The sequence below is a fragment of the Lynx rufus genome, unplaced genomic scaffold (assembly GCF_022079265.1).
Source record: "Lynx rufus isolate CCGP_SWC_20201006 ecotype Redwood Valley unplaced genomic scaffold, mLynRuf1.p SCAF_3, whole genome shotgun sequence".
Lineage (NCBI taxonomy): Eukaryota > Metazoa > Chordata > Mammalia > Carnivora > Felidae > Lynx > Lynx rufus.
The window spans coordinates 148,339,451-148,411,539 of NW_025814845.1; positions in this window are offsets into that span (position 1 = coordinate 148,339,451).

Below are 72,089 nucleotides of genomic sequence, written 5' to 3' on the forward strand. Positions count from 1 at the left end.
TGACTATAGAATGCTGCCCATTTCAACTGACCCCAGACTTTATTTGTAGTGCATTTGATATCAGAATCATAGTCATTCAAATTTTTTCTATTATTCCTCAAATCACGAAGACTCCTACTCTAGGACACAGGGTCAGGAACCAGATGACTGAAGAAGTACTGTAGTGAACGGGAACATTCTGCTTGATTTTAATGTCACTAGATTTGAAGTATGTTTCTCTTACATGAATGTAGGACAGTAATCACTATAAATTTCAAAGGGTAGATTTTTCGATGGGCTATTAGTAAATGTGCTATTATAGTGAAATTCCAAAGAACTGATGGGTAGGAAGTGAGCTGTTAGTGTAAAAGCAGATCCCTGTGGCCCCAGGTACTGGAATAATGCCTTTGGTTGATATAATACAAAGACCAAAGAAATGATCCAAAGTGTTTTAAAATACTTCCAAGGACACGACAGCAAGAACGTGTGGGCCATATTTCCATCTCAAAGACTTCTACATCACCACGGTTTTCACTCTGTGAAATTATTTCACTCTGTTGGAAATTATTTTCCCAACAACCTTAATGCAAGCCAAATTGAAAATGGATTCTCATTTCTAATATTTGCTTTACAGCCATTTTTGCTAAAAACACTTGTATTGTTCGAAGCAAGGACTACCCCACTTCTTACAATTGTGATTATTTCAATAGAATATTTTCAAGATACTTCTAAAATAATTAAGTTACTTATTAAAATGTGAAAGGAAGTGGTGCAAATCCTCTAATTATATGATTTCCTGTGGTTGAAATATCTCAATTTTAAACATTAAGAGTTAGAATGCTGTATTTGTTTGGTAGATATAATGAAAACCCACGACTGGAAGCCGACTGTGGATGTCACCTTACTAACTAAATGGTACCTAAAGATAACTGCTTTCAAGAGCTGCAAAAACTTTTTTTATTCTTAAATAGGTTACACAAGGCATCAAATCACTGATCGATTCACTTCGAAAAAGTCAATCCAGTTAAAGAAGATGAACCAAACCCGTTGTTTTACTGTTGGGAAGTACATGCTCAAAAAATGCTTTTTGAGACACAGAGACACAGATGTATTTCAACAAAAGAAACATAGGACCCCTAAAGATATGTGTAAATTGAGCCAATTATTTCTTATTTTCCTCTTGTGGATAAAATTCTTACATGTGGATGTAGCGTATCATTTATTTACTTACTAAGAGAATTTTCTGACCAGTAATAAAACTAAGAAAACAAACATAAAATGATAGAGAATCTTTGAGGAAAATTGCATTTCATAATACTAAATAGTAAAAAAGCAAAAAAAGGTCAAAGTTATTTCAGCCACTGAGTCAACATGATGAAGTTTTATTGGGTTACACAACATGCACTCTCTTATATGACAAGTAAAATAACCAGGTTCAATCTAAAAATCAAAGGTACAGAGACACCCTTTTGTACATATACTGAAGACAATTTAAAAAGAACAAGTAGTATAACTTGTGTGAGATTTTGTGGGTCTTTAATGCATAGTAAAGAAGTGTTTCCCGCTCACTTGAATTAATAACACTGAAGATTGCAAATCATCTAAATAATTATTTTCAAAACATTTCATTGAGATGTTCCCCAAGCGTTTCAGCTGTGGGTGGAAACATACAATAAGAGGGGAGTTTTATATATATAATAAAAGACGGATATACCCTTTATTCGTGTTTATTAAAAACCAAATGCTATCAGGAAAATGTAAAAAAATATATTTATTTTCAAATCCTACATGTGTGGACTTGTTTTTTAACATTGAAAGGTCCCAGGATGACTTTAACTCTAGTATAATACTTTCAGAATTTTTTTTTCTTTTCTTTTCTTTTCTTTTTTTTTTTTTTTTTTTTTGTTATTTAGTTTAAGAAACAGCTCATATCTTTAAAGCTCTGGAATGGTGTAGATCATTACAGTGGTTTCACATTTTCATGGGATCAAGGAAACAACAGTAAGCTCATAAAACAGATACCACTAATTATGCAGAGGAGAAGTCATAAAGTTACTAGGAGAAGCATGTTTTATATTCATGGACACATCATTAAAAGTTTAAGACATGCTATCAAATTCTGCATTTTAATACTATACCCAACAGCATTAAACCCTCCCAACAAGAAAATCAGATTGTTTAATGATCCTTTTTTGTCACACTGGTTTTATATGTCTGCAGTTGAAGCAGATGTGGAGTTTGTATTGCTGAACCTTTTTTTTAAAATCACTGAACAATTAAAGAATCACTTTATCCTTCATGCCTAGTAGTTCTTAAAGATCTGAATCCTCTTCTGACATAATATTTCTTAAATCAAGTGTATTCGTGGGGGCAATCAGCCTTGATTCCGGATAGCGCGTGTGGACTTTTAAAATAATGACTTGAGTTTTCTCCAGAACATACAACACCATAAGGGGGCTTAGTAATGATAAACTAGCTTCCATCTTATACTAATTTCTAAAGCTTAAGTTAAAACTGAGAATATCAAATCAGATTTCAGGGGCACATATGAAAACACAAAGTGCTGTTCTGTCACTGGGAGAAAGCACTGAGAAATCCAAGAATCATACAAAATGTTCATATTACAGATGGCAATTTTAATACATGTTCAGAGCTAGAACATCACAAACAGTTCCCAACACAGGCACACACATAATCAGCTACAGCTTTTTATCGCTCGCCCACAGAGAGACTGAAGATGCTCTCCTAGCTTAAATTGTGTACAAGTCGATAGTGTTTCCATTCATATAGAAGTAAATGTTTTCCATTCCACGATTTAAGCACATCTGATGGCTGGAGAATACACACTTTCTTACTTTAATGGGAATCTTACATGTTAATGGTTTCAAGTTGAACCTCAAAGTGAAAGTAAAATGTAGTCGTGGCAATCGAGCGATGAGACCCAAAAGGCTGCAAATGGAAAAAACAAACAAAAAAAAAAGTGGGGCGATTAGTTGTTGGGAATAAGAAATAAACCATGGGAAAAGCAAAGTCGTTGAAAATACTTAAAATCTACGAGAGAGATTTATGCACCAGGATCACAGCCTGAACTCAAGGACCCAATCACTTCAAGGAATTTAGTGAGGGTTTATTACTGGAACGTGGTGAAAACAGCTGTGTGGATGGATGTCCATGGGAAGAAGACAGAGAGCTTGGTGCTGCTACCCCGTGGTCTGGTTTGTCGCCTCGCTTTGCTGTAATTTCACCATCATTCGATAATTTCTTCTTGATTTTTTCATGCATCACAGTGAACGTCAAATGGGAAGAAGGTACGGAAAAAGTACTGAAAAACAAAATCCTCTTGCTTTGATTTTTAGATTCACCAGATCAGGACAGACACTGGCTTACAGTTTGAAAGCTACAATATGTTCCTCAGAATGCAAGCCGCATGTTGCATTAAAAAACTGATCAATTTTGGGGTGTCTGGGTGCTCAGTCAGTTAAACGTCTGACTTCAGCTCAGGTCATAATCTTACCGTCCGTGAGTTCGAGCCCTGGGTCGGGCTCTGTGCTGACAGCTCAGAGCCTGAAGCCTGCTTTGGATTCTGTGTCTCCCTCTCTCTCTGCCCCTCCCCTGCTTACGCTCTCTCTTTCTCTCTCAAAAATAAATAAACATTAAAAAAAATTAAAAAGAAAACAAAACTGATCAACATTGTGAACTACATACAATGTGACATTTCCTCACAACTAATTGTCCCAAACTGAAACATAGAAGAAAAGGCAGATTTATAGATAGATAAAGACAGATAATTGGAGGGATTATTATATGCCAATCTGCCTTTTGATAAAACTGTTATTTGTTTCATATGCACACACACACACACACACACACACACAGCAGCGATTACTAAACATCCTGGATTATTCTAAGCACTTTATATATATATAAATGTAAGTAATCCTTTTGACAACATAAGAAGTAAATACTATTCTTCCCCATTTGATAGTGAGGAGACTGAGGTAAAAGTCCGCCCAAGGTCCCAGAGCTTATAAATGAAGGAACTGGGATTAAAATTTATCAAAATTTATTAAATGTATTAAATTTATTAAAATTTCTCAGATAAAATGTAATCTTGGTCTATTTCACAAAGCAAATAATATATATAAAACTTAGAGTCTTTTAATTATCTACAGATAATCTTACAATCCATACACTTATTTTATTAACACATAAAAACTTGTATGCTTGATACTATCAGAATCTCCACTTGTGAGCAAACGTTCAGTAAAAGACACAAGAACATGACGTCTTTGACACTAAACCTGTTTAACCTGCACCCATGAGAAAGGCAGAGTTGGTTCTTTGAATTTAACAGATAAATAGATATTTTTAGTGAAACTACCGACATGCGGACGTTCAGGAATCAGCTCTTACAGATTTTGAGCTGGTTTTAACTTAAGCACTGCAAGTGAAAAACAACAAACTTAGAAGAAAATATGGTTACTCATTTGCATCTCCAATCTAATAATGCCTCTAATTGTTCAGATACCAAAGTTAGGTCCAAATGCTTCTCTACCAAATGCAGCTGCTGGGCAAGCGAACACTGATTTGATTTTTCTGCAGGGTCCACGGTCACTCGTTGTTCTCATGATGAATAAATAATGCCACGATGCCGTGGAGTTACGGACCTTGCCCTTCTTGTGAAAAGGGCTGCATCTGCTTATTCTCAGACATTCACGATCCTAAAGGAATAAGACACCAGAGGCCTGTGAATGAGGAGGGCCTTTTCAGCCGTACAAAGCCTTTGCTCCCGAATCCACCTTAACCAGTTTGGAGAAAAGAACTTTTGGCACTAGGGCATCCTTTAGGAAAGACTGATAATGATCACCAAAGACATACTGGGGGCTATTGCCTCACTCACTTCAAAAGATTTCTCTCTTAATCAACATTAAATCATCATTTTGCCAGGGATATAAGGACAGCTGTACACAATCTATTTGTTTGAAAACAGATTACAGCCAGGTCCCTCTGCCAAAGTATAAACTTCTTAATGTTGCATGCGCTGTCCCCTTTTTTAACTTGGAGCTTTTTATTTCTAATTGAGCGTCCCAAAGCAGCATTTCTATCTTAGTTTGTGGATTGCGTCGTCCCATAAAGGCTGAGCTAATAGTTTTGTCAGTTTCCCAGGTAGTCAATACAACCAGACAAAATAGAATAAAAGAAACCTTTTTTAATGTAAATCACGCAAACAGTTGAGGCTGAAATATCTGAAGTCTCAACTCGCTTCCTCATTTTGGGTGCTGTGTCCAGATACAGATGGTTGGTGTTAACCATCTGATGTATATAGTTGTGCCTTTCTTTTTTTCTTCTCTAGTATGTAGATCCACGTGCCCCACATCTTTTACCTTTGTTTTGATCCCATGACATTAGCAACCCTAATCCTCCTGATCCCTTGGTGGTCCTGATAAGTCAAGAATAACTACAAAGACATTTTATTGCCCAATTAAAGAAAAGATTTTTTTTTTTAAGATAATGATCCAGGGCCCTAAATTTCAGCCCCAGTCGACCTCTCCCGTTTTATACAAAAGAACATTAAGCTACAATATCTAAAATCAGTCAACGATCATTACTTCAAAATTATATATATTAAGTAGATACGATATAAATTAAGTAGATGCAATTTCTGCTACATTGAATTAGAGTCAACTAATACAGAGTTCTTACTTAGTTAAATTTGGTTCAAAACAATATCATTAACAATATGAATGATTATACAATTAGAGAATGTTCATGCTATATAATATTTTTATTGATTTTTGAGTAGTTTATGCTTATTGATAATCCATTCTGAGTCATTACCTCCATTGTGCTGATTACTGAATGGAACAACAGAGATTTTTTTACTAAATTACTTTGCCACAGTATTAGATGGGAATCAATGAATATTTCTTTTGCTCGTATAATTCTAGCATCTCTTGCTAGCAATGTACTTTCGAATTTCTTACATTTTTGCTAGCAACGTAGAAGGAAAAAGATATGCGAGTTAGAATTTTCTTTAACACATATGCCAGAAGATGTTGTTTTATGACTCCATAGAATCTTCACAAAGCATTAATTTTTCAGTTATAATTTATATTATGCAGGTACTAGTGGAGGCTTTGACTGTAGCATAGAGGCCCATTTAGTTTCTATTGTATTCCACCTGTGAGAGGAGTTTTATCGATGAAAAACTGACAGAAGTGAAGACCCTCGAAATAGACATTCAAGACCTCATATGGATGAGCACCTCTTTTTCTTCTGTTCACATTAGAAAAAGTGCCAATTGCCAGCAAAGGGAGTGTCATTGAGCCTCCCCCTAAGAGTAATATAGTCTGGAACCCTAACCTACTCTCAGCCACATGTCCTAGGCATGGAGAGATCCAGGAATGGAAACATTTAACTATAGCTATGCTGTCTTCACATCTTCTAAGGCAGGAGGAAACTTGTGCCTCTGTCCATGTTTTGAGTGCTGATACATTTCACAAATGGTTTAGGGCAAGTCCAAAAGGACTTCTGCGTCAAAACCGTCCTGGGACAGTTCAGCAGTGGATGAATAGAGGTCTCTGATATAGTTCAGAAGATCTGGAAGTTACTTCTTTGTCTTCTGCATTGTCTCCCTTCATTCTCCCAAAGCCTGGAGCCCTCCTGACAAAATTTAGTCCTTCCTACTGAATTCTTGGGTCCTCGGTCAGCCAAAAATGGAACAGTTACAACGCAGTATAACCTGGTGATAGAAAGCATGGGTCCTGGTGCCTCAGGCACTACATGAGTTCAAATCTTGGTTCTGCCACTGTTCTACCATTGAGATGTTACTTAAATTCTCTGATATACAATCGTTCCTGTAAGATTACTTTGCGAATTAAATGAGGAAATATATATAAAGTGCTCAGCATAGTACTTGGTATATAATAAATGCTCAATAAATAGTAAATATCATTATCACCGTATCAGAAAAGCATTCAGATTTGTGAGGGTCTAGCATAAAACTACAAAGTAAATGTCACTACTCATTACAGGGTGATATTACCATGCCAACATCACTAATTGGCATGACACCACAAAAGTATCCCAAGCACAATTCTCCTTGCTTTCTTGAACAAAAATGATCGTGACCTCAAAATAACAGATAATTATTAACAGCCATAATTGGTAGAGGGGAGGAATTTACTTCTTCAGTTGATTTATAGGATGGTTGTAAGCAGCTGTCTTCAGGATTCCAGGAAGAACACCCAACTCCCAAGTGAAGCACTGGAAATGCTTTGATTGCTTCATTCCACAAACCATCATCAAAGTATTTATTTAGTCTAAACGCCTAACTGGTTCATCATCTCCAGAGGTTTGATAGCTAACAGTTTATCCTTAAGCTCAAGAATTCATATCACGAGTTGAATTTTTTCCATCAGAGTGACATATCTAGGTTTCAACACTGAAGAAACACATCCAAGCATTTTATGACTGAACTTCGTAGAACTTCTCGAGTCTTAAGAATTTTACTTCACATGTTATGCGAGGCAAATATTTATTCGTTCATTATCTCTTCTTCAAAGCCTTAAGCAAAACATTTCTCTTAAGTTATTTGTCCTTGCAATAATCTTTTATTGGCATCTTGTAATTTTCATTTTTGGAAATAAAGTTCTGTCGTCTTATATATTTTCACTGCCAAAGTTGCACAAATTTGAACCCAGTTGTCCTGAAATACTGAAACATCAGAGTCCTGAATATTGAATGCAGGAAATTATGGATCACTGAAATATTAACGAAGGATTGCTTAGAGCCCCTGAAACTCAAAAAACTCCGTATGTATGAGGGCAGGAAAATAATTAACAAAGCAAAACAGTATTTTAAAGAACACCAATGAAATTACCAGAATAGGAAAAGTTCCTCCAAAATAAGAGGATGTTAGAATTGATTTGAAGAAATCAAACATAAAATAAATCATCTTTCATGTATTTTAAAGGACAGTATCGGTTAAAGGTATTGTTAAAGGGGGCCGCCTGAGTGGCTCAGTCAGTTAAGCGTCCGACTACGGCTCAGGCCATGATCTCACATTTTGTGGGTTCGAGCCCCAAGTGGGGCTCTGGGCTGACAGCTCAGAGCCTGGAGCCTGCTTCAGATTCTGTGTCTCCCTCTCCGTCTGCCCCTCCCCCCTCAAAAATAAACATTAAAAAAATAATAAAAGATGTTGTTAAATGTTCTTCTCCATGCAAAAATTAATTATCCAGATGGCCACAAATTGATAGTTACTGGAAGGGACGTGGGGGCGAGGGAATGGGCTAAAAGGGTGACAGGAATTAGGGAGGGCACTTGTGATGATCACCAGGTGTCATATTTATAAGTGATGAATCACTAAATCCCACACCTGAAACTAGTATTTCACTGTATGTTAACTAGCTGAATTTACATAAAAACTTAGAAAAAAATTCTCCAGTTAGCAAAACATCTGTGTGTGTGTGTGTGTGTGCGCGCGTAACAACATTGAAGTACATAAAAGATGCTTTATCTTATCTATATAAAGGGGGTATTATGTCTGGCACAATTTTATTTCAATGATTGAACTTTTTTTTTAATGTTTATTAATTATTGTGTGAGAGAGAGAGACAGAGCATGAGCATGGGAGAGGCAGAGAGGTGGGGGACACAGAATCCAAAGCAGGCTCCAGGCTCCGAGCTGTCAGCACAGAGCCCGACACAGGGCTTGAACACACAAACGGTGAGATCATGACCTGAGCCAAAGTCACTCGCCAAACCGACTGAGCCACCCAGGCGCCCCCCCCCCCAGTGATTTTCTTAAAGTAAGTCTGGGTTTCTGTTCTTTAGGGTAGAGCCAGCTAAGAAGTTGTAGTTACCCACTACTTTCTCTAATCCTTTCCCTCTTTGTTTTAGTTCATACTTTCCTGATGTTAGCACCCCATATTGCCCCTGCCACACTAAAGCACCCTGCCCTCCCCTGCTCCAAGCCTGCCTTCCCAGAGGGGAGCCCTTCTGTCACAATGTATCCCAGTGAGCCTTACTACTGCAAGCTGCTCACAACCCCCAGGGAAAGATGGACTAGTCCCATTTATGATCAATGTCACTAGCTGCTCAAGTGACTGAAGTACTATCTAGTTTAAATATTTTAGGTTTTCATAAACATAAAAGCCTATGTCCTCATGTATTGCCTTTTCCAAGAGTTAGAGGGTGATTCTTCAATAATTAACAATTCCAAATGAACAGGAAATCCCGAAATTTCTGGCAGGCGAGAACCTGATGGAACTTCATGTAGGAAATCACCTCTCTCACCCTCATATATTGCTAGGCATTTGACCACCTGAAACACAGCATTTGCTATATACACGACATCATTTTATTCAAAGCAGCGTATAGATGACTTCTTAGATTGTTCTTACTTTATGTGAAAGAAGCTATATGAAATCATTACACCTAAAAGAAAGAAACAAAAGATTGCTGATCTTCTCAAAATTAAAGATAAGATCTGATGTGTGTGTGGGGGGGGAATATATTTACATAGAAAAATGGCTTATTGCTCAAGTCTTCCAAGTCTTGTATATTTTATATATTTAGTCCATTATGGGAAAAATCATTAAAACTGTATTAAACAATTTGATCAGCAACACAAATTGTGTCTATGTAAAGAATTAGAACAGTTATCAAAAGAAGGGTCTTCCCCAAATGCTCAGTTTTATGAAATATCTGTATAATTAAGACAAAATGACATTGTAGCTTGAATTATGTGGATTAATTAGGCTCAATTCTCCAATTTATTTTGCAAATCTAGTCACCATCAGAATGAGAAAATTATATCTATTCTAAAGAGACCTCAAAAGGCTGAGCCATTCAGGTCAGAAAATTGAAAACAAAGCCAAATGTTTACTCCAAATCAAACCCAGAACTTCTTTTGAAATTCACTGAGAGAGCAATCATTTCCAATGTCTTTTCACCTTCTGGTATGAGATGGAAGTCAAACTGGAAATACTGAAACACTTTAAGAAAGGCAGTAAAACAAAAACAAGACTTCTTGTAAGACTTCCAGATGAAAGAGTTTTGAATAAGCATTTAATCATGTGGATCCTGGCTCTAGCCAAGCTGAACCTCAAAGGTTTACCTGCGCTCATTATGTAGAATTCACAAAGAAATGGAAATGCATTGCATCTATTGGGAACATTGACGATGAAATGATTTTTGTGAGGAAACTGAACATTTGCATTAAGCCCACCGTTCTGGTCCATCTGGCACAAGGAAACAACTGAATGCCGCACTTCTGTCAGGGTCTTTGGAAATAGTTTTGTTTTAAATTTTGTGCTTTCACAGTCTTAGTCTTTTTCTTTTCTTCTTTTGCTTGCACGGGATTTTAAGTTTAAATCATTGTGCCAGCTGATTTTCCAAGCTGAGTTTACATTTCTGTAGATTTATATAATGAAAGAGTGTTTTGATTAAAAAGAAATGTCCTTGGGGAGTGGCTCAGTCAGTTGGGTGTCTGACCTCGGCTCAGGTCATGATCTCATGGTTCATAGGTTTGAGCCCCACATCAGGCTCTCTGCTGTCAGCATGGAGCCCACTTCTGGATCTCTGTCTCTCTCTCTCTCTCTCTCTCTACCCCTCCCCAGCTCTCTCTCTCTCACTCTCTCTGTCTGTCTCTTTCTCTCTCTTTCTCAAAAGTAAATAAAAATGTTCTTGAAAAAAAAAATTGTTCTTGAAAAGATAGTTGTTGAGAATAGGACAAAGAATATTTAAAAAGTTAAATGTTATCAGCTACCTATAAGCTGTTCACAAGCACAAAATTGATGAATCATGATTTATTATTTTTTTTTAACATTTATTTATTTTTGAGACAGAGAGAGACAGAGCATGAATGGCGGAGGGTCAGAGAGAGGGAGACACAGAATCCAAAACAGGCTCCAGGCTCCGAGCTGTCAGCATAGAGCCCGACGCGGGGCTCGAACTCCCGGACCGCGAGATGGTGACCTGAGCCGAAGTCGGCCGCCCAACCGACTGAGCCACCCAGGCGCCCTGATGAATCATGATTTAAATTTAATTAGTGTAGTGAGTCAGTTAAGAATGTCAATCTCCAAAGATGGTTTTGAACTTGTAACATTTTGTAATTGACTCTGTTTGCCTGCCACACTGCCAAATCAACCTAACAGAACTTATATTTTCTGCTGTGCCATAAAGATGAAACTAATAATCAAAGAGGAAAAAAAAAATCAGGATTTTTCTGGAAGCAGAATGATCTTTTAGAATACCACGGTCAACTTTCCTGACATCTTGTCTTAAGAATTACTGAGAGGGGCACCTGGGTGGCTCAGTCGGTTAAGCATCTGACTTCGGCTCCGGTCATGATCTCTGGGTTCGTGAGTTCGAGCCCCGCATCGGGCTCTGCTCTGACAGCTCAGAGCCCGGAGCCTGCTGCGGATTCTGCGTCTCCCTCTCTCTCTGCCCCTCCCCTGCTCACGCTCTGTCTCAAAAATAAACAAACATTAAAAAAAAAAAAAAAGAATTACTGAGATTGTAAACTGAATAAATGGGCACTACCGAGAGATGGCCCTAACATAATTTGGTGTCATTCCAGAGCTGCTTTTATTTCTTCTTCCTTTTAGAGGCGACAGCACCTCATTTCTTCTTCCTTTTAGAGGCGACAGCACCTCTTCCCCAAGACAGGATATCCAAGAACACTGTATACACACTCTGAAAAATCATGCTTACAACTGTCACATGAAAGAATTTACAAAGTTACATTTCCACACTGTTTTGGCTTCCTCCACATCCTGACAATAACCAGACTATATGTTTCACTGGTTCTGAAGCCATATATAAATAATAGAATGATATAAAGAATAAAACAAACTGCTTTCCAAAAACGGAGTCTGTAAATCACACAGCGCAGCACATTTTGCTCCTAAGACATCTAAACTCTTCCTGGGTGCCAGTAATATCTACCCACAAAAGAGTCACTGAATTACTTTTGATAAAGACTGGCTAATCTTACATAAGGTAATTGCTGAAAGAAGGGCAAAAAAGGAGAAGCCCTGGGAATATTACTTCGAGGAGTGTATCATAGATGAAGTTAATGGCACCACAGGAAAAGAGGGTCCGGGTTAAACAAGCAATAGAAAAAATACTGTCTTCTTAAGACCCAAACAATGAGGAGGATTGAAATCAATGTTGGTATTTGACGGACCACTGTGTGCTAAGTCATTACCAGTAACTCTACCTGGCTGAAATTGAAGGTCATGTGGTTTAGGTTAGTATTGTTTAAGTGTTATTATTATTATTATTATAACTCTTTCATGGAAGTATTACATACATACATAAAGTGTGAAAATCCTAAGTGTTCAGCTCGTTGAATTTTTATAAAACAAATACTCCTAACTTATCACACCAAATCAAGAAATAGATTATTACCTTCAATCATAAAATACCCTCTTATGCCCCTCCACCTCAATACCTTACTCTCTTCAAAGACCGTAAATTGCCTGTTTTTGAAGCTTATGTCAATGGATCATGAATTATATATTCTTTAAAAATTTTTTTTTTATTTACTTTTGAGAGGGAGACAGAGACAGAGACGGAGAGATGGAGCGTGAGCAGGGGAGGGGCAGAGAGAAAGGGAGACACAGAATCCGAAGCAGGCTCCAGGCTCTGAGCCGTCAGCACAGAGCCTGACGCAGAGCTGGAACCCAAGAACCGCGAGATCATGACCTGAGTCAAAGTCAGATGCTTAACCCACTGAGCGCCCCAGGTGCCCCTATGAATTATATATTCTTTAGTGTCTGTCTTCTTTTGCTTAATGTTACTTCTCTGAGATTTATATGGGTTGTTGCATGTTGATGATCCTCATTCTTTTTAGACCTTCATTCTTTTTCATTGTTATATGGTAGTCAATTTTGTGAATATGCCGCAGTGTATTTATCCATTCTACTGCTGATGGGCACTTGGGTCGTTTTCAGCTTTGTACTCTTACAAATAACGCTATTCTAAATATAATCGTGCTTGCCTTTTGGTGTACATTTTCGTGCATTTTGGCCACAGGTATAACCAGAGGTAGAATTTCCAGGTAATAAGGGATGCATATCTTCAACGTTAGTGAAGAGTGCTAAACAGTTTTCAAAGTGGTTGTGCCACTCCCACTGGTGGCTTATGACAGTGCCACATGCCCTTCACTTTCAGTAACTGTCTTTTACGTTTTGGCCATTTTCATTGGTATGTAGTGGCGAAACATGGCTTCTCTGATGACTAATGAGGCTACACGGCTCTTCAAATGAATATTGTCCACTGGGACAGCACCTCCTTTGTGAAGTATCTGCTGAAGTCTGCAAGGTTTAAAAATTTTTTTTTTTCAACGTTTTTATTTATTTTTGGGACAGAGAGAGACAGAGCATGAACGGGGGAGGGGCAGAGAGAGAGGGAGACACAGAATCGGAAACAGGCTCCAGGCTCCGAGCCATCCGCCCAGAGCCTGACACGGGGCTCGAACTCACGGACCACGAGATCGTGACCTGGCTGAAGTCGGACGCTTAACCGACTGCGCCACCCAGGCGCCCCTAAAGTCTGCAAGGTTTAAATTTGCTGGGGTGATTTCACTTTTCTCCCCTTTCAGGTGGAAAGCTTTTTGTGTGTAGAAGACCAACTCTGAGCAGTCCTGTGACAAATCCCACACTGCTTTCTCAGTCCTCGTGGCTCTATCAAGTAGGTCTTATTTAAACCTCCTCCCCCCCGCCACCTTTCTTTTTTATCAATAAGAACACCGGGTCCCAGAGATGGAAAATAAGTGATCAAGGCAATGCAACTCATAATTACTACAGCTAAGATTTAAATCCAGGGTCTTCCTTCAAGTTTCTGATCTTTTCACTTGGAGTCTTGAATCTGGGCCAAGTTGTCATAACAAAGAAATAAAATCTAATACACCATGAAGGCTACTCAAGGGAAAATATTGGAAAAGTATATTTGCATCTATTCCCAACTGTCTTTGAAACAGTTAATACTCGACTGAGGAGAAGAGTCATTCATAACAGTAAAGGCCCAGCCAAGCAACTCTTGCAGAACCAAGGGATAGAACTGCAGACTATCAGAAACAAGGAGGCTTTAGCCATATACATTATGATGTCACTCATTCTTTGCACAGACTTGAGTGCGTGATTTTTGCATGTGATATTTCTTAACATTATTTATTTTTGAGAGACAGAGCATGAGCATGGGAGGAGCAGAGAGAGGAGGAGACACAGAATACAAAGCAGTCTCCAGGCTCTGAGCTGTCAGCACGGAGCCTGACTTGGGGCTCTAACCCACGAACCCTGAGATCGTGACCGGAGCCGAAGTCGGAGGCTTAACCGACTGAGGCACCCAGGCGCCCCTGACATTTCTACAAATCACTAAGTTAAAGTCTGGAACACAAAGTTTCCGCTTCACATTTTTACCTATAAAATTCTCCTGGTGAGAACACATTTTACTAAAACATTCAAAACTGAATAGAGTTAGCTTACTCATCTAGGTGTCCTGGGCCTCTAAATGCATTTCAAACACAGAAGACATTCTTTCAATTTAGATAATGTTTAAATTGAGAAAGAGAGAAAAGACAGAAAGGAAATCTGTCATGCCATATGAGTGGAAACAGTTGACAGGCCAAATATATGATGGTTTATTAAGAGATTACCTAATTATAGAACTTTTATTATGCGCATTATTGTAATCATCATGCTATCTGTCTATTTCAAACATGGTTCAAACTGGTGCTCCAGCTTACTGTCAAGACAGATCAAAACAGTTCCATTTGTTGAGCCATCAGAGCATTCAGAATTCTGCAAGACAGAAAGCGACATGGTCTGTACCTTAAAGACAAATCGTCAAAACTGAAAACCAGAATTTTAAGTTACTCTATGCCTTTTCTGGCTTTTAAGAGTATACACAAACTTAAGGAGTAAACATTCTATGAGGTTTACATAATGTAATTGGAACATTTTACTATTTATTTTAATGCAAATTAATCCAAAGCTCACAGCAATGCAGAACTAATTGCCCTGCACCTGGAAAGGAGAAATGGCTTCTACTCCGAGTGAGATGTTGCCTCTCCTGGTTTCTGTGTCCTTCCCCATAAGCAAAGAAGGCAGACACTGTATCTCTGGTGTCCTTCCAGTTGAAAGCCCACCACCTTTCTATAGTAGTATTATTTCTAATTGTAGGAGAGCATGCTAGGATAAGTACTTTGGCGGGGGGGGGGGGGGTAAGGCTGTCAAAGCAAGACATCGAGTGATTTGCTTGGTTGGTTTTTTTTTTTTTAATTTTTTTTAAACGTTTATTTATTTTTGAGACAGAGAGAGACAGAGCATGAACGGGGGAGGGCCAGAGAGACAGGGAGACACAGAATCGGAAGCAGGCTCCAGGCTCTGAGCCATCAACCCAGAGCCCCACGCGGGGCTCGAACTCACGGACCGCGAGATCGTGACCTGAGCTGAAGTCGGACGCCCAACCGACGGAGCCACCCAGGCGCCCCTCTTGGTTGGTTTTTTAATCATATGTATCTGGGCACAAAATTTGATCTCTGCCTCTTTCTGGCTGGGTGATTACAGACAATTAACCCAACCATTAAAGGATCTTAATCAATGAAAGAATGATCCTCGGGAAGTTGGAGGAAATTCTGGGAAGAGACATAATAAAGATTCAAACGGAAGGGAGAAAGCCGTCACGCGTATACATACCTCTTCTGCAATTCCCCAAGTAACAGCTCTTGGAAAAACAGGACACACAGATAATGAAACAATATCGAGTACTGGGCATAGACGACTTCCCGTGTGCTACGTGCTTTACATATTGAAGAATTTGACAGGTGTGTGCATAACACACACAGGCAGATATGGGCAGTCTGCCCTCCGATGTCCTCAGCCCCTCCTCTCTGTAGACATATTTTTTTAACGTGTTAATTTATTTATTTTGAGAGAAAGAGAGTGGGAGAGGGGCAGCGAGAGAATCCCAAGCAGGATCCGTGCTGTCAGCACAGAGCCTGAAGCAGGCCTTGATCTCATGAACCATGAGACCATGACCAGAGCTGATATAAAGAGTCAGATGCTTAACCCGCTGAGTCAGCCAGGTGCCCCTCTCTGGAGACATGTTTAAAGTCCAAGCTGCTTTACATTTCGATACTCATATTCAGACTTCAACTAGTATTTATGCACTTCCACACTTGATGCTTGCTTGCTTTTTAAAGCAATGCTGCATGTTTTGTTTTTTTTTTTTTTTTTACAATAAGAATTTCCGAGGAGCATCCCTTGATCTCTCACATGTTCTCAGGCAGGTGATATGTGTCAATTTCCTCTTCTCTAAAATGGTCATAATGGTACTTTTTTCACAGAGTTGTTACAAGAGTAACAGCCAATTTTTTTTAAAGTACTTAGAACATTGCCTGGCACATAATAAGGACAAGGTAAATATTTGTTAAATAAGATAAATCTCCTTTATTGTCATTTAACTTTTCATATTTAGATTTCTTTTCTTGCTAAGTTTTCTTTACGGGAAAAGAACCGTATCACGGGTATTTGTGTTTCCTACAGGAAGGCAGAAAACCAGGCCAAAAGAAAGAAAAGAAAGAAAATGATCTTTTATTGAATAGTTCCAATAAACCAAGCACTGAACTAGATGTTTTTAAAATAAATGTTCCCATTTAATCTTCCAAAGAACGCTGTGCATGTGGTAAGAGTCTTCCTGTTTAAAAAATGAGAAAACAGGATCAAAGAAGATAAGTTTCTTGCCAACGAGGCATAGTAATGTTTCAAAATATAATCTTAAAAGATTTTGCCTTTCATGTACTTTTGTTCATGTCAAATCTGAGTTTTCAGAATTTCTAGGCTGAAATCTGTTGAACCTGGTGGTAATAATGACAGCTGTCATGCCACCTAGTGCCTGTCATCTATCCACCTACCTACTTAACTTCTAACTACATCTTCTTAAACTAATTGTCATACTCTGTGCTATAAGCTTAGAGTAAACCCATTGGCACTTGTTAACCATAATAAGTGGCATTTCGGAACCTGGGTATCCAGCAAGATACCAATAGATGTCCTCTGAAAATCAGTTCTGTGATCAAAAATGTTTGAGAAACACCAGATTAAGCAAATTTAAACTGGTTGCTTTGTTGCATAATTTCTCAGAAGTTTGAATATCTCGGGGCGCCTGGGTGGCTCAGTAGATTAAGGGTCTGACTTCAGTTCAGGTCATGATGTCGCTGTTGGTGAGTTCCGGCCCCACGTTGGGGTCTGTGCTGACAGCTTATAGCCTGGAGACTGCTTTGGATTCTGTGTCCCTCTCTCTGCCCCTCCCCCCCTCTCAAAAATAAATAAACATTAAAAAAAAGAATTTTGGGTATCTCAATATTGACATATATCTCCTAGGAGGTTAAAAAGCATGTAATCTTGCCAACATGTATTTTACTACAGGATTTTTTTCCCATTCACATCCCACAAGCTACTGGTGTTCAACAGACCATGGTTTAGAAAATTCTGGCTATCTTTTTTTTAAGACCAGACACAATGAGGAAGCACATAAAAGTTGAGAACAAGTTAACACAAATATCAGACCATCAAGAGGAATCTACAAGCCAGAGAACAGCATTTTAATAGGATACTTATAAAAGGAGTTTTTACAGGCCAGTGGCTAGAATCATGCCCAGTTCCTTGTAGAAACACAGTGATATATGTTTAATAATAAATGGGTGAATATGAGTCATTTATTCTGTTAAAAGAAAATGCATCATTATTTCTTTTCTTCATCCAGTATAGATTCAAAGTTACAAAGTTACAGAAAGGAAGCAGACAGAAATAACAAAATACTTCTAAACGTTGGTGTCCTTATTGAAATTAAGTTACTTACACAAAAATTTTTAAAAGCTTGTCTATGCATTCACTTAATAAATATTTGAATATTTATATTCAAAGGAATAAACAAAAAGAAATTCAAATCAAGAAGAGAGAGGACTATTTGTATAAGGGGCACTAGTACAGAGTCAAGGAACCAGACTCTTGAGAATAAAGACCACATATGCATGTGCGCACATGCACACACACACACACACACACACACACACACAAATCTCAAGCATTTTTTAGAAAAATTTCCTTCCTCTCCCAAGGCAAACATTTGAATCTTTTACTATCTTGATAAAACAGTCATTGCTGAAGGCAGGAGAAAATATCCATGTGAGGAGATTTTCAGATGGTTTTGAATCATTCAACCACAAATATGCCAAATTTATTTCGGACAAGATTGACAGAAGAGAAAGGGGATGAGAAAGGGAGTGTCTTGTGAATTATTTTTTTCCAACACACATCTCTTTCTTCATTCCTCTTTTTTTTTCTTCCCTGCTTCCTGCTTCGTTTTTCTCCAAGACCTATTTTGGTTACTTCTGAGCATGACTTTCCATGTTTTACTAAGAAAATATGGTGCTTAGGGAAGAAAGAAAGAAAGAAAGAAAGAAAGAAAGAAAGAAAGAAAGAAAGAAGAAAGAAAGAAGAAGGAAGGAAGAAAGAAAGAAAGAAAGAAGAAAGAAAGAAGAAAGAAAGAAGAAGGAAGAAAGAAAGAAAGAAGAAAGAAAGAGAAAGAAAGAAAGAAAGAAAGAAAGAAAGAAAGAAAGAAAAAAGAAAGAAGAAAGAAAGAAAGAAAGAAAGAAAGAAAAAAGAAAGAAAGAAAGAAAGAGAAAGAAAGAGAAGGGAGGAAGGAAGGAAACAAAGGGAATCAGAAAAATGAGGAAATGGATCAAAGATATTTCTGGTGAAAGATTTCCAGATGAACAGTAGAGGTGAAGAACTACATGTAGCAGCAAATAACTCCCAGCAATATTCTTAAATTGTGAAACCTTAAACAAAAACTAATAGCAGTAAATGTTGTCTCCTTCCTGATTTCATGGAGCTAGGCACCTGGCTGTGGCCCAGAAGAGATTCTTGGTGGAATATACCGATTAAAACCAATTCATTTGTTCATATTCCTTGTGCACGTTTTCCCTTTTTGCTTCGTAAACAGCAAGGACCCATTTGAGTCCAGCAGTTTCTTTTTTGAACCACAACTCCTGGTGCTTTTTCGAGGAGGGTGCCGGGACTGGTTACAACCATTACAGAGAGAAAAGAGGTTAAGAGGGAGTAAGAGCGTGAGTGTAAATGCACAGGCAAAATATAAAAGACTTTCCCGACCGCCTTGAGCTGCTCCATATGTTCCCGTTGTTTAGTGGCAGCCCTCAATAGGGGCACCGTATCTTTCAGTCCCATGGATAAATTTGCTCTGTAAATTGAAACGTTGGCTTGTGCTCCCCTGGTGTTTAAGAAGGTGAGTGATGACCTTGGTGGGAGTATGTTTGTGTAGAAATGTGTCATAAAAGATGATGTCTTGGCCCAAGAAACACAGGGTCCAGGTTTAGTCATTTGTTAAAAAAAAAAAAAATACCAGAGTTAAACATAACTAACACATCATGAGAGTAAGGCTCTTGCCAAATGTAACCTTTTTTTTTTTTGAAACTTAAATGTCAGCTTTTACCCCGTGTTTTTAAGGAATATTTTTAGCATTTTCCTTTTAAGAATTTCCCTGCTGATTTTGATCGCTTTTTAAGTCACGAGACAAAGCAATGTACATTTTTCACTGACTGAGACATTAAAATGCTATCAATTGATTATTCTCTCTTTGCACATTTATTGAAGAATTATGGATAAAATTCAATATGGCGTTTATTTTCTGAAATGATTAGGATTTGGCAGGTTTCATGTATCCATTTAGACTCACTTTGAGGCTTGGACATTAAAAGATTGGTGATAGATTTGAGTGAGGAGTTGCTTTTTTAGCCATCTTCTCCCTATCATTTGTGTTACTGGTTTCCATTTTACACGTTTACGTACATTTAGCAAATACTAAATTATTTGCAAAGTGCCACAGAGCCCGTGCCTGTAGAGACGAAGTAAAATTTCTCATGATTTGAACAATTGCATATTAACATTATAACATTGTATGTTAGCTTACTCTGCTGGGATAAATAAAATAAGTAAGTCGATGCCACCTATCCACAGAGTTCTTTGGCAAATCACGTTTTAAGGAACGCCCGAAAGACAAATATCCAAAGCAGACGGGCTTCATCTATCTACATTGCTTCCCAAAAAGTGGGTTCCATAACATTCTGCTGTTCTCACACTCACTAGTTAATCAATTTTTTAAGGCAGAAATAAAATCCACGTTTCAGGTTGATAAATAGTGCCATTTAGGGTGATCAATTTAACATATTTAAGATGTCACCTATGCCAATAATGTGCTATTTCAGAAGCATCCTATAGATGCACCTTTCATAAATCTGAAAGAAAAAAATGCTAATGATAATTTAAAAAGTGACTAAACACATTACATGCACTGGAAATCTTCAATGCAAGTTTTCCATACATTCACCAAAAGTCTTAGCAGTGCTTCACTATCTCCAAGGAATGCCTAGATCAATAAAGATTCCTCAGGGAAGAACATGAAGTATTATTCTTATCTGTAGGAATAGTGAAAAATAACTACCACATTATTTGCTAAGTGCCTGTAAAGATTAAATAAAATTCCCCATGATTTGAAATATGCATATTAACATTATAACATTGTATGTTAGCGTAGTCTAATGGCACAGAAGCTGTAATGCAAAACTCAAACAATGAGATGTTCTGCTCAGATCAAAGTTCATGTGCATGGATTCAAAGTGATAGCTGGGAGGCTCATTGAGATTAAAGCCCAACAAGCTTATTTCTAACTTTGGTGATCATGTAAACAGTGCCCTCCTTCTCTGGACCATTCCTGGTTTATTAAGTAGGGATGCTTTTAAATTCACATTCAAATAATACATTTTGGGGGGAGAGGGGAAAGTGGGTGATGGGCACGGAGGAGGGCACTTGTTGGGATGAGCACTGGGTGTCGTATGTAAGCCAATTTGACAGTAAAATATATTTAAAAAATAAACATTAAAAGAATAAAAAAATATTATAAATAAATAAATAAATAAATGATACATTTTTAACTTACCTTTTAGACGGTCTCTGATAATAAACCGAGGCGCTGTCCGCCTTAAGGGGACATAAATGCAGCTGTAAACTACAGCCATGAAGATAAAGTCATCATCTGAATGGCTTGTCATGCTTTCTTGACACAGAAGTTTCTTTTTTTTTTTTTTAAACGTTTATTTATTTTTGAGACAGAGAGACAGAGCATGAATGGCGGAGGGTCAGAGAGAGGGAGACACAGAATCCAAAACAGGCTCCAGGCTCTGAGCTGTCAGCACAGAGCCCGACACGGGGCTCGAACTCACAGACCGTGAAATCATGACCTGAGCTGAAGTCGGCCGCTTAACCAACTGAGCCACCCAGGCGCCCCCAGAAGTTTCTTTTAAATGCTTTCATTTTATAATAAACTTACGTCAACATAAATTTAAGTCATCATTCCTATGACGAGGGTCTTCTCTGGGCAACCATTTAATTTCTTTTCCATCATTCATTTTTTGTTTTGTTTTGTTTTGTTTTTTAAGGGCGTCAACCGTTTGCAGAACTTGGTTGTCGTGATACTCTTGATACTTCCTCCAGCGGTAAAATGTGGAATCTTAGAAGTGAAATGACCACAGGAATAGACCCATTCCCCAAACTCTACAGCAGGCAGACACCCAACGGATGCAGACCTCCCCATGCCCACAAAAGAATAAATACTCGATCACTCCTTGCAGTTATTTTTCAAAAGCATCTCTCAAGTTGCACATTATGGGAATGAGCTCCATCCGTATGCCTGTGCTCGTTGCTCGGGCATGGTAAAGATAGCACGGTTACTGTTGCCAGTCTCCGGATCCAAAACATGGGGCATCCTCGTTACAGGGAAGGAAATTCACTTGAAAGGAGACAAAGCAGTTGCTTCCCTTTACCTTAGAGATGCATCAATTAGCATTCTGTTAACGAATACAGGGGTGTTTTGTTGTTAGTTCTGTTTTTCTAAGTACTCAATGCAAAGACTATCAAAGTCATCTTTTTGTAACAGCTGATTCTAGTTGAATGTTTTCAGTTTGTTTGTTACAGGATGAACTGGAGAGGTGGACATGAAAGACAGAGTCTTTGTCAAGCCCAAGACACTACAGAAAAAAGAGAAAGTAAGCCCCCCCCCCCCGCCAAAAAAAAAAAAACCACGATAGGATGAAAAGCATGCGACAAGTAAATCCGTGTTCAACCACGGTAACGTATTACATTCCCCTCTTTTCATCCCATTTTCGCTTAAAAATATATGTTGGAAAATGTTTTCCAATTGTAAATGCTTCCAAAGTAGGACGACAGATGGTTCCCAGTAAAATTTAAAAGGGGCAAGATGGGGAAAATCTGAGTGAAAGCTTTCTCTCACTCTCAAATACTGATGTAGTGATTACTAAGGTAAGGCAAAGCATAAAGGCATAAATGTTGAAGTATTTTCTTTCATCGGCCACTTCCTCCTTCACCCTGCAACGTCCATCTATCCTGTTTTTATTGTCTTTTAAAGGAAGGCTCATTTTTTAAACCTTCTTGAATCCTTTTTGATCAGGCGCTCATTACACTGGCCACAGCTACCTGTTTCCAAGACAACTTCGGTGAATAGGCACAGTGGAGTTTCCACATTTTGTGTGAAGCCTAAACTGGCCCCTCAATGCACTGACATTTCCTGAGTAAAGGGTGAAAACTAGAAGCTGAGCCCAGCCATTCATTGAAACCGTCAGGTTTCTTATTCAGTTTTACTAAAACATTTGGCTTCCCCCTGTTAAGAAGATAAAATTGCACCCCATTTTGAGATATAGGAACAGGAACCTAATGTCAGATCATTAGACAAATGAACTTTCTGCACCGCGATGTTTTTTCATGGGACCTGTTGGTGATAACTGGTAACATTACAGCAGGGGTGGGGTGGGTTGCTTGGGTGCTATTGGGAAAAGAACAAGGATACAAAAAGAAATTTGCAAGAAACACCTAGAAGAATAGACAGCAGAATTGAAAGCAACTTAAAAAAATAATAAAAGATCTGGGGCACGTTGTTGTTCATTTTAATTCATTTTTCATCTTTTGAAAATGTGATTTTGCACTTCTTCAATGTGAGGCAACAGAGTTGTAAAACCTAAACAAAGTAACACCTAAAACAAAATTTAGCAGATTTGAAGTAATAAAGATCATAGGAAATATGACAAGAAAAGGAACTGCTGTTTTCTTTCACTGCAAAAACAAACAAAACCCTGAAAAAACAAACAAACAAAAATCTTGGAAATAATTAATGTTACGAAAACTGAGTATCGGGGTGCCTCCGTGGATCAGTCGGTTGAGCATCCAACTTTGGCTCAGGTCATGACCTCACAGTTTGTGAGTTCGAGCCCCGCATCGGGCCCTGTGCTGACAGCTCAGAGCCTGGAGCCTGCTTCGGATTCTGTGTCTTCCTCTGCCACTCCCCTGCTCCTGTTCTGTCTCTCCCTGTCTCTCAGTAGTAAATAAAACGTTAAAAAAAATTAATTTAAAAAAAAGAAAAAGAAGACCGAGTATCGGGGCCCCTGGGTGGCTCAGTTGGTTGAGCATCTGACTTCGGCTCGGGTCATGATCTCTCAGTTCACGAGTTTGAGCCCCGCGTGGGACTCTGTGCTGACAGCTCAGCGCCTGGATGGAGCTTGCTTCGGATTCTGTGTCTCCCTCTCTGTTCCTCCCCCGAGGAACTGGAAAAGAAAACCGAGTATCAAGATACGTTCAGAAACAGCCTCTGTCATACTCACGTTTGTTTCTTTCCCACAATCTAGCAACCAGCCAGGTGAGTAATTCTCTCAAAAGCCACTGCAGGACATGCTGGCATCCCGGGGGTGACAGATTTCCCACGGATACAATACCCGCATTTTTTTTTGTTTCCATTTCTCAAGACGGACCTATTGCACAGATAATATAGTTTAAAAGCCCAATTCCACTCACATAAATGTTCTTCAAACGTTTACAACCTACCGCTATGTGTCTGTTAGCAACTGCTGGAGAAGGACAAAATAAGCAACTGGCATAAAAACACAGTAGCTTCAAAACCTAGCATAAGAATATATGTTTCCATGGGCTCGTAAGTTGAGGCTATAATTGTATGCTTCTCGTATAGTCAGAATTCTGCTAGGAAAGAAGTTTCCGCTATGCATGATGGCATATTTCCTGGTGTTCCATGAAGGCCATCACAACTTTGGGGTAGCTGTGCACGGCAATGAATTGGGGATCCATTAGCATAAGAATAGTATTAATTTTTCTATTTAATTATTTTTTTTTACTGTTTATTTATTTTTGAGAGACAGAGAGAGAGAGAGAGAGAGAGAGAAAACATGAGCGGGGGAGGGGCAGAGAGGGAGACACAGAATCCGAAGCAGGCTCCAGGCTCCGAGATGTCAGCACGGAGCCCGACATGGGGCCCGAACTCACCAGTGGTAAGATCATGATCTGAGTGAAAGTCAGACGCCACCCAGGCGCTCTAAGAATAGTATTAATTTAAAGACATGTTCTTTTGGGGCACCTGGGTGGCTCAATCATCCCATTTTGGGTCCGGTCACAATCTCACGGTTCATGAGTTGGAGCCCTGTGACTGGCTCTGGGCTGACAGCACCGAGCCTGCTTGGGATTCTCTCTCTCTTTTCTCTCTCTCTGCCCCTCCCCCACTCTCTCTCTCTCTCTCTCAAAATAAATAAATAAAGTTTTTTAAAAATTAAAAAATACAGACACATTATTTAAAAATAAATTTATCTGGGACACCCGGGTGGCTCGGTCGGTTAAGCGTCCGTCCGACTTCGGCTCAGGTCATGATCTCACGGTCCGTGGGTTCGAGCCCCGGGTCGGGCTCTGTGCTGACATCTCAGAGCCTGGAGCCTGTTTCAGATTCTGTGTCTCCCTCTCTCTGTGACCCTCCCCCATTCATGCTCTGTCTCTCTGTCTCAAAAATAAATAAACGTTAAAAAAAATTAAAAATAAATAAATTAATTAATTAATTAATTAAAATAAAAATAAAAATAAATTTATCTGGGACACCCGGGTGGCTCAGTCCGTTGGGCGCCCGACTTCAGCTCAGGTGATGATCTCACAGTCCCTGGGTTCAAGTTCCACGTCAGGCTTTGTGCTGACAGCTCGGAGCCCAGAGCCTGCTTCTGATTCTCTGTTTCCCTCTCTCTCTGCCCCTTCCTTGCTTGTTCTCTGTCTCTCTGTCTCTGTCTCTCTGTCTCTCTCTGTCTCTCTCTCAAAAATAAATAAACATGAAAAAAATTTTTAAATAAATTTATCTTACTATCCAAATTAATAACAATGATAAAAAAGAATTCTCCAATTAAGGAATAATTAGGCATTTGGAGCAAAGTCTCAAAGATCTTGCATTAATTAATGACTTGTACTTTCCTTGGTTACAATCAAAAGGTGTTTTGATATGTTTTCTATCAAGTACTTTGTATTTTGACACAAAAAGACTGGAATTTAGACTTGGCTAAAAATAATTATTACCTCTGGTATCATGATATCTTCAGTTTCTTCCTTTTTGATCATTCCTTTGGTTTATGGTAGCAAGCCTAACTAAAATGGATGTGTTTCTCAAAATATTTTTGTCCTTGGAGAGGGGGCCGCACTAGGCATTTAATATGGAACATCTTAACAGTATAGAGGATTCAGAAAAGGTGAGCTAGATTGCTGCTTTACAAAACGTGGAGTCAGAGCATCGTATAAATGTGCACATAGTGAATGCACAATAAATGTTCACTGGCAGAAGCAATAAAGTTAGAAACCAGCTGAGTGTCGCAATAAGAAAGTGAGGGGCACCTCGGTGGCTCAGTCAGTTAAGCATCTGACTCTTGATCTCAGCTCAGGTCGTGATCTCACGGTTTGTGGGATCGAACCCGGAGTCAGGCTCCATGGTGTCAGTGAAGGGTTTGCTTGGGACTCTCTCTCTCTCCCTCTCCCCCCCCCCTCCCCTGTTCATACTCTCTCTTTCTCTCTCAAGGTAAAGAAATAAACTTTTAAACAAAGAAATGAGAAAACGGAATGGTGAAATGAGCATAGGCATACCCAAACCACACCCCTCACAAATGCACCTCAGACTACAGTTCCCCGAGGGCCCCTTTCAGTTTTCTTCTGTGCGGTCAGTCTTTCAGCCTGATGAGCAATTCAAAAATAACAGTCTGAAAAGAGTTCAGGCTTTTAGCAAGCAAGTCAAACTCTCTTTCCAAAATTTCCTTTTTCTTTCATTTTCACCCTGAACGTGGGAGGTGTGCCTTTTGCTCTGCATGCAGAGCACACAGGGAGCAACTGTGTGGGCCATATGGAGATCCCTCGGCCAGGGCTACACAAAGAAGAAAAGAAATGGCTTTATCAGGAGAATCCAGCCCTCACCTGCACCGCTCTACGCTCTCGACTGGGCTGGGTTTTGAAATTCAGAAAATAAATTGTGTGTTATCAAAACAGAGGGCAGAGTTAACTCTGGGTCTCCTGACAGCTAAAACTGACCAGTGGTTCGGTCCTACACTGAGAAGCACCAAGAGGGTTCCGATGTGCTCCCCATCTTGTACGTGTGCCTTGGGCAGAGTGGAATGCTTGCCCCTCCCTTGGTTTCGCAGGGAACCTGGCAGGAAGCAGCGACGGGCCCACGGGGATGAGGGGTGAGGGGTGCTCCTTTGACCGCTAAAGACAGCAGAGACAGCCTAAAATTGGCCAAACAGCAAACACTGCACTTCCTCGAAAGTAGTTTCAAGATCCAGAAATTAGTTTAAGGATACAAGAATACAAAAAATCAAGCTGCTCACCCTTGGAATTTTGTCTCTTCATTTGGAGGGTATAAATGATACCCTCTTCTCTTTGCTTAGTGAACAATTACCTATAAACTAGGGTTGCTGGGTTTGTCTTCCTCCTAGAGGCAATAGGATTTTTCCCCCTTTTCTCACCCTCCATTATAGTAGATATGTCTTAAAGAATAAGCATTCGGGCGCCTGGGTGGCGCAGTCGGTTAAGCGTCCAACATCAGCCAGGTCACGGTCTCGCGGTCCGTGAGTTCGAGCCCCGCGTCGGGCTCTGGGCTGATGGCTCGGAGCCTGGAGCCTGTTTCCGATTCTGTGTCTCCCTCTCTCTCTGCCCCTCCCCCGTTCATGCTCTGTCTCTCTCTGTCCCAAAAATAAATAAAAAACGTTGAAAAAAAAATTAAAAAAAAAAAAGAATAAGCATTCTGATGTAAGCTATGCATTGTGGTTTGTAAAATGCCACACTGTTTTTACTCAATTCCTTTTTATGCCAGCTTATAAATATGATTGAAAGCATATTCTTAAAATTATTCAAGTTTCATCCTAACATTTTGTTCTCCTTTTTAACTTATCGCTTATAGCCTATGTAACATGATAATCTGTCTATCTGATATATAAGATAGATATGTTTAGCTCCTAAAAACGTTTTCTTCAAATGGATCCAAATGCTGGCAAGGAGACACTCCCTGTCCACATTCAGAAAGTGATTTAGAGCCACAGGAAGTCCAATGAGGTGGCCATACTTTGAAAGGGAGGCTCTCTTCAATTTTGACCAAGCCAATGAAAAAAATCATGAAAAAAATAGATGGGAGAATAGCAGAATTTGATGTGATGAGCACTGGAGGTTGTATGTAAGTGATGAATCATTAGAATCTACACCTGAAACTAATATTTCACTGTATGCCAACTAACCAGAATTTATATAAAAACTTGAGAGGAGGGGCGCCTGGGTGGCTCAGTCGGTTAAGCAGCCGACTTCGGCTCAGGTCATGATCTCGTGGTCCATGAGTTCGAGCCCCGCATCGGGCTCTGTGCTGACAGCTCGGAGCCTGGAGCCTGTTTCCGATTCTGTGTCTCCCTCTCTCTCTGACCCTCCCCCGTTCATGCTCTGTCTCTGTCTCAAAAATAAATAAACGTTAAAAAAATTTTAAAAAAATAAAAAAATAATAAAAACTTGAGAGGAAAAAAAAACATGAAAAAGGAAAAAAAAAAAAAAAGAAAAAAATACCAGAGTTTGGGAAGGGCAGCTTAGTAATGGAAAAATGGTAATTTATCTGTGATAAAGTCCCATATTCTTTAAATGGCTATAAAGGTAGATGTGTTTATAAAACAAATTAATTTAAAAACTGCCACATTTGTGGATGTATACTAAGCGAATATATACTGAAAATAAAACACATCAGTTATTATTAGTTGGCTGCTTCAAACCTTACTGTTTCAATAAACAAAACTTATATACCTTATTTCTATCAGTCCACTCAGAAGGCATGTAATAGATACTAAAACTGAATGTTTATTCCTTTCTTAAAAGCCTGACACCATGGGTTTAGATTTCGTTTTATGTCCCAACATGTGCTAATGTAGCGAACGCATGTAACTTCCTTTTTCAAACTATTCGTGTCTGGAATATTCTCCTTTACTGTGTGTTTGCCGCAAGTTATTTTTTGAACAAGGTGGAGTACATATAAGCAAACAGCTAATGGTTGTTTTGCTGACTAAAATCGTAACACAGTTAACAGCTCTCTTCATTGATGTGATCCCCCAGAAGCCAGTTGAAATTTTCAACAGCAAAACGTAGTCCTCAAAACTCCACATTCCATATTTCCAAATTCTTTTTTTAATTGTTTATTGACATTGAGATTATTCTACACATACGTTCTGTGAGGAAATTTTTAGACTAATAACACTATAAAAACTACATCACCAAGGAGTCTGAGGCTCTGGTTTGAATTAGAAAATTCATTTTTAGAATCACAGTTTCGATTTGCAGCAAGAATGACTCAGCCTCTGATGGCAATATTGTGTTATTGAACACCCAGTGATTCAGCCTGGGCAGTTTTGGGCATAGTAAAGAGGGTAGATTTTCATATTAAAAAAATCAGGGTTTTTTTTTCCACGCACATCCCTACAATCTGTTCAAGAAACAAGTAACACTCCTATCAGCCGTAAGACAAAAATGTTAGTCGGTTATAAGAAATCGAGCAAATATTAACCTTAGAATGGATTACAGTCCATCTAGAGAAAAAATGGCATATTCTTTCTGGGCAAGCAGAAAAGAATAGTAATATTATTTATTTTTCTATTGTGTATTTCCAGAGATGACGATTTTTTCCAACTTTTTGTTTTGAAAAATATTAAACCTTCAGACATAGTTCGAAGAATAGAATGAGCACCGACATATCTCAGATGTACGCTTTTTAAATATTTTGCCTTGTTTGCTATTATTTCCTCCTCTCTCTACATTTATACTTTTTTATGCTTATCCATTTGAAAGTTAGTTACAGTCAACGTTAATACTCCAATCCTAAATACTTCAGCATATATCACCAAAGAACAAGAACTTCTCCTATAAAACTATAATAGCATAACACACCCAGGAAATGTATTATCTAAGATCCAGTCATTAAGCCTTTATTTTTTGATCTAGGATCTAATCAAGAATTACACATTGTTATTTAGTTGCCATATCCCTAGAGTCCTATAATCTGGAGTGGATTTTAGGTCTGATAAGTGAAAATGCATATTTCCAAAATTACTCAGTCTCTAGGGTATCAGCAATTAATACGGGCAGCAAATAATCACGAAATCCCCTTTGAAAACCTGTCCTTGTTCCTAATTTTAAAACATTCTATAATCACTTCACTGGAGACATTTCTTCCAAATTCAACTCACCTCAACTGCCGTGAGGTAAAAAGTACAAGAGGCAGATTTGAAAGTAATCAGGTGCTTAAAACCATACAGACCCCATACATTACGGTCAGCATGTTGAACTGAATCCCAGAATAAATTGGTAGTGAGCCCAGTTCATGCAGGACAAGGTAAGTGCTCTGGCAAACATGCACGAGAGCTAGCCAACAAAATAAATATTTATCTTAATTGGTACCTCACTATGCAAACACTGCTCTTTCTTTTTACCCAAATCCTCAAAGTCATATTACATAAGAATTTGAACAGTTTTATTAATATTACTCTTAATGGCAGTTTTATTAATATTACTGACTACTATTATATTAAATTTACTTTCCTTCTCAGAATAGTTCTCTTCCTCACAGTTAAGTCAAGCACATCTTTACTGGCAATGAGCTTACTAGTTGTTACTCCCTCTGAAAGAAAATGTTCACTTTATCAGAGATGCGGTGTTAAAAATATATCCAAACGATATATACCAAAATCTTTTCTAACTGATTTTTATGTCTTGCACACAGTTGTGTGCCTCAAAGTGCACATCCTTGTCTTGGTTCAATAAAACGTTAATACATTGTTTAGCATTTGTACGCAAACGAGCCATCCTCAATGCTTTTTAATAGGTAAATATATGTATGATAACTAAATGAATAAATGTACTCAAGTTATCTTCTGTGTCACGTACACGTGAAATATTTTGGTTCCCCTGAAACAAAATTCTTCATCAAAAGGAAGGGAACGTGATAGCAATGAAAATATTGCAGTTTTTCTGTTTCTCATTTTTATGCGAACCTCAAAATCAATCAGAGACTAGATTTCCAATACACGGCTAATAGACAAAGGCAACAGGGTGTCTAGTGTGGGGGTTTTGTATCGCCACCTAGCGTCTAACTGTATAATGGACTTGGGTTTGAACATGACAACACGGTTCCGTCTAGAATAGACTCTGAAAGAGGGAAAAAATAATTACAACACTTTCAATCAAAGAATTTCTTTCTCTCTCTCTTTTAAAATTTTGTTTAGTCAATCCATTGTCATTATATACCCAATACATGAAAATATTTTAAAAATTCATTCATTAAAAAGTAATACTTACGAAGATTATGATTTGTGTATATATAATGACATGCATTTGCGTTCAAAATTGATTTCATTATTATTTTTGGATTGGGATAAGCATTTAACAGGCATAGCACCTGATAAGGCGGAAAGTATTAATATCTGTCAAGCTTATCCCATTGATACTGTTTTAACATATCACTACTGACATTTTCCACTTTTTAAATTGACTTCATAAAAGAATCTAATTTGAAGAACACATTTTATGAGCTCAAAGTTTTTTTCCACTTGATAATTAGGTTCTAATTTTATTCAACGTTTATTTATTTTTGGGACAGAGAGAGACAGAGCATGAACGGGGGAGGGGCAGAGAGAGAGGGAGACACAGAATCGGAAACAGGCTCCAGGCTCTGAGCCATCAGCCCAGAGCCTGACGCGGGGCTCGAACTCCCGGACCGCGAGATCGTGACCTGGCTGAAGTCGGACGCTTAACCGACTGCGCCACCCAGGCGCCCCTAGGTTCTAATTTTAGAAAATGAATAGTTTATCACATTACTGCAGAAATTACTTCAGTTCCTCACTAAATGTCCAGCATTTAGCTGAAATAAGAAATCAACTGACCACCCTTGACTACCTTCAGCAGCGCAATGAGAATGTTCTAGTGAAAAGTTGCCAGAGATATGCCCCAACACAACTATAACCTAATGAGCCAATCCAACACACGGTTGCATAGTCACGTATTTTCATCCTTTTCATGTCATGAGGATAATGCAGTAATGAAGATTACATTGCCTGAGGAGTGGTTGAAATTGGCGTTTTATTGGTTTGCAATATGATTGTCCAAGTACGGCTCCCTTCTTTTATGAATACATATCTGCAGCTGGCATAGAGATGTTATATTCTGCTCTAACGGCCTGATAAAAGTCAGGTTTCAGCATTTAAGGTTTTGTTTTAAAGTCAAGTTGAGTATTTTGGCCATTAACTTTATCTGGTATGAGGCAAGCCTGAGTGGGTACGCAAGTGATAACCACTCCTTCTTTGAACAGAAAATGCACGGTTTGGCCTTCGCAAGGTTGCAACAGTGGAAGACTCAATGCTTGTAAAGTTCTCCCTCACATACATAGTTTCCCCGTTTATATATTTTTTCTCAGCGGAGACAGTATTATGGAATGTGAAAAAAAATAGCAATAGTAAAGCTTAGGGTGTGTGTATGTGTATACTCCTGAGTTATTTTCAAATAAAAATTTTACTCTCTAAATTGCACCACATTAGAATGTGAGTCTTCGAAAATTTAAAATATGGGGTGTTGGTTTATGTTCTTGAGACACCTGCAATAATATAAGCCATATAGTTTGCCATTTCATATTTTTATAAGGAGGGCATGGTCTAGTAGGCTTATGATCTTCCTAAATTATCAATTAATTACTCACAAAATCAGGTCTGAGTCATGACTCCTGTGGCCACGATTGCCACTGCCTGTGTTACCAATGCACTGATTATACTGAGACAGACTGGATGATATTTCTCATAAATGTGCATGAGTGAAAACAGTAGCAGAGAAATGAAAAAAAAAGTTTTACCAAAAGGAAGGAAAAAGGAAGAATTGGACCAATGCTAATTCTTCGTGTAAAAAGGAAAACGCTTACTAGTATACTTCTAGAGACCTAAAGAAGGTACTTCAGCTAGGATTTCCTGGTAATAATTAAGCTTCGTAATTACATCTAACGATTGTATTTTCTCAGTCGTATTTACTAACAAAACAGTTTTTTTCCCCCAAGTTTTCTTAACCTTTTGCCAAACGTCCCAGCACATACCCACGCAAGCACTGACTCATCAATGTCACCTGTATGTCCCCAGTTTCCCAGACCATATAGAAAGATAGTTCCCCTCCCTCATTTCTTTCAATGTTAGTGGTTTCTTTTTATTTTTTAAATTTTTTTAACGTTTATTTATTTTTGAGACAGAGAGAGACAGAGCATGAATGGGGGGAGGGTCAGAGAGAGAGGGAGACACAGAATCAGAAGCAGGCTCCAGGCTCCAAGGTGTCAGCACAGAGCCCGACACGGGGCTCGAACTCGTGAACCACGAGATCATGACCTGAGCTGAAGTCGGACACTTAACCGACTGAGCCACCCAGGCGCCCCTCAATGTTAGTGGTTTCAGTCTTGAAAACCCATAAGGGGATAAGCTCCTAGAAGGAGAACTAGGTCAAGTCAAAATTAGGGGTGAAGGTGACATGGAAGACTGCCTACTCCTTTGAAACCTTGGTTACCCTCCTGGTAGACAGGGACAGAGTCTTAGAGCAGATTTAGAATCAAGTGGGGAATGCCATGGCCTGGCTTCCTGGTGTCCAACCCCGTGTCACGTCATGATAGAAAGAAATCATCCACATTTCTGGAAGGGACATAGCTCTGGAAAAGTAGCAAGAAGGGAGTCCTGACAATAGTAATTCATCTTTGTCTCTCCTATGAGACAGTGGTTTTACATCCCAATGCCTCATATGTAGGGATGCAGTAAATGGTGAGAAATGAAATCGAATAAAGGCAAAACAAAATTACAAATGCTTTATGTGCAAAGAGAAGCCAAGTAGCTTTGGGGAGCTTTAATGACCATTTCAGGAGACCAGAACGTTACCTCAAAAAAATAAGTTGTACATCAGTAGGCTCAAAGGCATTGTTAAAAGATTCGAAGTTAACTAGTCTTGACTAATTCTATATATGAAAAGGTATTGAGAAGTACAAGAAGCATAAGGCAGGTCTCATGCCGCAAACCTATGGAGACGAGATGAAAATGCTGAAAACTTTCTAAAAGAAGCAAAGTAAGAGTAAATGTCAATTTACTAAGAGAGACCAGATTTGCACGCAGAGTTCTGAGGAAGGGAAAATGCTGGGAAGGGGGGGAATCGTCATATGGATGCAAGGAGTCAGGATCTGTGCTGATTTTGAAGAGCTGTTTGGACATGAACCCATGGGAGGGGGTAGGGAAGTCTGTCCAGGAAGGAGGAACAGCAGGCGTAGGGGCCGGAGTCTAGAAATGTGCTTGCTTTCTGGGGTGACTGCCTATCCCCATCCGTTCAAAAACCAATCCAAACTAAACCAAACAAAATCTCCTGAGTTCCATCTGAGATATGGAAAGAGGTGTGTAGAAAAGCGTGTGAGGTGGAGAATTAAGATCTATCGACTCTCTTCAAGGCACCAGGCCTCATGCCAATCGCTTTACCCTTACTACCATACCCAATCAGTTTACACTCTAGAAAAAAACAAACAATAAAGCAAGAGGTGAACATGAGACATGTTATAGGAGAGTTAAAACGTGAAGAGAATTCCCAAGCGTGGAGACACCACTCTAGTTGGTAGAAATCAAGAAAGGCTTCATAGAGAAGGAGGCATGTTTGTTGGGTCTCAAAGGTCATGCAGGATTGACGATGAAAAAGGAGAGATACCCTAACAGAGAAAGACAGTTAGAACCACCCTGTGTGAGCTTTAAGTATAATGTATTTAAACTGTACTGTGTGGGATGTGAGGGGCATCAGGGGTGTAAAGCCGCAGAGTAGAGGTAAGAAAGGTAGGTTTTGAGGAAGGTGTTCTGGTGCTGAGGGTCAGAATAAAGTTGTGTGAGGGCCTTTGTTCAGGCAAAGCAGGAGAGCAATTCCCTGGAGGGAGAGGACAGAGCTGAAGCTGGGTGGTGTCTGGGGAAAGAGCTCCTTTGAATATCAAATCAAGGAGTAGAATTTTGGTTCAGACCCTAAGGGTGAACATTGTAAATTTGGGCAAATCTTTTATTCTCTTTGACACTTAATCTTCTCCTTTATAAGGAGAGAAAATTGACAAAATTATTTTTTTAGGTCTTAAAGTCTATCATCCTGATATAATTATCATTCTATTTAAAAATAACTAGATCAGAGGCGCTTGGGTGGCTCAGTGGGTTAAGCGTCCGACTTTGGCTCAGGTCATGATCTCACGGTCCGTGAGTTCGAGCCCCACGTCTGGCTCTGTACTGACAGCTCAGAGCCTGGAGCCTGCTTCAGATTCTGTGTCCCTCCTCTCTCTCTACCCCTCCCCAGCTTGCGCTCTGTCTCGCTCTGTCTCTCCAGAATAAATAAATGTGAAAAAAATAAAAAATAAAAATAACTAGATTAGAGGTGCCTGGGTGGCTCAGTTGGTTAAGCGTCCAACTTTGGCTCAGGTCATGATCTCACAGCTCATGAGTCTGACCCCGGCTTTGAATCTTTTGTCTCCCTCTCTCTCTCTGCCCTTCCCTCCTTCCTCTTCTCTTTCTTTCTCTCTCAAAAATGAATAAAAATATTTTTTTAAAAAGTCATATTATGTTTCTGTTGACATTTCTGGCCAGAAAATAAAACCTTGGGGTGCCTGGGTGGCTCAGTCAGTTGAACCTCCAACTCTTGATTTCAGCTCTGGACATGATCTCCCAGTTTTATGGGTTCGAGCCCCAAGTGGTGCCTGCATGTGTGCAGAGCCTGCTTGGAATTCTCTCCCTCTCTCTGCCCCTCCCCTGGTCAAGCATTCTCTCTGTTTCTCTCAAAAACAATAAATAAATAAACTTTAAAAAGGAAGAAGATAAAACCATTACGATATTGTAATAGTTACTTTATTAAAGGCTAATGAGCCTTAATGACTTCTTTATTAAGTGATAGAGACTTCTGGGGCACCTGGGTGGCTCAGCCGGTTAAGCGTCTGACTTTGGCTCAGGTCATGACCTGGCAGTTTGTGGGTTTGAGCCCCGCGTTGGGCTCTGTGCTGAGAGCTCAGAGCCTGGAGCCTGCTTCTTCTGATTCTGTGTCTTCCTCTCTCTCTGCCCCTCCCATCCCCTCTCCTGTTCTCTCTCTCTCTCTCTCTTTCTTTCAAAAATAATAAATACACATTAAAAAAAGTTTTTAAAGTGATAGAGACTTCTAAGTAGTGCATTATCAAGGAAATTGATCATTTGTACGTGAACCATGCACTTGCTCTTGGCCTTCCATTTCTCTCTAGGGTTTTTGATATGTTAAGGTCTACTAACATAAACAGTTCTCTTTAACTAGTCAGGTTGCAAAAAAAGTGTGTGCATAGATATAACCTAATTCATCCTCAAATTATTAAACTTCATAACAGTTTGATAATCTGACTGGATCTACCACAAAAATGGAAAGTTCAAAAAATCTGAAAGATCACCTAGTTCGACCCCAATTTATAGATTCATAAATTAAAGCCCTCAGAGATTCAACTATTTCAAGGTCACATAGCGAAAAAACTGGAACTCTATTTGCAGTACTTGGATTGTTGGACCAATGTACTTTGCTCTGGCCATGCTGTCTCTTCATAATATATTTAATCTTTTAAAAAATACAGGGGTGCCAGGTGGCTCAGTCGGTTGAGCATCTGACTTCGGCTCAGGTCATGATCTCATGGTCCATGAGTTTGAGCCCCACGTCGGACTCTGTGCTGACAGCTCAGAGCTTGGAGCCTGCTTCTTCTGATTCTGTGTCTTCCTCTCTCTGTCTGCCCCTCCCCTGCTGGTGCTCTGTCTCTCTCAAAAATAAAACATTAAAAAAAAATTAAACAAATACATACATAAAATAAACAAAAAGTACATAAAATGCATGCATTCTATAAAACTAGGCACAGATTTTTGACTTGGCTCTGTCATTTGAATAAACTTAAACTTATGTTACCCTGGGGAGGCAACGGAGTATGCCGCGATTTGGAAATCCAGATGGTTGGATTAGTATTCTAGCCCTGCCACATACAACCTTAAGCAAGTTACTTACCCCCCATTCAATTCAGTGTACTCATTGATAAATGGTGAAAATAGTAACCACCTTCCTACAGCAGTAGGACCAAAATAGAAAATGTAGGTAAGATATCTACTGTAGTGTCTGGTACCTTGTAGACATTCGCCGTATTTTCTTCCTTTCCTTCTGTCTTATTTCCTGAGGAAGGCTGATATTCATCTGTTTCTTCAAAATGTGAAATCCTGAATTTTTTGACAAAGCGTATGGCATATAATAAATGTTGTTATTGGGACGCCTGGATGGCTCACTCAGTTAAGCATCTGACTCTTGATTTCAGCTCAGGTTATGATCTCACGGTTCATGAGATGGAGTCCCCCATGGGGCTCTGTGTTGACAGAGGGGAACTCCTTGCTTGGGATTCTGTGTCTCCCTCTCCCTCTGCCTCTCCTCTCTCTCTCTCTGCCTCTCCTCTCTCAAAAATAAACTTAAATTTTTTTTAACATTTACTTATTTTTGAGAGACAGAGAGAGACAGAGGGTGAGCAGGGGAGGGGTAGAGAGAGAGGGAGACACAGAAGCAGAAGCAGGCTCCAGGCTCCAAGCTGTCCGCACAGACCCCGACTCGGGGCTCGAACCCACAAACTGCCAGATCATGACCTGAGCCAAAGTCGGACACTCAACTGACTGAGCCACCCAGCCGCCCCAATAAATAAACTTGTTAAAAAATGCTGTTATTAAATGAATGACTTTTCCTGAACGCACTATGCTCTACTACAGTGCTTTTCATGGTAGTGTTATTCATCTAATTTGCAGAATGAACAAACGAATGAATGAATGAATGAATGAATGAATGAAAAAGTGAATAGATAAATGAATGAATGAAAAGAGCAAGGGACCAATAGACCAGAACCGTGAAATTTCCTGGAGTTGTGAAGTTCTCAGAGACTTTCTCCAAATTATGGTGGTAAATCCTAGATTGGCTTAAACTCTGTCAAATCTAAGGACTCCTCAGAGTATTCCACGAGCAGCTTCATGAGATCCCAAATTCTAAGCAAATATTTTTAAAGGTATGTGTATGTAGATCTTTCTAAAGTGAAGGATTTGTAGCTTTCATTAGATTCTCAAAAGGTTCTATGATCCCCCAAGATATGATCTTCCCAGCCAACAGCACCACAGCTCTTACATTTTGATGGAGGCCATGTTTTATTTGCCAATAGTACCTCACAGAGAAATGGCTTCTGATCAGGATCTTCTTGGGAAATGATATTTTGATGTTTCTAAAAGTTGTAGCGAAATATCAAATGTACATAATGGGGAAAGTAGTCTCAGTGGAAAGTAAATTCAAGGCATTATGATGAAATTCAATGAAGTAAGATATATCATTCTATGTATATGGGATATATAGAAAGCAAGCTAAACGTAGGAGTGCAATTTATACAGACATGATAATTATCCTGTGAATTGATAAAGTAATCGTACATGGTAAAAAGTTATGACAGAATCAGCAAATATTTACCAAGCTTCCACTGTGATTGAAGCTTTCTCTGTGAAATACTTTGCATGTAGTTAGCTTTCTGACCCACAAACTGGAACATATCTTATACTGTATTAAAGAAAGAAATTTCCATTTTCACAATGACTTTTTTCATTAACTAGAAGTTTTATCTTTTCATGTGATTATAAAGTATATTTTAAACTCACTATATTAGCAGTTCTTCATGTACCAATTATCTTAACGCATTTCTTCAGTTGCTGAACAGTGTCCTTGGTACCCTGAAATTTTTTCATCATTATCCGTTTGTCACTAAATAAAACATCATTAATGTGGCAAGTGGGCTTGTCAGATTGGCAAGGGGGCTTGTCAGATCTGAGAGCAGGCCTATCCTGTTTCCCAAGATAAGGAAGAATATTTGGGACCATGCAGATGTTTCACTGTTGATGCCGCTGCTGTGGACATGAAGGACTGTCTATAAGATGGGGACGGGGTGTTCCTTGATGACCTACTTGGAAGAGCTTCCACTCCTCTCTTATTTATTTATTTTGTTCAGTAAAGTCATGCCAGTTCTCCTTGGACGTTTACTGATCTTCTAATCCCAATCTATGCAGAGACTGTTTTTCTTTATTTTTTTTAACGTTTATTTATTTTTGAGACAGAGAGAGACACAGCATGAACGGGGGAGGGGCAGAGAGAGAGGGAGACACAGAATCGGAAGCAGGCTCCAGGCTCTGAGCCATCAGCCCAGAGCCCGACGCGGGGCTCGAACTCGCGGACCGCGAAATCGCGACCTGAGCTGAAGTCGGACGCTTAACCGACTGAGCCACCCAGGCGCCCCGCAGAGACTGTTTTTCTAATCTCAGTCTGGTGGAGCTGTTTCTACCATCTACTCCCTGAGTGAGTATTTGCTCTAGTCCTGGGGAATCAGAGCAGCCCAGAGTCAGTTTGAGTCAGATTTCTGTCGTTTGCGACCCAAAGCAAGCCTGATACATTGGCCTAAATTTATTTTCCTCTTGGGATTGCTTCATCACTTCCATTCTGATGTTACTAATACTCCTATTACCTATGTTGGTGCCACCGTGCCCCTTGCACACTTCAAGATGAGCTGTTACCATTATTTTTGGACAAGAAAACCTACATGTGTTCTCACGATTATAATAATATTTACACACTGCTTTATGGTTTGCAAAACCCCTTCATACGTGCCATCTGGTACATTTTGCCTATATTATATACCAAACTTTTCTTATAAATAGCTCACAGTTATTGGAAACAGTTCAAGAGGCCGTGAATGACTTAGAGAAACATGGTCGTTGTGGATTAAAAACAGAAAAGTAGTCATTATATTTAATACTGAGTGTTCATCAACCTCAAAATTCTTTTACTTTTTAAAATTTTTTTAATGTGTATTTATTTTTTGAGAGAGAGATAGAGTGCAAGCAGGGGAAGGGCAGAGAGAGAGGGAGACACAGAATCCGAAGCAGGCTCCAGGCTCTGAGCTGCCAGCACAGAATCCAACATGGGGCTCGAACTCATGAACCGTGAGATCATGACCTGAGCTGACGTCGGACGTTTAACCAACTGAGCCACGCAGGCGCCCCATTTTTTAATTTTTTTTTCCAGTTTTATTGAGATATAACTGACATACATCACTGTATATGTTTAAGGTATACAGCATAATGATCTGACTCGCATATATTGTGCAATGATTCTTACTGCTCCAAGTTTAGTTAGCAGCCGTCATCTCACATAGCCACAATAAAAAGAAAAAACAAAAGACACAAATTTCCTTGTGATGAGAACTCTTAGGATCTACTCCCTTAATGACTTTCATATATCATACAGCAGTTTTAACTAGAGTCATCATGTCGTACATTATATCCCTAGTACTTATTTATCTTATAACTGGCAGTCTGTACCTTTTGACCAGCTTCCTCTAATTCTCCCTCCCTGCAACCTCCATCTTGGGTAAAACCAAATCTGATCTTTGTTTCTGTAAGTTTGGGTTTTGTGTTTATTTCTTTTGGGGGAGTGGTGTTTTGTTTTGTTTTTAGATACCACGTACGTATAAGTGAGATTATACATTATTTGTCTTTCTCTGTCTGACTTATTTCACTTAGCATAATGCCCCCAAGATCCATTTATGGATGGATATATTTCACTTAGCATAATGCCCCATAATGCCCCCAGGATCCATTTATGTTGTTGCAAATGGCAGGACTTCCTCCTTTTGTATGGCTAAATAATATTCCATTGTATATATCTACCACAACTTCTTTATCTGATCATTCATTGATGGACACTTTCATTGTGTCCGTATCTTGACTGTTGCCAATAACGCTGCTATTAATATGGGAATGTAGATCGTTTTGAGTTGGTGTTTTGGTCTCCTCTGGCTACTTTCCCAGAAGTAAAATTGCTAGATCATATGGATCACAATTCCACCAACAGTACATGAGGATTCCCTTTTCTCCTGTTTGCTTACTTGTTATTGTTTGTCTTTTTCATCATGGCCACTCCAACAGGAACCACCAAATTGTTTAGATTTATTATTCTTATTTACATTTCCAGCATTTCTGTAAATCCCTGTTATCAATCCCATTCTATAGATGTGGTTCAGAGGTGCTGAGTAACTCAACCAAGACAACACGGTGGTGGAGTAGAGATGAAAACCTAGTTCTGCTGAGTTCAGAATCAAATTATCTAACCACTGTGTTAAACTTCTGCCCCACTCGCAAAATGAAACACCTGGGAGCCCCTGGAGGAAACAGCAAAGGTAGTAATTTCCAAAATGGATGAATCTATGTTTTATCACAGAAGCTATGTTTAATTAACATTGACTTTATCCCCTTCAGCTTCTGTTCCAACGACCAGAATCTGGAATACCAAGAACTGAAAATAAGAAAAGCATTGTTCTGTGATTTCAATCTTAAAGAAAGGAAAAGAAAAGAAAAGAAAAGAAAAGAAAAGAAAAGAAAAGAAGGAAAGGAAAGAAAGGAAAGGAAAGAGAAGAAAGAAAGAAAGAAAGAAAAGAAAGAAAGAAAGAAAGAAAGAAAGAAAGAAAGAAAGAAAGAAACATCCCTCAGCTGGAGACAATATACATGTTGGGAAATGTAATCTCTGCTCAAATGGATAAAGGCATTAGAGTGAAAAATGAAATTGTTAAGCTGAAATGATGGGAACTGAAAAGGGTCACAGACGGATGGAAATGGAAATAAACTAGATCTATCCGCTGGCTGCTATTTTGTTCACTAGGGGCTGCTGGTGCAGATTTTGAAGTCAAAGGTGAACTACAAATTCCATACAGGCTACTCAGTCTCACATGTGGAAATAAAATTCCAAGAAGGAGGACATAAAAAAAAAATTGCTTTGATAGATTCGAAGAGATATTAGCCAGTCACCCTAACTATAGAGAATAAAAGACTGTTTAAGGATTGCATTTCTGGCACACTCTTCAGGATTCTTCCTGGAGATCAATAGGTCACACTGGTGGGAGGAAGAACACCACAGAGGATCATCTTCCCAATGAGACCTTGTTCCTCTTGTGCTGTAAACAGTTTATTCCTCGACCCACGAAAGACCCACAAGTATTCTTAACTTTTAAAACATGAGCTTGGAATAAAAGAAAGACAAGAGAAACGTGTACAGATTATTTTAAAATACTCTAATCGAATTTCACAACTGCAAAGGGTTCTCTCCTAATTGTTTGCTGAAGAGTGTTCATTAATTCACTCTCTCCCTCCGAGATAGTCGCTGTCTGCTCCATTAAGTTATCATCCCGAAGCAGGACATTTATCATAATTTATTCTAGGATATTCTAAATTTACCCTGTTGATTACCACTGTGTAAACAATGTCTGCTGTGAGCTGGCCTTGGATGATTGAGGGTTGCAACAGGCACTGCTTTGGAGTCGCCATTTGCTGAGGGACTTCATGGTTGTTCTATCAGTACAAACTCCAGGGATATCTAACAAGAGAGGTTCAGTGGTTTTGGAAAAAAAAATGAGGATCTTCCTCTGTGTAACGGTTATGGGCCACTTACTGAACTATCTCTCTTGGGAGAGGCAAGTCCAAATGGTAGAAGGTTAAAGAACATTAGAAAGTGGTTTGTGCACGTGCAACAGCATGATTTTCCTCATCTAAAATTAAAAAAAAAAAAAGAACTGCATAAGGCATTTGTCAGCATTGAAAACTCCCCTTTCGAAAATTGTCTTCAATGACAACATGCAAAATTGAAATTATGGTTAAGTTTCCTCCTAAGTATGGTAGAAGCTGTCCAAATTGGAAAGGAAGGACTTGTTTTTTAATTTGTATACTTCTATTCACCAAAAAAATTTAGGAATTTATTTGATGTGGATTGAAGACACTGAACCTTTATTAAAATTAATGACATCTGGCTGTTGCTTTCCCTTCAGACATTGCTCGTAACTCTCCTACCCTCTTTCTCCCCAGTCTTTCTCTTGCTTCATTTCCAACCATATGTTTGTGGTAACTTAGTGATTCTCAGCTCCTCTGCCGGTGGTATGAAGGACTTGGTTTTCATCATTCAGTACTACCCTGAAGTTTGTCCTTTCCTACCTTTCTGAGTTGAAAAAGTCGCTGTAGAATCTTATCTGAATGCTGGCCCCACGATGCTACCTTTACATTTATTTTTCCTTTCAAAGTTTCATCTCCGGTTTTGCTTTTCCAGAGGGGGAAAAGCTAACATCAAGTCTTACTTGAATGTGTTAGCCTCGGCTGCATGAAGCGCTCGCTTCTTTGTTCTCCACTCTTTCTCTTTAGAAGCCCTGTATTATGGGGAGTATAAATGCAAGATCCACACAGAGGAGGCTAAAAAGACAGCGGCAGAGAGCTACCGGGGCCCTCTTCAGCAAGGATGACCAAGTCACTAGAGCTGCTGTTGAATGCTAAATGAGGATTATCCCAATTTTACGAGGCCTGTGGTCTAGAATCACGGGACATCTTCTGCCATGTTTCTCTCTCTCCACGCTTCCCAAATCTTTACCAAGGAAAACATATTTCTTTGAAACTCTGAAGAAGTTTGGATCACCTTCTAGTCTCATGGAAACATTTGTCTCTGAGTGAGTGTATCTTCTTCCTGTCTTCTGATCCTAACCTAACTCTGTTACCAGATGACGCACGAGTTCCGCTTCAGAGAAGGTATACATTTCATGGCATAAAGTAGACTCCTTGAAAAAGCCTCATAGTTGCTTCGTGCAAAATCAGCAAGCATGGAATTATTGTCGTAGCTATAAAACACTCAACATGAGTGAGGGTTAACAGCAAATGTATCTCCTTAATTTGTATTTGAAAATACGTGAATGTCTTACTGGCTATTTTTCAGAAATTAAGTTAATATTACATTTGTGGGAAACAACTGTACTTGATTCATTAAACGAGCTGAGGTCAGGAAGACACGTACAGAACATGACTTCTTCTACAAACTTGCCTCTTTCGACCCCATTCTATTCTTACCTATTGTATGAAATTTTTCAGTCAGCTGCACTTGTAAAAAGTCTAGCTGTTCTACAAGCAATTTGCTCTTTGCAAAGTCAATATCACGATTAGGAACTCAAATAATGTACATGGTCGATTGATACGATTAGTAGATATTGGGCTCTGTTTAACAACTTAAAATATCAAAATGGACTTATGACACTTATAAATATTTCTCAGTCAGTCAGCACCTACCGCAAGTGTAGAAGAACATAATACACAAACGGTTCAAATCCTAATATTTGTAACAAAATGGAAAAACATTCTACTACTACTGCCTTCCATTTTTAACCATCGATTACATGACAATTGTAGTACTGCTAAATTTTTTTATAAATTAACTTGTTTAATCTTCACAGGGACCCTGTAAAGTCACAATTGTCACCATTTTAGGCAAAGACACTGATATGCAGAGGAGGTGAGCAACCATCCCCAAAACAACACAAAATAAATAACCATTAAGATCAAGCTCTTAATCAGGTTAGCAGATACATCAAAACTAGCCCAAAACTCTGATTAAGATAATGACCAACTATATCTCTTATTTCCTGATATCTTTCTATATATCGTAGCATATATGTGGATCCTGGCAAACATAGTCGGCAAAAGGGCCACTCAGAACAAGAAAACAATTTCTTATTCTACCACTTCTAGAAGTATCTGGATACTGCACACATTGAAAGAATAATGCAAATATAAAATTCATAGAACTTTAACCAAGTGAAATGACCACAAATATTAGAAAACTCTGAAGAATTTTTTTTAAACAGAAATAGATCTCAGTCTTGTAGATCGTTTACCTTTGGCCTCTGGGGACAAAGGGTTTTGTCTTAGTGAGAGAGTCATTTGTTTTCACTGGTAAAAATACACATTTGTTCCATTTGCAGATGGCAACCTTAAAGCGAGAGATGTAATCTCAGAAAAAGCTCTGACAGTAAGAGTACAGCAAATTCACTTTGACCTCCTGAAGGGAAAGAGACTGCTCAATACTTATAAGGGCAGAAACATACAATGAATAACCAAAATATAAAAAATAAAAATAAAAACAGCTATAGGAGACGTTCAGGGTAAAAGTGGGGACATTTAAATATAAACCTGGGGGGGCGCCTGGGTGGCGCAGTCGGTTAAGCGTCCGACTTCAGCCAGGTCACGATCTCGCGGTCCAGGAGTTCGAGCCCCGCGTCGGGCTCTGGGCTGATGGCTCGGAGCCTGGAGCCTGTTTCCGATTCTGTGTCTCCCTCTCTCTCTGCCCCTCCCCCGTTCGTGCTCTGTCTCTCTCTGTCCCAAAAATAAATAAACGTTGAAAAAAAATTAAAAAAAAAATAAATAAATATAAACCTGGGGAAGAAGATGTTGGGGGTATACAGTATCTTTGGAACTGAGGGGACAGAGAATGGGCAGAGCATCCTGGGAGACTTTCTTCCCCGAGCTGAGGTTCCTTGCAGTGCCTCCAAGGTTAATGTCAGAACAGCACTAATGGATTCCCAAGGCGGGGGCGGGGGGGGGGGGGGGCATCTTTGGCAGAACAAATCTTTGGAGCAATGATGCTGAGGAGACCATTTCCTTTCCAGTTGAAAAAATAAAAGAATCTCACACCACAGACAAAAACAAATTCTAGATTATGAATACCTAAATGTGAAAAGGCAAAGCTCGAAATTTTAAGGTAATATAAGAATATCTTTATGGGGTGCCTGGGTGACTCAGTCAGTTGAGTGTCTAACTCTTGATCTCAGTGCCTCGGGTCATGATCCCAGGGTTGTGGTATCAATCCCTGCATCAGGCTCTGTGCTGAGCGTGGAACCTACTTAAAGATTCTCTCCCTCCCTCTGCCCCTCTTCCCCGACTTGCACACACTCTTTCCCTAAAATAAATAAAATGAAAAAAAATATCTTCATGACACATTTAGATGGGAAAGAATTTCTTAAACAAGGCACAAAAAAAAAAAAAAAAGAAAAGAAAAGAAAAGAAAAGAAAAGAGAGAAATGTTGATAATCTTTTAAGCCTGTCTGGTAAAATGTCTTGAAATCCATTGTCCACTGCCTCCAGAAGATCTTGCCCTAAACAACTGCCTAAAATTGAGATTTTTTTTTTTAATTTTTCTAGAACGTTCCCAATAGTACAAATATCATTCCAGGGTAATGCCTGTTAAAATTTTGATGCTTTAGTTTCTGATACAGTTTAGTGATTTCCTAAAACGAAATATCTGTCCAGTGAATACGCACTAGTATCTTTCACAGAGTGTGCATTTACTATGAAATATTGACGATCAAAACAGAGGGGCGGGGAGGGAAGGAGGAAGATGGTTGGAATAAAAACCACTGATTATTATTTTTGCCTTTCTCTTTTTGTCCATGCCTGTGCCGTCTCCTTGAGGAGCCCAGGATGAGATCACTCTTCACATACGTTCCTACTTACTGGTTGGCTTTTGGTGGGTTTATCTGTTTCTAAGTAATTAGCTGGAATGCTGGGGGAATATGAGAGATGTCAGACTTGTCAGTCAGAGGAGCCATGTGGGAGGTCTTAAAGGGACCACTTCTATGTGGTGGAGCCTTTTTTTTTTCCTTTTTATACTCAAGAATTTTTGACTGATTTTAAAAATCAGTCCAAGTGCAGGCTGACTGCATAGGTCTGGTCGGGTCTGGGACTGTGGTACAGGGAAAGAGATTTCACCCCATGAAACAGCTTGATGTTTGCAAGGCCTTATAACAAGGCACACACACAGATCAAACGTTGCAGTTCACACACACACACACACACACACCCCTAGAAGCATGCCTCTATCTGTATCATCGTTTTGTACCTTTAAGTTTTCAAATTTGTTTGTAGTCCTTTCGGAAACGACACAAATAGAAACTGCATGACTGTTGCCTGTCCGGTGAATATCTTTCAGTGAATTTCTTTCATCTAAACAGATCCACAGGCGGTATTTCAGCTGTAGATTTTTATCTCTTTATCTTCAATCAGTCTTAACAGTTACATTTTCCACACCCGGTGGCAAATATAGGAGTCCCAGCATCTAACAAGGACCTCAGGCAGAAGAACAAGTCGTTGACACTTGCAAAGTGTAAGTTTCATTTGCCATGACTTCTTAACCAAATAATATAAATAGTAAATGCATACCTTGGATCTTTTAGGGAGGGGCAATCTTCAAACAAGGGGGGGAAATGAAAAGACAGGAGCTAATGGGAATCAAACGTTCTTTTTATCATTATAAGGAAATTGAGAAATAACGCTTGTTCTAAAGACCTGACTTTGGAAGAAGAGCAGAGATGGCAAAAATGGTTTGTGAAGAAGTGGTTTTGAGAAATGAAAGGAAGTGTTGGGGGAAGTTCGGCAAACAGACTGAAGCAAGAAGGGGGCGGGAAGAATAGAGTAATAGTTCAAGCCACAGGATTCCAAACAAGTAGAAGTGAACGAATGAAGAAGAGAGCTCAGCAAGGGGGACAAGCTGTCCTATGTGCACAACCCCTGGGGAACATTGGCCGTGTCTCACAGGTGCACCACAGACGGGTCAGTCCCCAGCACTTGACTTGAGTGGCTTCTTTTTCTCTTGCTACCCCTACCCCCAAGGGGCAAAGGCTGAAAAAAGTTTAGGAACCATTCTCTCCAAAATAGAGAGGAGTGTATACTCTGGTTATAAATGCGTCTAACGGAAATATTTTAAATTAAAATTACCTTAAAAGTATAAAATGATTTAAATAATTTGCATGTCAAGAGTATCTATTGCCTTCAACTTTTAGAAGGAGATGCATTTATTAGTTGAACAAAAGGTTTTTTTTTTTTAATTTTTGTTTTTTTACCTTAATTTATTTTTGAGAGACCGAGTGTGAGTCGGGGATGGGCAGAGAGAGAGAGGGAGACACAGAATCAGAAGCAGGCTCCAGGCTCCAAGCTGTCAGCACAGAGCCCGCTGTGGGGCTCGAACCCACGGGCCATGAGATCGTTACCCGAGACGAAGTCAGACACCCAACCAACTGAGCCACCCAGGTGCCCCTATTGAACAAAAGTTCTAATCCACAGAAAAAAATGCCTTATCTTCCATCTATGAGGAAAACATAACTTTGCAGGGAACACGTATCCACAATATGTTGCTATGTCTAATGGTTATTAAGACTGTGCTTATATAAGTATGTGTGTGTGTGTGTGTGTGTGTATATATAATCTCCAGTGTTTATAGGAATCAAAATTCAGCAAGTCAAACCATATACAAAGAATTAAAGATAAAATAGTAGCTAGATAAAGCAACAAACATTTTCAAATCTGGTGTAATGTCTTCTCTACACACTATAGCATGAGATAAATACCAAAAGATCTCAACATTTTTAAGTTACGATGTGTCTTTAAACCCAAATAGTATACTCCCTTCATTTCCTAAAAATATAGTTGCGCTTTATCACCTTTATAAGTTCTTCTACAAAGAAATAAACAATCTGGGGGTGCATGAGTGGTTCAGTCGGTTAAGTGTCTGACTCTTGCTTTTGGCTCAGGTCATGATCTCACGGTTTGTGGGTTCGAGCCCTCCATCGGGCTCCACGCTGACGGTGTGGAGCCTGCTTGGGATTCTCTCTGTCCTTCCCTGCTGGAGCTTTCTCTTTCTCTCTCTCAAAATAAATAAATAAACTTAAAAAGAACATAATCAGTCTTAACGTTATTAAAATTCTGGAGTTATGATATCTGGTACATTATCAAAAGCTAAGATACTACTTTCTCACTACATTTTCAACAACCACCGCGCTAACAAAAATTAGTATTCACTGGATACTATTATCACCTTAAATAAATTTATTCATTATAAATGTATTCATATATTGTTAAGCTAAAGGATATTGATGTCTACTGAGGTAGGGGAAAATCCTCTTACAAAATGCTACTAGTTGTGTTTTCTGAATATGTGTAAAAATAACGCCAGGTCATGTAAACCGTGTTTGTGTACGTCCTATTAAGAAATCTGCTATTTTCTTCAATCTTGAACAATCAAAAAGTGATGTGTTCACTTTAAAACACAACCTATGGATAACTTTTTAGAAGCTCTAAAAGTTCTATTAATCACATCAACATAATAGAAATTTTCAGTGAGTATGAGTATCAAAATACAAACAATAAATAATTTATTGTTTGTCCAATGGTGGCTTTGATTTTTTTTTTTTTAATTCTGCTCAGCTTTTTTTTACAAGGATTTTACTGGATAGTAAAATAATCATTATATCAATTACATTTTCAAGGCACAAGATTTAGCAGAAAAAATTCTTACCCAATACAAGATGTGTCAATACAAAAAGTTAGACAGTTACTTAGCAATTCAGGCAAAAACACCAGATAAGAACTTCTTTATATGTTGCTGGAAATCTAGAATTGGGATGGTTTATTTTTTGCTTGTTTGTTTGTTTGGAGGAAGGGGCCAGGGTAGGATGAGGAAAATAATCTTCAAAGTCCCCAATTTACATTTGGTGGCAAAATAATTTGTGCTTTAATAAAAATTTTAAAAGAAAGCAATTATTTGAACTCAAAGTATTATTTTCCTTCTTAAATTGTTTTCACTTAAAATGTTAAGATTCTCCTCTTCTAAGAAGTCAAATAAAGAGCAAATACAGCTGTTTTTTCTTTGAACATGGGAACAGCTTTTACAGTAGTTATAAGTTTGATCGTATCCAGAGACAGGCTCTCCCAAGGGAAGATTTATCAACCCAGTCAGCATCAAGCACAAATATTCACAAACAGTTGTTGAAACCGTTGTTTATCAACAATATCGAATGACATCTGCTCTGTCCCTTGTGATGGGGGGAGGGGCAGCAGGAGATCTGAAGTCTCATCTTTCTTTACATACTTTGCATATTTGGCTCCCATTTATTATGCTAATCAAGAGAAAACAGGGAAGATATAGAGAACATATTGATAACATTCGAAATGGCTGATAGTTACTAGAGAAAAAAACAGGATAACGGGATTAGCCAGGGAAGTGAAAAAACAGAGACAAAAATAGTACGGATCTTGTTGGGATGGAGGCTGGGAAAATTTGCACTTGAAGAGGAGAGAGAATATGGCGGGGAAACGACCTTGCCTGTGGGAGGTTGAGAGCAGCAAAGAGGACTTGAAGAACATGTTGCTAGGTTGGGGGCATGTAACCCATTCTGGCAAGTTCTTGAAGTGCTTAGCTCTTCACTTACTTTTCCTGCTGAGACAATCTATAGAGACTGTTTTCAGGTTAGGTTTGTTGGACCAGCCCTTCACTGGAGGCTTTTTTTGTGCCTCTCCCAAGGTGGCCCTGATCCATTTCCTTCTCCCCTTTTTTGCCCCCTGTTCTACACTGAATCATATCCTCACAAAATTCATATGTTCCTCAGAATGTGACTGACTTTGGAGACGTCTGATTCCATCTTTAAAGATGACTGACTTCATCTTTAATGAAGGTTAGGGCGGGCCCTAACCCAATATAACTGGTGTCCTTATAAGAAGAGGAAACTCTCACACAGACTGGAGGGAAGATCACGTGAAGACACAGGAAAAAGACAGCTATCTACAAGTCCAGAAGACAGGCCTCAAACTCTGCCAGACCTTCATCTTAGACTTCCAGCTCCAGTACTGTGAGGAAATTAATTTCTGTTACTCAAGTCGCTCATTCTGTGGTGCTTTGTCATGGCAGCCTGAACAAACTAATACCCGCTCACTCCACTGAAGTCTGTTCTCCTCTGCTCTAGTCTTTCCAGTGTTGCCTTCTTCTTTCTCTCCTACACTGCCCGGCATCTCCAAGGTTCTCTGCGACGCTGCTTTTCAGTGGGTTCACACCAACTACCGAGATATCTGAACTCACATGAGCACCAGTTATCAAGGTAAGGCAGAAAGTGATGTAGGACAGTGAATTTGTCAGGAAGAAGCAGGCGGCTATAAGGGAAGTAGGAAGTGCTAGCCAGTTGAGTTCACCCCGGAGAATCACCTCTGAGCCAGGGTATGAGGATGGGATATAAGGTACTCAAGAGAAGGAAGACAGTTTCAGCTCTAAGGTGAGAAGAGGAGTAGGAATTTGTGTCATTAACTGAGCAATCCTTTGTGTCAGACTGCTGAATTAAACGTTCCATATATTTTATGGTATTTAACAACCCTTAGTGGCGCTAGGGGATGGGTATTAGCATTGTCTTCAATTTAGGAGAAACTGAGGTTCATAGAGGTTAGGCATCTTGCCCAAGATCTTACAGAAAAGGAGTAGCTAAACCATGCATCAACCGTGATCTGCCTTCCTCCAGATTCCGAGCCTGTTATCATTACACTCTAGCCCAACATTCCAAGGCAGATGAATTAAGGACAGTGAAATTCCTGAAGCTAATAAAGATAGGGAACTGAGACCCTGTACTGGTGTGGCTACTCATCCAGGACAGAGAATGGAAACATATGGAAGATGCAAAGGGAAAAAGAAGCACACAAAATGACACAGAAGCCCTAACCTACCATATAGAAATCGGTAGAGCTGACATCCATTGAGCCATTCTTTTTTTCCTATCTTTCTCCTATTCTCATTGACTTAAAGGACTTCCTTCTGATTCCACATATATGCAAACATACTTATTTGATTTCCTAGCCACTAAATGCCTCCCTTTCTTGACAACCCAGGATGCCCCGTCCCACCCAACTTTGTTTTTAACATGTCCTAAGAATCTTCCCTCTAAACAGCCACCAGCTGACCACATGGGTGTCCTTATTCGTAGGACACCTTCCAACTTGCACAAATGTGCGTTCTCACTTGCTGACTCGTAACACCTGCAGACGCCTCAACATGTCTGAGGCATCTGATGGCAATGGCACTTCTCACCAGGCATAAACGTGTTTTCACAAAACACAAAAATCGTGGCGAGTTAAGCTCCGGAATTTGTTCGATAGTTAGTAGAGCCATGAGATTTCATACCCCAAAAAACAATTCCGTTAAATCAAATGTTTGGCTCTCTGGCTAAATCTTAAGGCAAATTGAAACCAAAGGAAGTTCAGATGAGCAAATGCTCACGACAGGTCACAACTTCACACCATTGTCCAATTCTGAGTATTTGAGCCCTACATTATTCAATAACTGCTTTTGCTCTGCTCCACTTCCTGCAAACCAGTGTTGATTAAATACGGTTTCTGGGCATGTGAATAGAGTTTTGCAAAATGTTTATGAATTCAAAGACTTTACTGCGGACTAAAAGCCCCTGTCCTAGACACTCCACTTGGAGGGTTCATAAATCAAATGGCTGAAGCTTTCCTACATCTTCCAGACGCAGCTGCAAATATTTTTAGCTGGCACAGCGGCAAAAGTGCGATATTCACATTCAGGTTTTAAATGCCATCCCTGAAGCCGTGGTGCACAGGAGCTTGAAATATGTTTTAAGAGCCAGAAGTTTGTTAAAACTTCTTCATTCTGATTTCCCTCTTCTATAACATCACTTGAAGCCGTACTGGTTTTAGGTTAGACACACGCAGGAAGAGTAGCCTCATCACAACTTTGTGCACTTTTTAGGACTAAGTTTCAATATCAGTTTTCCATTATCACGTAACTGTTTCTAGCTGAGATACATTAGGTGATTTTCAGTCATATTACTTTATTATTTCCATTTTCTTAATGCTTATTTTTGAGACACACAGAGAGAGTACAGGATGGGAGGGGCAGAGAGACAGGGAGACACAGAATCTGAGGCAGGCTCCGGGCTCCTCCGAGCTGTCAGTTCAGAGCCCAACGCAGGGCTCAAACTCATGAACTATGAGATGATGACCTGAGCCGAAGCCACCCAGGCGCCCACGATTCTTTCCATTTTTAAAAGAATGTTATCTTGGACACTCATCGGCAAGGTTTTTAGTGCACTCTTTCCTGCAAGGTACCAGTGAAATTATGTTTTTCTACTCTGATGACTAAAACTTTGATGCCTAAAGAAATTTACATCTGTTGTACTGATTACAGTTATAAGTTAATTTCATGACCTAACATCCAGTTTCAACATTATTGAAAATCTATCTCCCACATAAATAACTACCATTATCGATATAATATGACATATATATTACTTGTAAGCATTAGTATATGCTTACATATAAGTACATATATATATATATATATACACACACATATATACACCCTAATGTATAACGTTAGCCTAAAAAATATGTGCAATATGACTCCTTTAGCTCTTGAATAGCTTATTTCTGTTTTTGTCATTCTTTTTTAAAAAATGTTTTTTTTTTTTTAATTTTTTTTTTTTTCAACGTTTTTTTTTTAGGACAGAGAGAGACAGAGCATGAACGGGGGAGGGGCAGAGAGAGAGGGAGACACAGAATCGGAAACAGGCTCCAGGCTCCGAGCCATCAGCCCAGAGCCCGACGCAGGGCTCGAACTCACGGACCGCGAGATCGTGACCTGGCTGAAGTCGGACGCTCAACCGACTGCGCCACCCAGGCGCCCCTTAAAAAATGTTTTAATGTTTATTTATTTTTGAGAGAAAACGTGCAAGTGGGAAGGGGGCAGAGAGAGAGGGAGACAGAGGATCCAAAGCAGGCTCTCTGCTGTCAGCACAGAGCCCAGTGCGGGGGCTCAAACCCAGGCACCGTGAGATCACGTCCTGAGTCAAAGTAGGTTGCTTAACTCACTGAGCTACCTAACTGCTCCTCTGTTTTTGTCATTCTTAGTAACAAGTTTTACATCCAAATACATTTTATACCTTGATGGAATGATGTCTAGCCATCAGTCATGATGACTAGAGCAGTTCATAGATTAACCACAGTAATTAGAAACATGCATCATTATGGAGAAAACTAAAAATAATTAATTTTATCGCAACTTTTTACTCATGATATTACCTATTTGAACTATTTTGCATAACATCATTCTAGTACCTCTGTTGGAAAAAGGTATCATTTCATCCTTATTCTATATTTTAAAAAAAAGCTTTTTAATGTGTAGAGAAATTTCCAAATTGATGATAAAAATAAATTCAAAGAAAATGGCATATTTCTAGCTTGACAACTTCTATGGAACAAAACTGACATTGTACATTAAGCTAAAATGAAACATTTTTTTTTTTAATTTTTTTTTTTCAACGTTTATTTATTTTTGGGACAGAGAGAGACAGAGCATGAACGGGGGAGGGGCAGAGAGAGAGGGAGACACAGAATCGGAAACAGGCTCCAGGCTCCGAGCCATCAGCCCAGAGCCTGACGCGGGGCTCGAACTCACGGACCGCGAGATCGTGACCTGGCTGAAGTCGGACGCCCAACCGACTGCGCCACCCAGGCGCCCCTGAAACATTTTTTTAAAGATTTAAAAACTTAAATTTAAGTTCAATTTAAAGTTAATTTAAATTGAAATTAAAGTTATTTGAAATTGAAATTGAAATTAATTTAAAATTAATTAGTGTTCATGGTTTTCTATTGTTCTTTTATGAGCTCGCACCATATTTCTCCTTCATCCACCTTTTAAAAAAATAAAAGATGATCTGATGTATAAATTTTTAAAGTATAGATATGGGGCAGTATAAGTTTCATCCACAAAATGGAAAGTGCAAAAATGTAACTATTGTAGTACTTAAGGCCCCCATCTGTCCCTCACAGACGCTGATCCCCCTTGATACTGGCCCCCGCTGAGATGGAACCCTGACTCACCCAGTTCCCAGTAAGGTAATAATCACTCCTAATCCACTTGTCCTCCATCTCCAGAAGAATCCCCAGAAGCCACTTGGCTACCTCCGTCTGTCCCTCCTTCATTCTTCTCTCCCTCCTTCTATGTCTTCATCTAGGGTAGGCAGATGCTTTCCTAGGTCACTCCAGAGCTTTGGGAAGCTGAGCAGGCGACTCTGCCCTCCCAAGTGTAAGTCACTAAATCACAGAAATGGTGCACGGCCTTTTCAGGGAGGCTCTCGGTCCCCCTCTTTACCTGAGGAGGGAGAGACCAGGCCTTTATGCTGTCCGAGTCCTGAAACCTCAAAGGCAGTTTTATCATGTTCAGCCCTCGACCCACTGCCCAGGGCCATGGGTGAGGAGAAAGTGCAGGGGCTGTCCTGCATCTAACTTGCTGAGTTCCTCTCTGAGCCTCCCTCCCTGTCCTTCCCTCCCCCAACACTGTCTAAGAGGCACTGAAACTTGCTCAGATTGAACTTTCTCAGAGCTTCTGTTTTTAATGCCCGAACCTCAATTTCCAAATGTTCAAAAAGAGACGTATGTTGGATTTCAAGAATCTCTTCCAAAGCTCACAAAGGCGGGGGCCCTGGGTGGTGCAGTTGGTTGGACAACCGGCTCTTGATCTGGGCTCAGGTCATGATCCTCACGGTTCCTGGGCTCGAGCCCTGCATCAGGCTGTGAGCTGATGGCGTGGAGCTTCCTTGGGATCCTGCCTCTCCTTCTCTCTGACCCTCCCCTGCTTGTGGTTTCTCTTTCCCTCTCTCTCTCAAAATAAATACACTTAAAAATTAAAAAAAAAAAAAAAAGAGGCAGTGAAGGAGGGATTCTTACTTGGGAGAATGGGAGAGGGGGGAGCCAGGACATGTAGATTTAGTCATGTAAGGTGAAAAAAATCTCTCTAATATCTCAGAATTATTATCCTGCTGCAACTGTTTTCTGAGATTAATAAATACAAAAAAAGAAAATTGAATACAAGTTGAACTTAAATATATTTAAAGCATTAGAAGATGTGACATTTTTCTCCTATAAGTGTTTTTTTTAACTTTGCTTGCTTTCCTAACCGTGACTTAGGAACATTAATGCAACTAATCTTTTGTATGTTTGTACAATACAATATATGTCATGGTGGGAATTTGCTTAGAAAGAAATAAAAGTATTTCAGAATGTCCGAAGTAATTAAAAATTATCAGGACAAATTTTATCCCTACAGAAAAGCCAAAACCTCCGAAAGAAACTAAATTTACATCATATAATATATAGGCATCTCAGAATAGAACATGTAGATGTATCTTAATTACATAGAATGTCTTTTGATTTCCCCCATTGTATTATAATTACCAGTGTTAGGTCTACAAATACCTCATTGATCCATTACATTGCTTTAAAAGTTAATTATTTAAAAAAATCCAGTCAAACCAAATGTAAGTCAAAATCATCTCTCATCTCCATTAACATTAGTTCACTGAAACCTCAAATATATAAAGACTTCTAAGTGTTTTCTGCTTTGATGCAAAATCCCATATCTTTTTTAATGAGACATGTTGCCTTGATAACAGTGAGTAGAATGAGATTTTAGAAATGTGTTATATATATGCCAGGTGCTAAGTCTTACCTGATAAGCTCATCTTTAAATCTTTTTTTTAAATTTTCTTTAATGTTTATTTATTTTTTAGAGAGACAGAGACAAAGCATGAGTGGGGGAGGAGCAGACAGAGAGGGATCCGAAGCAGGGATCGGGAGCAGAATCCGAAGCAGGCTCCAGGCTCTGAGCTGTCAGCACAGAGCCTGACTCAGGGCTCGAACTCATGAACTGTGAGATCATGACCTGAGCCAAGTGGGACACCTAACCAACTGAGCCACCTGGGCACCCCCGTAATCTCATCTTTAAATGTTATTTCTCAGGTCTTTCATTAGTCACACTGTTTCACATTTTCAAAACGGGATGGGTATGCAAAGAGAGCAGAAGAAAAAAAGAAAGGAAAATAATTAGAAAGAAAAAGAAAAAAAAATGTATACGGTTCCTGACAATTTGGATCACAAAAAATTAACCAGTTCTATATCTTTCAGTTTATCCCTCTTTTCTATACTTACCCATCTGTTTGCTTCTTTGAAACAAGGGGTGACAGAGAAGATCTAGGATTCCAGAAAAAGGATTCCAAACTGCTGACAAACCACAAGCCAAAGAAAAAAGCTGGCATCATGATAAAAAATCAAAACATTTACCAAAAATGTAATTGTTTACTTGTAAGATATGTTAACTGTCTCAGTGCTAAGAAATATTCCAGAGCAGATATAACTTACTATCCAGTAAAGAAACATCCATAGAAAGTCTGGCCTCATTCTCATTTAAACTTGTTAAGTATAGAAAAAGATTGATCCTGTAACTAAATGCTTCCCAGAATGCTTTTAAATTCCCCAAATAATTGAGTTATTATTTGTTATGGATTGTGGATACTGTTATAACTTTTCGACAGTAATAGCAGAAACATGGTTGGTCTTTCTGTTAGTTCTTGAAAATACATTAGCAGCGATCTCTCCACTATATCTAGGCAACAAATACAAATACATGTTGGCACCTACTAAATATACTGCTATATAGGTAAAGCTATATACTATACCTACTAAATACCTACTAAAGTGACAAATCCTGGAGGAGCACATAAAAATATACAGTCACCAGAAAAGATATAAAGAAAATAACATATGGATGATCATTATAAAGGAGAAACTGAATAAAGGTCAGTAAAGACAAAATTTTACATGAGCCTAAAAGGACACATAAATTTTGCCAAAAAGGGCATCAAGATGATTTTATAATGCAGGTTCCAGTTCGCGGGGCTTTCATGACGGTCAGCATGTGATTAAGTGGGGTAAAGCAGGCCATTTCCAGCACAGAGAACTGAGGAGGAGGGAGACTGAACGTGAAGTTATTCATCTAGAAATTGCAAAATGCCCTCAATCACAAAATCCTCAAATGCTGACAAATCCTGCAAACACTGTAGCAAAGGAGGTCCTTTTTAAAATGTAGATTAAAGACGTAAGCACCCAGCAACAATCATTTAAAAGAAAGGCCAATGAAACACAAACCTTTTCTAACTCTCTGGTCTAACTACCAAGCATAAGAAATAATTAATGTTCATTTGCATGTGAACGCAATGAAATGGACTAAGGTCGGTAGACTCAGTTCTAATTTGAATGTGGTCATCCATCTGCTGAGTGACTCTCTGGGTGTCACCTAGAGAAGGAAGATCATGAACCCTGCTCCCACAACCTGGTCTTCCAACAAAATGAAGTTTTATTCTCCCTCCACCGAACATGTGAAGGCCCATGGTGAACATCTTCCAGGGTTCTGGATTGGCATTTTAGTTAAAGTTGTGTTGCCCTTTAAAACAGGGACCACCAGACCTCCAAATCACAGGATGAGAACTATGTATGTTTCCTACATCTTTGCAGCCTTGAGAAAACAAAGGATTCATTTCATTTCATTTCATTTCATTTCAGCCATCAATGAATTATGAATTAGTGTGCAGGATTGCTGTGTGTTACGTGACGTGAAGGGCACATCTGGAACACTTCCTTACTCTGTATCACATTTCAAAAGGTATTTTTAAAATCGTCATGTAATATAGTAGGCATGAAATTACTTGAATAATGTAAAGCACTATCTAGCTCTATGTTATTATTGACGTGTAGAATCCTTCAAAGATTGAAAACCTCTCTCTTTAAAGAATAAAAAATACAAGTATAAAAATGTTGTATGATAGGCTCAATAATAAATATAAAATAATCTGATAATGAGAAGTAAATGTGCAAGGATGGCCACATACTACCGTTTCTTAAACTCACGACACAGTTGTCTCTTACTGAATAATTACTTCGCGTGTCATTACGGATACTAACCAAGAAACTTCTCTAAACACTCAGTCTTTTCTACTTTGCTTTCTTTGGTGTCCATGCTTTAATTAGGTGAAGTTTTGAAAGAAAAAAAAATAGCCCCACATCGTTTGGGCACATGTATCCTAGGTTTCACTACTAGGTCATGTGATAACAGGGATGTTAATTTTCTTCCACCAAACAAGCATCTTTCCTAACCTCTCCAAAGACACCATCGTGGGCAAGTTCTTCATCAGCTGTACTGTTGTGACACAAGACAATGTGCAGCATAATCCGTTCTGCCACATCTGCTTGGTCTCTCACATATTTAACGAAGCTTTCATCTCTGAAGTGCAAAGATAATTATTTCCAGAAGTCATGGAAAAGAGGAAGCCCAGTGGAGGACATGGGTGCTAGGGATTTGCTTGCCTTTCAGACAGTAAGAAAAAGTGAAAATCTCTAAAAAGAAGGATTTGTGAGATTCTGCAGGGAGGATGTGTTTTACAGTCCAATTTTTGTGTGAGAGGAGGAGAAATCTACAAGAGGTCAGAAAATCCAAGAGGGCGGGAAGCATACTGTGCTGCAGTCAATGTGATGTTGCAGGAAGTTGTGCGGATACCCAGACGGGGAGAGCAAGGCGTGGCCTCAATACTGAGAAGGGCAGGGCAGGTTCTGGCTTGGGCATAGAGGTGCCCACAAGTCCCACAGGAATAAGGAAAGGCGACTTTAACAAAGAGACACTAACTTAAACATTCTTAGAAACACTGTTAAGATCTCATTATTCTGGGGCACCTGGGTGGCTCAGTCCATTAAATGTCTGACTCTTGATTTCAGCTCAGGTTCATGAGATCAACCTCCCCATTGGGCTGACAGTGTGGAGCCTGCTTGGGATTCTCTCTTCCCCCCCCCCTTCTCTCCTGCACACACCTATGTGCACTTTCTCACTCTCTCAAAATAGATTTAAAAAAATCTCCTTATTCTGTTAAAACATATCATGTGATTATTGAATTTATTTTTTAGTACTTAGGCAAATAAAACTAGTTATTGATTGGCTTTGAATTTTGCAGGTGTTAATTTTGTTTCTATCACATCATAAAATTCAAAACTTGCCCCTTTTCCTCTTTTCACCCATTCTAGCAGACCTAGTTAGGACCAGATGAAAAAAATAATGATGACTAAGTTCTTTTATTTGTTTGTGACAAATCATGAGTTATATCTGATTCGGTCAAAACAGAGGGAAAAATTCATAAATAGCAGGAACATACTCGATGTTATACTGTTAAAAACCATAACTTGTAAAAGTTAGAACATTGATTTTGAAGACGTACTTATATCAATATTTATTTCACTGTTTCAATAATGCTGGCCATTACTTTGTGAAGATTACCATTACAATAATTTATTTATTTAATGCATACTCTATGCTAAACATTGTGCTAAGAGCTTTACTTGCATCATCTCTTATCTTTTTAAACTTTTTCTTAGGGAAGTTTTCAACATATACAAAAATAAAACAGTACAATGAACTCCCAGGCACCTCACTCACTACACATCCTCTACAATTACAGACTCGTGGCCAATCAACTTATTTCCAGAATAACTCAGAATCATTGGAGTCCTCATAGCTGTACTGTTTTGAAGCAAATCCTAAACTTTATATTATTTCATCCATAAATATTTCACTATAGAATGTCTAAAAGATAAGTCATTTTTGGAAGCAGCATCATTTTACATAATACTGAAAACAACCTTATGAAGTTGGTCCTATTAATACCCCCATTTCCTAAATGAGAACACCGAAGTTTTTTGTCTTTTTTTTTAAGTTTAATTATTTAGAGAGAGTGAGAGTGCGAGTGGTGTAAGGGCAAAGAAAGAGAGGGAGAGAGAAAATCCTAAGCAGGCTTCAAGCTGTCAGCGCACAGCCCAATGTGAGACTCGATCCCACAAACTGTGAGATCATGACCTGAGCCAAAATCAAGAGTCAGACCCTTAACTGACTCAGCCACCCAGGCTCCCCAAGAGCACCAAAATTTCGAAAAGTAGAGCATCTTGTCCAAAGTGCCCTGATAGTGTGTGACCTCCTAGGGATTCAAATACAGCTCTGTCTAAACCCAAAATCAAAGCTCCCAAACCTTACATTGGCTCTCTAATGTAAGATAATATCATGCTCTAGAATTTTTTGTTAATTTTTTAATATCCCAGTACGGTCTGGTACTTCATGGTGACAACGAGGAAGTAAAAGTGCTCTTAAACACTTCAAGGATTGAGAATTTTACTCAGGGCATTAGGTGACATGAATTTCTAAAGACAAAGGTGGTCACAGAAATCCTTTTATGCCTCTTTCTTTATTATCTTAAGTTCATTAGACATTGCGACTTAGATGTACAGACTCCTGAGAGCCCGGCTATACCATAAGGAAGACCTCTGGCCATTGGTACTCAGAGGTACTAAAGGCAGAGAGAGCTACCAGCCCGGGAAGGCCAGGGAGAAGGTGGACCGGAACATGGGTAGGTCCCAGGAGTTAGCACTTATTACAACTTAACATTTTCCCACAGCATTGCACACACTCTGGTGAAGGGCAGGGGACACATACGTAGGTGCTGCTGGCTGGTGACAGTGTCAGCGGATGCTGTTTTTGGTGTTGCCATCCACGCGGTTCCTTATTCAAATAAAACAATAATTGTCATGCCTAGATATTTTTCTCCAAGACGAATTGCTCCCCTAGCTGTACTATTTGTGAAGCCGGCTCGGAATAACTTTCAGGTTCGGCTACTATGAATAATAACAACTATTATGTAACATGGAATTTCTCAGTTGAAATAGAGCTATGTAATCAGAGCGATTTCCATGCAAATGATCCTAGACATTATTCTAGTCTGGAGATACGTAACCGGCAATTTACAGTTGCCAGATCCCGAAGAGGTGGTTGTCATAGAGGCAGGACCTTGGAATAGTCAAAGAGTCAGCAAAAAAGAGTGGTTTGCTGGGGGATGTGATGATGTCTGAGGAGGCTGAACCGAAAGAAGAAAAAAACGAAAACCCTTTGCTCGGGATTTGTAACGTTAAATTTACATCCTTTCTACATTACACAGAATTCCTTCCCTTTCAGCACATTTGGACCTTTGCACAAACAAGTCAAAAATACATGGTAATTTTCCATTTTCCACTTGGTTCGTTAACCTACTTCTTTGTAGGATTTGATCCCATAAACAAGCACTGTATACACATACAGTAGATACAAATATGGGTAAGTCAGACTTGCCATTACAACCTGGTAGTATTCTGATGCTTATCACACATTGGGGTACATGATGTCTCTCCTAGGAGAGGGAAGAAAATGTGAGTAAAGTGCTATTGGGTTGGAGATGAGGGTCCAAAGGCAGGATTGGTATTATTCAGCTGGGATGGAATAAAAAAAATCATGGCATCTGGGCATATTAGGCCTTATGACTCCTCCTTTCTGCTTGTTTCCTTCCTACTATTGCTAAGTCTCAAATGAGGTGTCACCTTCTCCAGGAATTTTTCCATGACTCCTTCCCCTAGTATTCCCACCTTTCTATTAATGCCCTTCCCGGTGATTCTAAAACGATGCTGCTAAATCACAGTATGTCCTACTATAGGAGTTCTTTGAATTCCAGGGCACTGATTTATTCATCTCCGCATCACTTTTACAATACTGGCACACAGTAGGTGCTCAAAACTTGGTTAAATCAATGAGTAATGCTAAGATTTAAACAGGATGACACCTCAAAGGAGAGGTAATATTAGAGATATAGATTAGGAAACCACCAGCATACAGATACTGGTTGTAGAATGTAAAGTAAATGAGCTCCCCAAGGGATGTGATACAGAGGAAAATGAGGTGAGCCCTTGGTGGACTCTCTTCCCAATGGGGCCTGTTATTGATACAACCTGCTTCCTGCTTTCGATCTTCTGCACCCACACTCACCTTCAGGATGCCCCATATCTTGCTTGAATGTTCTTTCTTTCTATTGACTTTTAAGATATTACATAATTTTAACTTATTTATTATATTTATTGTTGCCCAACTGCCCTTGTTAGAATGTAAGTTCACGGGGCACCTGGGTGGCTCATCCCGTTAAGCATCCGATTCAGCTCAGGTCATGATCTCACAGCCTGCTTCGGATTCTGTGTCTCCCTCTCTGTCTGCCCCTCCCCTGCTCATGCTCTGTTTATCTCTCAAAAATAAAATAAGCATTTAAGACTTAAAAAAAGAGAGAGAATGTAATTCATGAAGGTTGAGATCTCTGAACATTCTGTTCACTAATGCAGTCTAAGTACTTAGAACATAGCAAACACTCAATAAATATTTGTTGAATTAATGAACACCTATGTATATTTAGGACAGTAAACAATAAAGAAGAGAAATGCCCAAAAGAACAGTCATAATATGGGAGGATAAACACAAGATCACTCTATGTGGTAGAAACAAAAGAGAAAAGAAAAGAAATATAACAAGTAGTGAGTAGATAGGAATTGACACAGCCAATAAGTGTTTTAGGAAGGAGTCTGAGAAGAGATCTTTGGATTGAGTAAATCCAGATCATCAATAATGACAGAACAATTTCAGTGGTGGTGAGTGAAGAAATCAGATAGCAAAAGGTTGAAAACGAAGCCAACGTCGAGAAAGGGAATAGCACCTAGCATAGACCATCCTTGTAAGAAATTTAGTGGCAAATAAAAGTGCAATAAAAAGAAGTTTGAAGTAGTCACATAGTTTTAAAACAAGGGATAAATGGCCCCTTAGTAGAATGCAGGGGGGAAAAAAGGCTAAAAATGAGGAGATAGGAGATGTAAAATAATTTGGGAGAAAAATACCTAGAGGAAGCAAGCAGTGATGATAACAAGAGCATAGGTAAGCTTAACCTCTCTAAGCAGTCAGCAGACATTTTCCCCCCAAACATAAAAGGATAAGGCAATTCTCTACAGACAGATTATTTAAGGGGAATAAAGAGAATACAAAGGAGTTTACGTTGTATGGTGCAGTTTTCTGTGCATAAATGGAGCGATCAGCTCATGTCCATACATACTAACTCTGTCCACACATGAGCCTTATCAACAAAATCGATCATGAGTCTGGATCACAGCATAATCCATTCAGCTACTTTCTATCTGTATGGGTGCCAAAGATGCAATATATCTTTGTGAGCTATCTACTACGGACCCATTTCTCTTCGAGGCACTGGGGCTACAGCAGTGAACAAAACAGACAAAGCTCCTACTAGAGGAGAAAAATAATAAACAGGATAGGTAAATTATACGTGTGATATCTTAGATCATGATGTATGCTTAAAACAAAAACACCAAAAAAAAAAAAAAAAAGCAAAAGAAGAGAAAGAAGATGGAGACGGAGGCGAAGATGAAGAAAAACAAACCTGGAAAGTGATAAGAAGGGTAGTGTCAAGAACTGCAAAGGGTCTGAGAATTCACCCTGTTGGCAAGCTGACAATTAACCTGCAATAGATTGCTGGGTGCGAGCAGAAGACACAAGACTCCTGGGCCAGAGACAAAGGACTTTATTACCTAGAGTAAGCAGTAGCCAGAGTATCAAATTGTACGTTTCCTCACAGCTGCATTCCTACAGGGTGATGAGAAGAAGGCCAGATAATGCCTGCACATGTAGTGGGTTACATTATATGAAAGGAACAATGAGCTTAGGGAACCTGAATCTTTTAAAACAGATCGTGAACCTGCCTGATCTTTTCCCCAGAGGGAATATTACCTTCTTTATATCAGAAGTAATTATGCCTTTCTTTGTTTTACAAGGCAAAACTCTTTCTTCTTCCAAAGATATTAGCCATACAAGCATTCTTAAAAAGATAGTCAAGAATAAACAGCTATCAGAATTTCACTCACAGGATGTAAAGAAACATGAGAGACACGTGAAGAATTATCTCCCAGTAATATCAGTTCCTCATTTCTACCAAATCTATTCAATTTGTTCCATACAGCATTTTTATTAAGGCTACGACCAACAGAATGCCGAGGTACAGGATGAGGCCAATCTTGATCTCAACCATGCTGCCCAGGGTCCAAGATCCAACCATATGAACAAATTCCAGAAACCATCAAGGTCTACCAAGAAAGTCAGGTGATTTTCTCCTAAAGTTTTTTTTGGCCTCTCGACTTTGCTCAAAGCAGGGATCCAGGTACAAAGAGAAGTCTAGGGCAGATCGACCTTGTATAACCACTCTGATCGGTGAGTTGAGGCTAACCTTGAGTGACTTCCAGAAAAAGTGGCATCATTAGTCACTTTTGCGAAAGTTAGGCATCCATTTTCATACCAGCTTTTCTAAGTGGTATGATCCCCAAGGTAGGAATAGCTTCAGTTATAATAAGAAGTCAGTTATCCCCCTAGGATACTTCCAAGAAAGAGTAGCCTCATTAGAAGAGATGGATCCTTCACTGTAATCTGAGGGCTACATACATAATCTACTGATGGTGTTTCTTTAAACCCTTGAAGGTCATTTACGATCACCTTGATGATGCAACTTAGCATTTGGGAGAGAAAGAAGCAAGTTAATGGCTTCTACACAATGAGTATAGCTCTCAGAGCATGTGGTCCCCCTGGAAAGGAAGTGTTGCTTGCAGTTATCAAAGTTCTCCAAGTGGGACCTATGTTAAGTGACAAAGCATAGGATGAAAGTCCCTCCAAACCCACCTTTCAACATGGAGGACATATACATAAAATGACAGGGAAAGACTGAGAAGTTGAATAAAGACCTGAAAAATGTGAGATTGGAAGAAGCTTTGTGGATGTCTGGAGTCGAATCATCCTTTTTTATTCATACAAAGACATAGTGAATAAAACATTGTAAAGAATACTTGACCGAGAACTGGGAAACCTGAATTAGAGGGCTGGGCTTCCTCCTAACTATTGTGTAAAGTAGGGTAAAATCAACTGGAATTTCTGTTCTCAATCTTGTCTACAACCTGAAGGGGCTTGACAAAGACCTTTCTACCTCTGTGATTCCATGTTGATCTATACCTACAGATGTCCATGGCACAGAAGAGTAAATCTTTAGATCCTTATCATCACCAACATTCTGTATTTGAGAATCAAGACTCTTTAAAATGACTCCCTTGGATAAAATGGCTGATTTCCACTATGACGCCCTCAACAAGGGCTATTATCCCACACTGATTTATTACTTCGCATAGTACTTCTCTCATTCTGAAAAAATACTTTATGTTTTTGTATTGTTTATTTCCCTCAGTAGAAAGTAGGCTTCACAAGGGCAGGAATTTTGTGTCTTTTTTCACTTCCAAGCTTCTAGCACCTAAAACAGTGCGAAACAGAGAGTAGGATCAAACTTGTTGAATGTTAGTTTAATTATGAAAATACTTGGTATGTCAGCTTTCCTGCTGAGATGTATGCCTATCTACTTAGAATGCATTTCAAGTCAAATAGATTCTAAGAATATTTACTAATGATTTTATACCATCTAAATCCTGATTTAGCAACATTTTGCTAAGATAATGTCATTTTAATCATGTTTCTCACCTAAAGAAAAAGAATAATAAATTAGTCATGTGACTGTACTGTTCTCGTTGCTTCAAACTTTTTTTTTAATTTGCTAATATGTAAAAAATTTTATCTGTTTAAGTCAGTTGACTTGAAGTGGAAAACCAGGTTGAATGTTCTTGATAATATAATGCAATAGTATAGTATTTCTTGGGATGATTAAGATAGTGTATAAGAATTGCCTTTAACCACCTACTTGTTTCACATTTTTCTTCCTTCAGCAAAACGTGTTTTGTGACTTTGATAATTAACCTGAATTAACAAATGTCTTATTCATTAGTTGTAGTAACAACATTAATCATTTTTTTACATTTCCTCAGCTGTTCAATATGTGAAACGGAATAGATTTTTTAAACTATGACCAGCATACCTAAATAAAATAGAAATATACAAAGAAAAATAAAAATTCGGGCAGACAACACAATTTGTGGTCAAGAATTTCTGGAATTGTCTAATTTGAATCCAGCTCTGACACTAACTCGTGATCTTAATGAAGTTGTTTAACCACTAGGAACTTGACTTTCTTCCTATGTAAAAATTGGGTTAATAGTAGGACCAACTAGTTGGACTGTTAAAAGCTAACAGAGATAACAGTTGGAAAGCATTTATCACAGTATCTGGCAGGCAGTAGATTTTCACTAAATCTTTGCTATTATTGCCATTTTAAACTTCAATTGGCTAAACATCTTTATCAAAGTATCTTCTGGTAAGTGTAAGTCTTTAATCAAGATCCCACATGGGTTTACCAAGAATCTACTACTATGCTAGCAATATCACGGTCATAAATATTCATTATGTTGCTGATACAGCCTATCTTAGGATCATTTCTGAGAAACAGAGCCCAGGCAAAAACAGATGTGCTAACACTTTATGGAGGAATGCTATCCAGAAACATAGGCATGAGGGGTAAAGGGAGGGAGATCAAAACCAAGTAATGCTGGACACAGCTTCACGACGAGCTAATCACTCATTTTCACAAGATATCTTCAGTGTGCATTTATGAAGCCACTCAGTCTCTAAACAGTCTTTTTACGATGGAGGAAGAGACTAGAATTTATCTACCAGCCTTTCATTGTTCAAAATTTGTCCCAAGGGCATGATTAACACTTATCGGTTGCACACGCATGGGCTCCCAGTGGAAACCTTAGTATCTTGCTTCTGGGATAGGGAAGCCACAGGGCTAGAGAAAAAGATGTTCAGTGAGGATGGTGAGTTGCTGTTTTAGGGGCATGCCCGTGAACAACATGAGGAAATAGTGAGCGGCTACCACAGCGAGCCTGTTTGTCTGTAGAAACAGGGACCTCTCCCGTCAGACAGCAAGGCAAGTATATGGAGTTGGAGTGCACAAATTGACTCTGATATACATACGCTAGCTAAAGGAGCTCAGAGTTAAGGGAAATAGGATTGAGAATTCCTAGACAAATCAAATCATATCTCTTCCTCTTCTAAATTAGCCGGGCCTGGGCTATATCAAGTTTCTCCGAATATCTAAAGCACTCACCAACAAACTCTATATGAACATCTCCATTAGACTCCAAGAACTCTGCTACTGTAACTGATCCTTAGGGGTTTTTTGTTGTTGTTGTTTTTTGTTTTTTGTTTTTTCAAATGCCATTTCCTTCGCTGGCAAGTAAATTAGCAAAAAAGTCAAACACAAACCCAAAAATGTGGCTGAAACAGTAACAGGGCAGTTAGAAAACATGCTACACGTGAAGAAAAGAAACACATCAATTGTCTTCAAAAGCAATGCTAAAAATTGCTCACATTAAACAATTTGTAAACAGAAGTACCTTTGAGGCTTCTGTACAAGTTAATATTTAACATATATTTTACTGAGATACTACAATCTCAAGATATAACCAGACCTATTTGGGGGTACATCATATACCTGGAAAATATTTACTTTATCTCAAAGAAAATATAACATAATGGGAAAGCATTTGAGGTATATTCTGGTTAACTTTCAGTGGAAAAAAGAAATTGGGGTGAAAAATATTAATGTATTTAAAATATGATGCTTAGCCCAGAGGGATTCTGCCTTAATCTGTTAGATCAGCTTCAACCAAAGATAGATAAGTTGCTGCTACAGTGAGGTAAGTTTGATCATAAAATGGACGAAAGTAACATCAGTTTTAGAAATTAGAAAGACTTAAAAGGACAATGGTAGACTAGATAATTTGGAGTAGTTCTCTGCTATGTATCAGAAAAGCTGGACAAAACATATTTTCTTTAAGGCATGGGAGAGCTAACATGTTAGTGAAAAGTTACTAGTTCGGGATCCTGAGGTACAAAAGAGAACCAGAAAAGTGTGCCCAGCTTTGTAACCACTTTACATCTCCCCCCCCCCCATCCCACCTCACCCAATTTGGAAGAGGAAGAGTTAGAGAGTGAGTAGTACCTTTGAATGAGAGAAGAGAAACAGTCCAGAGACTCCCAAAGGGAGTTTCCGGTTAAATGCCTTACTTTGGTTTGGAACTCTGGAGGAATGGGCGTTCAGATAATAGGGGTGAAGGACAAGGATAAGAATGAAGGGTATAGGACTTGCAGGACTATTGCTCAGCTTAAAATCATCTCAATACATGAAGTTGGATTAAGATGATCCCCATCTTGCTAATGCTTCCAGATGCCTGGTTGAGAGAAAAGTAAATCCTCTCTAGAAATTAAAACATTATCTTCTTTTCTAGAATATTTTTAAGGGAGCTCTGTAAACACATTATCTGGGGCAGGGGTTTGGGGAAAAGCAGGCACAGAAAAGCAATGCTACTGAAAAACAGCAAAAACAAACAATAGAAACAGACCCACAAGAACTTCAAATTTGGAGTTAATACTTACTCTGCTTAAGGACATAAGATAAGATTATAAATTTTAGTAAAGAACTGAAATCTACTTCTTAAAATAGAAATTCCAGAACATTTGAAAAACTAATTACCAAAATTAAGATCTCAGTGAACAGACCTGACAATAAATTTAAGATAATTGAAGAGAAAATTAGCAAACTGAGGTATAGGTCAGAAGAAAATTTTCAGAATGAAGCATAGAGAGACGAAAGAATGAAAAATACAGAAAAGAAAAAATATAAATTATAAAAGGATATAGTATAAAAGCCTAAGATGAATATAATGAGAATTCCAGAAGAACAGAAAGAGAATGGATATATAACAGCAGTTATAGTTAAGGAGAAAATGGCTGAGAAGGTAACCAAATTGATCAAAAAAAATCAAGCCACATTTTCAAGAAACCATACAAAGCACAAGTAAGAAAAACTAAGAAGAAATCAACACCTGCTCACATTGTGGTTTAACTGACATTGAAAACAATGCTGAAAAAAAAAATCCAAAGAGAAAAATCATAACAGCAATTTTCAGAAAAAGACCACAGACTGACATCTGAGCCCTCAACACAACAACATAAGCAAAAATAAAAACAAAAACAAAAAATGATCCAGAAAGCTATATTTAAAGCTATACTTAAAATATTTAAATAAAATAATGATTTAAGTTAGAATTATATGCATAGCCAAAATGTCCTCCAAAGGTAAAGATGAAAGGAAATTAAGATATTTTCAGACCAACAAAAACAGAAAATTCATCTCCAGCGGACTTGCATTTAAAATATTTTTCAGGCTGAAAAAAATTAATCCAAAAAGAAATTCAAAAACTCAAGAAGTAATAAACAAATATGGTAACTATGTGGGTGAATCTAAATAAAGTATCTGATAAAAAAAAAACTTCTGCAATGGGGTGCTTGAGTGGCTCAGTCGGTTAAGCCTCCAACTCTTGGTTTCAGCTCATGATTTCATGATTTTGTGGGTTCCAGCCCTGCATTGGGCTCCGTGCTGCCAGCACGAGCCTGCTTGGGATTCTCTGTCTCCCTCACTCTCTCTACCCCTCCCCCACTTGCCCTGTCTCTTTCTCTCTCAAAATAAATAAATAAGTAAACTTAAAAAAAATTTTTTTGAAAAAATGAAAAACTTCTACGGTGAATGTCTTTGTGATGCTGCTATCCAAGGACCAAAACATAAAGGTATACATCAGTTTCAAATGTGCCTCCAAGCTAGCATCCCATAATGAGTTCAGCTCTCTCACCTTAGAGCTCTGCTGTATAATACGGTAGCCACTAGCCACATGTGGCTATTCTAAATTGAGATTTGTTATGAATCTCATGGACACGTTGGATTTAAGAAACTTAATTTTTTTTAATATATAAAAATCTTAATACTTTTATCGATTCAACATTATGGATATATTGGGTTAAATAAAATCTTATTAAAATTAATTTCATCTGCTTTTTTTAAAATTTGTTCTAATGTAGCCAATTATACTACCACAAATTTCAAAATTACATATAAGGTTCTTGTTCTATTTTTATTGGGGACTGCTGCCTTAGAGCATGAATTCCATGACCTCGAAATGGAAAGTTCCATGCTTGATACCCACTCTCTGAAATCACTGAATCACTAAAATCCTATAGAGTTTATTAATAGTAGAGACATAGTAATTCACGAACACTATGTCTTTTTCTCTCTAAGGTAGTTTCTCAAATTTATTTATCGCTTTGAGAGTTATGTCGACCCATCAAACAAGATGGGTCGACATAAAACTAGATCTTTAAGAACTAGATCTACTTTCGGGGCTCAGTCGGTTGAGCCTCGGACTTCGGCTTGAGTCATGATCTCACGATCTGTGAGTCTGACCCCCGCGTCGGGCTCTGCGCTGACAGTTCAGAGCCTGGAGCCTGCTTCCGATTCTGTGTTTCCCTCTCTCTCTGCACCTCCCCCACTCGCACTCTGCCTCTCTCTCTCTCCATCAAAAATAAAATAAACATTAAAAAAAAAAAAACACAAAGGGGCGCGTGGGTGGCTCAGCCGGTTGGGCGTCCGACTTCCGCTCAGGTCACCATCTCAGGGTCCGTGAGTTCGAGCCCCGCGTCGGGCTCTGGGCTGATGGCTCAGAGCCTGGAGCCTGCTTCCGATTCTGTGTCTCCCTCTCTCTCTGCCCCTCCACCGTTCGTGCTCTGTCTCTCTCTGTCTCAAAAATAAATAAAACATTAAAATTTTTTTTTAATTAAAAAAAACCACAAAACACTAGATCTACTTTTAAGGATATAGTTGGACGGAAAAATGCAGATTTTCAATTGTAGGAGCAGCTTCGCACTTTACACATTCTCCCCACGGAATCACCTTCTTGGTAGGAGCTCATCCTATCAGCACAAGTGGAAGCTCAAGTCACCTTTGGAATTATAAAATATTCAATTACTAAAAAAGGAAAGGAGGTATCTCTTAGAGATGGTTCGTGTTTGTTATTTATTACAGCATCTTGGCAAATACTTCAAGGTTTTGACATGCAAACAGCACTGTGAACAGTACATGGGACATGAAATGATCCATGAAGACCAGCCCATAAACTACAAATGTGGATGTCCACACACACACATCCATGATGGCACCACAGAGGACACAAAGACACGAGGCAAAAAGCATTATGCGCCTGTATGTGGGTATATATAATATGCATATGATAATTCTCCCCTCTCAAACCCAAAGGGACATCTGCTGTTCTCTTCCTCCAGAACGTTCAGTAACCACGTATCCAGGAGACAATATTTTTTCTGTGACATGATCTTTTATCTTCGGGTCTCGTTCTTGTTCTCTTGTGGGTGAGGTGCCGGAGATAAAGAAGTGGTACTATAGGAAATGTACCAACTATTCGTGAGAACAAAGTAGTTCTACCCTTCTTTCTACTTCTACCAAACATGAAGCCAAGAATATGATCCAATTGGCACATTGCCATCTCCACCTGGTACAGGATGAAGTCAAGAGGGGACAGATACTTGAGAAAATAATTTCAAATGTGCCCATGAATTAACCCCTGGCCGTATCCCAGCGCCATTTCTTCAAATTATCGGCCCTAATATTTATGCTTCTATTTTGTATATAAGGTCATTCACAACCTCACTCGTGCCAACCATTCCAACTTCATCTCCCATTACCCTGACGCGTGGCCTTTGCACTCCAGAAAGACCAACTTTCTTATACTGTCCTGCACACGCCGTTTTCTTTCACACTTAACACTTCTTCCCACATGCTTTGACTTCTATCCGGAGTGTTCTTCCTCACTCCCTCTGGTTGCTTAAATCTATTCGTTCTTTATGGCTAAGTTTATATTTCACACCTCAGTGATCCTTCACCTCATCAAAAATGATTTTTGAAATCCATTTTGAAACATTTTTAGACTAGTCTGTGAAAAACATGGGAAACAACATAACTTAATCTAGAGCAATTTTAAGGATTTCATGAACAATTATTCACATGTAATGATTATGTAGAAACTTAGAGTATATGCTCCCATACGTGTATATGAATAGATACATACTTTTGCAATTGCCAAAGGAAGATGATACAAGGCATTCTGTATACACAAATACGTGCACATACGATATTTATGTTAACGAAAAAGCAAATTGTGCCACTATATTTGTAATGTTTTGGAAACAAAATCATTTTTAGCAGTAACCGGAGATATATTTACCATTATTTTGTCGTTACACGATTTCCTCACTGAAATGACTGAAATACGTGAGTTTATAAAGAAAAAAAATAAACTAC